General features: G+C 39.8%; 1 protein-coding gene and 1 long non-coding RNA gene across 2 annotated transcripts; both read right to left on the bottom strand.

The window, feature by feature from the left end:
* Window positions 1-27,923: 27,923 nt before the first annotated feature.
* On the bottom strand, window positions 27,924-33,684 carry LOC122706853. The gene is made up of 3 exons (XR_006344478.1): window positions 33,601-33,684; window positions 33,034-33,106; window positions 27,924-28,370 (listed from the first exon to the last, which is right to left on the bottom strand). It is a non-coding gene; the product is annotated as an uncharacterized LOC122706853 (long non-coding RNA).
* Window positions 33,685-36,814: 3,130 nt separating this feature from the next.
* Window positions 36,815-46,239, bottom strand: FOXG1 (forkhead box G1). The gene is made up of 2 exons (XM_043922367.1): window positions 46,146-46,239; window positions 36,815-40,917 (listed from the first exon to the last, which is right to left on the bottom strand). Exon 2 carries the CDS (start codon window positions 39,216-39,218, stop codon window positions 37,740-37,742), a length of 1,479 nt encoding a protein of 492 aa, XP_043778302.1. The 5' UTR covers window positions 39,219-40,917; window positions 46,146-46,239; the 3' UTR covers window positions 36,815-37,739.
* Window positions 46,240-72,089: the final 25,850 nt, after the last annotated feature.

Below are 72,089 nucleotides of genomic sequence, written 5' to 3'. Positions count from 1 at the left end.
AATGGTTTCATTCATGTTGATATTAAAGTGAAAATACGTATGTCAGAATACAGATTTTAAAACAATGATGTCCAATTTCAGGGGGAGAAATTATCCCTTTTGAGATAATAATAAATATTCAAGTTTTCCTCTCTGAAGGTAATATTTTTTGTCTAAATCAACATACTTTACCATTTTTAAACTTTTCTCATCATATTTTTGACAGCAGGTTTTCCAATTTTGACAGCTCTTTAAAAGTGATTTTAACAGCCGAGTGATTTCTCTTCTAAGCAAAGTCAGATTATGTGAAATGTCAATGTAAAAACTATACACTCTGACACATAATCATTTTTAGTTGAATTTACTTATTAATTTTGCTTGCTATTGCTAATAAAACATAAGTGCTTAGCTAATTGTATTGCCTTTTGAAATGTTTTAAACGTATTAAAGCTGTATCCTTTTCACTAGAAAATGTCTCACTTTATCACAGTTACCCTTCCAAAAATGGAGAGGAGAGAGGAGTAGCAATGCTAGATAGAGAAAAGGCAACTGAGAAACTCAGCAAACGGGCTAAAGTGAAAATACAAGCCTACGTTGGTTAAACCAGGGTGGAAACGTATCTGTGTTCCCTGAAGAAGCACTTGCAAAACTCAAGCATGTCTCTTCTCCCCTTCCTCACATAACCCAATATTCCCAGCTCCCATTACTGATATTCTGATTATTTCCAGAGCAGGTGATAGAGAATATTTTTCCACCTACCCACACTCTCACTGATCGAAAGTCCTTGGGGAATGTTGTTTTGCTTGTTGTTGTTCAGTCACCCAGTCATGTCCGACTCTTTGCAACCCCATGGACTACAGCACGCCAGGCCTCTCTGTCACTCAGCATCTCACAAAGTTTGCCCAAGATCATTGCCTTGGTGATGCCATCCAGCCATCTCATCCTCTGACGCCCTCTTCTCCTTCTGCCCTCAGAAAGTCCCTGGAGACAGTTTAAATAAAAACTGACATTTTTTTGACTGAATTACTACAGTTAATTTCCTCAATCCTTTATTTCATGATCAAAGTGTTGAAGTTGGTGAAGTGATCATCTGGTAAATATAAATAAATGGGTTGTCAGTTCAAAAGTTATCTTCTCTTTTTAGTATTTTCTCTAGTCTCCTGTTCCTTGATTACTATTTTGGCAACTGAAAGCTTGTCTCTTCATAGAATGACTTTGTCATAATTTTAAAGAAAAAAAGTTTTACAGAAGAGGGTTTCATTTTAGCAGATGATCCATCTAACCACAGTTCTAAATAGAATTAAAATGTCATCTTTGTGCATAAAAAGAAATTCCAGTAAACCAAAAATTTAAACATTGCAAAGTTTTTAAGAGCAAAAATTTTAAGTTAATCTCATTAGATGAATTCATTGAGGATTACACATTGTCTAAATTAGTAAATTGAATTCTAAATTATCCTATGTTCCTCACCATTGTAGAAATGTCTCACTACATGTTGAATAAGTAGACTTTCCTTAGACAAATAAGGAGCATTAATTACATTTTGAAAGCTAGACAAGTAAACAAACAGTCAAAATTACAAACAAGATTCAACAACTCAGTAGCATCACTCAATGGGAAGTGAAAAACGATAGAGAAATAACTTTAAAATTCCAGGAGAAAATTATTTCCAGTCAGACTATCAATCAAGTGTGAAAGTAGAATATAGACTTTTTAGGTGACATGTAAAATAATTTACCTTGTATTTAGCCTTTCTCAGAAAGCTATTAAAAGATGCACTCCATCAATTCAAAAAAGTAAGCAACACTAGAGAGTCCAGCAACTCAGCAAACAGGAAATCAAACTCAGGAAAGAAACAAAAGGGAATTTTCAAGGTGATGGAGAATAACTATGCAGTAGGCCTAAACTGCTGATGGTACAGGCTGGATCAGAAGAATAGACATACCCAAAAACATAAAAGGAAAAGAAATGAATATGTTGCCTAATGTGTTTGAATATATGGAAACAATTTTACAGTTCTGGTGCAAAATTGGCTCTGAAAACATGATGTAAAAAACAAATGTAAAGCTGTGTAATTATGAACCAAATTCCAAGAAAAAGTTGTACAAGAAAATTAATGTAATCAAAGGAAAAGAATACCTAAACCATGAACAAAATTTACATTGTAAAAAACATGTAACAAGAGAATATTTTTAACAACTTTATTGAGATGTGACTCACATATCATGATACTCAGTCTTCCAAGGTAGACACTGCAGTGGTTTTAGTATATTCACAGGCTTGTGCAGTCTTCCGTACTATCTAAATCTATATGAAACCTATAGCCATTACCAGTCATTCCCTATTCCTTTCTTCCCCAGCCCCTGGCAGCCAATAATCTACTTAGTATCTCTATAGATTTACCTAGTCTAGACAGTTTTACAAATGGAGCTATACAAGTGGAAGTCCCTGGATGGGAGGTGGCCTACAGAGGAGTAGCTTCAGGGCATTTCCTGGGCTTAGAAACAGAGGCTGAGGAAGTCACAAGTGAGAGATGGGCCCTGCACTGCATCTTTCTTATAATGTCCTCTGTGGTCAACTGACTCTTGAGTATGGCAGTGGAATTAGACTGCACAGTTGCTGGTAGGTGAGTTTAAAGTCTTAATCTATGCATTCAGAGAAATATTTTTATATGTTTTGTGTAATTTATAACAAGGATTTTTTTTTAGCTTTGTTAATTGTGAATTCGCCCCACCTCCTCTACTGCATATTTAAAGCATGTGTTCACACTGTGTGTAAATATTCACTTTGTGCACTGCTGACTGTTCAAGCATAACAAGTATTATTAAAATTAAATATTAACTGAAAAAAAAAAAAAAAAACCAAATGGAGCTATACAGTATGTGATCTTCTGTGACTGAATTCTTTGATTTAGCTTAATGCTTTCAATATCCATCCATATTTTAGCCTGTATCAAGACTTCATTTTTTTCATTGCAAATAATATTACATCGTAAGGATATAGTACATTTTGGTTATCACCCATCTGCAGATGAAAATTTGGGTTGTTTCCAACTGTTAGCTATTATAAATAATGTTAATGTGAATATTTGCATACAAGTTTACCTAGGTGGCAAGGTGGTAAAGAATCCACTTGCCAATATAGGAGACACAGGAGACGTAGGCTTGATCCTTGGGTTGGGAAGATCCCCTGGAATAGGAAATGGCAACCTGCTCTAGTATTCTTGCCTGGAAGATTCCATGGACAGAGGAGCCTGGTGGGCTATGGTCCATGGGATTGCAAAGAGGCAGACATGACTAAGCACATACACATACACGTTTTTGAATGAACATATGTTTTTTATTTCTTTGGGGCACATACCTAGCAAATTGCTAGGTCATCTGGTAACTCTGTGTTTAACATTTCAAGAAATTGCCACATCATTTTACAAAGTAGTTTTACCATTTTGCAATCCCATCAGCAGTGCCTGAGAGTTTCAATTTCTCCATATTCTGGTCAACACTTGTTTTTGTCCATCCTTTTTATTTTAGCCATCTTCATGGGTGTGAAGTGCTATATCATTGTGGTTTTGATGTACATTTCCCTAATGACTAGCAATGTTGGGCATCTTTTCATGTGATAAGTGCCAATTTAATATCTTCTTTAGAGAGACATCTACTCAAAATTTTTGTCAATTATAAAACTGGGTTAGATTTTTTTGGTGAGTTGTAGGAGTTCTTTATATATTCCAAATACGTGTGTGTGGCTGGGGAAGGGAAGATTTCCCAGTAGAGGGAACAGGAAATGCAAAAATCTTGGGGCAGGGGCAGTTTTGGTGTAAGTGAGGCACTGTTGGGAGACTAGACAGAATGATAGAAGAAGAGAGCAAATGGCTATGAAGTCACAAGGGTAAGGAAGAACACAGGTAATGTGGGACCTTTTATATCCTTGTAAGAATTTTGGCTTTTAGCCTGACTAAAATGAGATGGGCTTCCCTGGTGGCTCAGTGATAAAGAACATTTCTGCCACGGTAGGAGATATGGGTTGATCCCTGAGTCGGGAAGATCCCCTGGAGAAGGAAATGGCAACCCACTCCAGTATTCTTGTCCATGGGAAAATCCCATGGACAGAGGAGCCTGTTGGGCTATAGTCCATGGGGTCACAAAAGACATGGACACAACTTAGCTACAAAACAACAGCAATGGAATAAGAGAAGAGTAGAAGGCTGAGCATAAAAATTATATTGTATGAGTTAGATTTGAACATTTCCTTGCTACTGCTTAGGTCTTCCCTGATCTCTCAGTTGGTAAAGAATCTGCCTGCAATGCAGGAGACTCCAGATTCCTGGGTTGGGAAGATACCCTGGAGAAGGGATAGGCTTACCCACTCCAGTATTCTTGGGCTTCCCTTGTGGCTCAGCTGGTAAAGAATCTGCCCACAGTGTGGGAGACCTGGTTCAATCCTTGGGTTGGGAAGATCCCCTGGAGAAGGGAAAGGCCACCGACTCCAATATTCTGGCCTGGAGAATTCCATGAACTGTATAGTCCATGGGGGTCCCAAAGAGTCGGACACAACTGAGCGACTTTCACTTTTTCACTTTGCTACTGGATGAGTAAAAACTAAAGAGAGACAAGGGCAGAAGCAGAGGCTTTTGTGATAACCCAAATGAGATATGGGAAGTGGCTTAGACCTGAGCTATGGCAATGAGCGTGAGCAAGAAATGGGTGAATTTGGGATACATTTTGAAAATAGCACTAGCAGAAATTACTGACAGCTTGGATACTGTGTGTGAAGTAAAAGTTAATGGCCAAAGATTATTCTAAGGAATTTAGTTTTGTGCAATTGAAAGAAAGGAGTTGCTTTAAGTTGTGAGAGAATACCAGAAGGTTACTTTTGGACATATTGAACTTAAGATGTTTCTTTTCTGTTCAAGTGGAGATATCCTGTGAGTAAATAATGTAATTTTCAAAAGAAATTTGAACTGATCATTTATATTTATATAATTAATTTTATATGTTTATTGGTTATATGGAGCTTCCCAGGTGTCTCCGTGGGTAAAGAATCCGCCTGCAATGCAGGAGATGCAGGAGACCCAGGTTCAGTCCCTGGGCTGGGAAGATCCCCTAGAAGACAGCATGGCAACCCACTCCAGTATTTTTGCCTGGAGAATCCCATGGTCAGAGGAGCCTGTGGGGCTCTTCTGGGGTCCATGGGTTGCAAAGTGTTGGACAGGACTGAAGCGACTTAGCACGAATACAATTGGCTGTACATTATATATTTTACATATAAATATATTTTATAAATAATGTATACTTTATATTGGGCTTTCCAGGTGGTGCTAGTGGTAAAGAATCTGCCTGCCAATGTGGGAGTCATAAAAGATGTAAGAGAATGCCCTCGGCAAAGGAGACTGGAGGGCTACAGTGCATAGGTTAGCAAAGAGTTGGACACAGTTGAAGCAACTTAGCATGGATGCACATACTTCATATTATTATTAAACATACACTTGTATATCAGTGGCAATTAAAGTCTTGAGAGTGGATGTGTTCAACAGAGCAACTATGTGGGCTAGAAAAGAGAATTGATATGAGTACTGAGTCTAGGGACACTGCAACATTCAGAAGTCAGGGAAAGTGGGCAGAGATAAAAAATGTAAGATGAAACATCCAGAGGTAGGAAAGCAAAACAAACATAAACAGAACCACACTGTGAGTCTGTTGTTCTGGAAACCCAATAAAGAAAGTGATTTAAGTAGGAGGATGTGCAATTTGGTCACATGTTAATGAGATTTCAAGAGTTCAAGTACAAAGAGGTCTGAGAATCAACCACTGTTTTTAGCAACATGGAATTCATGGCTGACCCTGATAAAAGCAATTTCAGTGGAGTTCTGTTGCTAAAAATCTGTCTAGAGTGGATTAAAAAGTGGGGGGAGAAGTTGGAAACTTCATGTAGAAACTTCTTTTTCAAGTTTTGTTTTTAGAGGAATGAGAGAAAAGGAAATGTTGGGAAGGGAAGGAGCCAGGAGGGGAAGTAGAGTCAGAAGTGAGTCTTTTTAGAAACACAAGACAGAGCAGCGTGTGCATGTGCTGTTGTGAGCCATCCGGTATCAAGGGAAATACATTCTGTGCAGGAAAGAGAAGGGAGAATGGTTAGTCCCACTTCATAGAATCGGCGAGAAAGGCAAAGAATCTAGTACACCAGTTGGGCGCTAGCTTTTTCTAGTGTGATAAGTAAAGGTCAAGTAAATTTGCACACATAAAGTTAGGTTAAGAGATGTAGAGTCTGGGAAAAGTCTCTTCTGTTTACTTCAGTATTTTCAGTGGAGTAGAAATCACAGTCAATAGCTTAGGATGAGGATGAGGAAAAAGTATTGGAAATTTGAGGCAAGAAGATGTAGAATAATCAGTTAAGTTTTATTAATGAACTGGGAAAATGCAATATGACTTTTAGACCACATGAAGGACCTGCTGGTGAAAAGTGATCCTTTTTTTTTTTTTTTTTTCCCGACTGTTTCATGCAGGATCTTAGTTTCCTGACCAGGGAGTGAACCCAGGTCCTTGGCAGTGAAAGCATGGAGTCCTAACCACTAGTCCTAACCAAAGACTCTAAATTTAAGGTAAGATTAGTCACCTGTTTTAGATATTTTTTCTCTGACTGCATTCAATTGTAAGTGGGCAAACGTTGAGTAGATTAAGGGTTTGATTTAACAAAAGTTGTGCTTTATTCAACTGAGTGTAATGAAGCAAGAGTGGGGCAAAGGAGTGGATGTGTTTGCTAGTGAGTGGTTATCACTGATAGAAGGTCTTTAGAATATCATACCAGCTTAAAGTCAAGACATAATTTTAGCATTTCTAGAGTGCATCAGTTCTAAGTTTTACAGTATTCCTTGGCAGGACAGAAAAATCACAAAGTTTTATGTGATCCTTTTTATTTTGTGGTTGTAGAAAATGTGCTTTTGTTGTCTGCTAGTCTCTTTGGGGAGGGGGGTTACTGGGTCCTCATTGCTTCTTGGGGTTTCCTCTAATTGTGGCGAGCAGGACTGCTCTCTCGTTGTGGTGTGCAGGCTTCTCATTGTGGTGGCTTCTCTTGTTGCGGAGCACAACGTGTAGAGCGGACAGGCTTCCGCAGCTGAGGCACATGGACGCAATCCTTGCAGTTCATGGGCTCTAAAGCACAGGCTCAGTAATTGTGGCGCATTGGCTTCGTTCTCCATGGCATGTGGGATATTCCAGAATCAGGGATGGAACCTGTGTCTCCTGCTTCAGCAGGCAAATTCTTCACCACTGAACCATCCGTGAAGCCCCTCTGCTAGTATTTAAATAGCATCATTTGAAAACCAGAGTCCTTCACTACCAATGTATGTAATAGGATGTGGTTTTTCTCTAGAACAGAAAAAAGTTTTAAAAAAAACAAAACACTTAAAATCAAAGAACCAGTAATGTTAAATTATCCCTGAGTGCACATTATTTAGTTCTTCGTTAACTTAATTGTTTTCTAGTAAAAGTGAAATGTGCAATATGCAAATTAAATAATATTATGTGTCAGAGTTTGAAAGAAATATTCATTTAACATTGGAAAAGGTTTTTTTTTTTTTTCCCTAGGAAATCTTGTTCATTTATTTTGCAAGAATTTTTGTTTGTCGCTATTTGTTCAAAACATAATACAATTGTGAGACCCAGTGCCTGCTGGCAAAGTTGGAATAGCTGTCAGCAGGAAATGGCAAACTAATAATAAGTGGTGGTAAAATATTTATATTATAGTTTACTGGGAAGCTGAATGTAGTTTTGTATTTCATTAGAGCTTGAGGCAATACATAGTAAAATAGTTGTGCTCCAAAATAAGTGGATAGAATTCTAAATAGTATAGTAACTTGTCTTTCAACTATCTGCTGCGAAGAGAGAGAATTAATAATAATAAAGCCTTTTACAAGTTGAAATTTAAGAAATTTTACCCGAGGTCCATAGGGCAGTAATTAGCAGCGTCTCACATTCAGTGTTATTAGACACTAGGCTGCTAGATCAGCCACTTCTGTATGAGGCCTAGTAATTTAGCTCTGGTTCATAATTTTCAATAACAGAGCTATTCAAGAGGAAGAGGTGGTCCTAAACCACCAGAGGACTCAGAAGTATGGTGATGTTCAAGTACAACACTGTGTTTATGTACTCCCCAAAGTGTATCAAAGCTCAGATCCAGAGAAATAAAAGAAAAGTCAAACAAAACAAGCATTAGACTGCGTAAAATAAGGTATGGACAAGGCAAACAGGTGAGGCATTGTTTAGGTGGATAAGGTAGATCAATATCTATTCTTGCAAGCCAGGAATCCTGCCTGCTTTCCTCTGGCGCTCTGCAGATCATCTTACGGCTTGCAGACAGACTGTCGCCTAAAGCCAACTGACAGACAACCTATTTCACCCTTGTAAAAATCATACCCATCTTCTTTCTTTGTGGTTCACTAAGGACAGAAAAAAAATACAACTGCCAAAATAAAATAATTATCAAATTAGCTTTACCGCACTTTAACATCCCTTTTCATTAACTTACTTACAAAAGACTGGTTCCTAATTTCTTTTTCATATATAATTTTAATCTACTCAATAAAAGGTAAGTATGTTATGAGCATAACAAAGTGTGGATGTGTGTTTGTGTATATATGTATGTGTAGAGGCCACCAAATTCATTGAAATAGTAAACATATATAAAGTGTTGTACATAATAATCACTCTATTATCACTAGCTAATATCAATATTCCTATCATAGTTTTTAAAACGTAACAGAGGTATGCAAAAAGTGTCAATTAGAAACTGAGGAAATCAATGTTTATAATTGTAATTCATAGGTTAGAGGGGTACTATTTCAGTAATTTGAAAACATTTAACCAGCTCACCATAGTTCAACTTTGAGTAAGTAACAAAGTCAGATTATGTTTTGTGACATTGTACCATTAATTTTCATTCTTCTGACAAACTACTAGTTGAGGCCTAACTGTTAGTAATGTTAGCTTTCCTATATAAAGTTTTAGTTCTGAAATCAGGTTTTAGTTCTGATTTAGTTTAGAAAATCAAAACTAGAAATATTTGCTCAAAAGTAAGTAATACACTTTAGTTATATCAAAAATAGTCAAAATATAAAACCTGTCTTCTGGTGCCGTAGGACTCTAAAGGGTTATACAAACTTCCTTGCAAATTGAGCATTATATAAAATTTTTACTTTACATATATTTTTTAAATTTCTTCCCACTTCATAAGTTTAACCAAAAAGTTAGGAGAATACCTTTACTGAAGTAAAAATTATGTAATTGCTATAATAACAAAATCTATGTGTAGATGAGAAATTAAAACAAAGGTTCCTTAACAAAATATAAACTATAAAAAAGGTACACAGTCCTCCTAATTCTGCTTTGGCAAATAGGAGCTATTTCATATATTAGACTCCCGAGTATAGCATTTACTGAGACTTGTTCCTTTCATATGTGTACAATAACTTACAGATTTCATTTTGAACAGATTTTTATATCAAAACTCATCCTGCTTTCTTTTTTCCCCCTGAGCTGACTAATGAAAGGAGTAACAATTTTAATAAAATATTAAAATACCAAAGGTTAAGACAAATCTCTATTTTAGTGGTTATAGAGATTTTTGTTTTAATCTTGAAAGTGGAAAAGGTCACATTTTGTAGGCTGTTGTGTATCATATCTCTGAGTAATAAGAATATATCTTTTCATTGCTTGCTACAGTTTTCTGCTTACCTCTTTATGGTGGAAGAAATGTAATTTACTTGTCAGATTGAAATGTTTGATATAAATTCTTATCCTACCTTTAGAACTAGCATTTGTGAAACTCTACCTTGTAAACAAATGGCATGTTTAATTAAACAACTACTTTACTACTAACAAGAGTATGTAGTAAAGAGAATATGTGAACAAGAGAGTATGATTAGATTAATTTAATAGCAAGCTCTGTGACTAGAATTTAAAGAAACCATTTTTAATTCAGCAAGGATATATGATTATACTAATTTAAAATCAAGACGTAGTTGGAATGTAAACAAAGTATTTTAAGTTCCTCTCTTCAGAATATCAAAAGAGTTTTCTTTAAAAGTTAAAACTAACATGATTTAGAAGATATTAGTTTACATTAACATTTCTTCTGTAATCTACTAATCTACATACAAAGCTAAATTTAAAGTCAATTGATAGTTTACTGTGATGCTAAAAACTCATTTTAAATAAAAACAGTTGTGATTTTTCCAAGGGATTCATTTTACTTTTCTATAGGATTGCTTTTTCACAGCAACAGGTTAGCAATTCTGAAATATACTAGCTCTCTGTTCTAATAAAGAATGAAAACATAGGTAAATTCAGCTGAATAATTAGGCATACTATAATGTACATGATAACATATGTGCATATGCATGTGTGTTTATATGTGTATGTAAATACATATTTAATATATAATATCTATAATTTTCTGAAACCCAAGGATTAATTTTACCTTCAAATTTCAAAACATTAAATAGATTTGCTGTAATCATTCACAGGCACTTGATGCTGAAGGTCAGTCCATTTTTACTCATTTGTAAGAACAAAGAAAAATAAAAAACCATTGGGTTCTGACCTAATCAAAGCCATAAATTGTTTTTTAAAACATGCATTGTCAGGATCATAATTATCTTATTTGTGTTTGTTTAGATAGATAAACAGATGAAACATTTCGATCCAGATGTGACAATCTCAGTGCTGTCATTTACCTTTCAAGGATCATAGAATTTTTGCTTTTAGCACATTCCCTCGAGTACCTACATGTTTTCATTTTAAACCAGTAGTTGAGAAAACATGTCAGATGCTAAATTCAAAATCCACCATGCAGGAAACACAGAGAAATGTAACAACTGTTTTGGGAGAAAATGTCTTAAAGTCAACTTACATAAAATCTTTCATGGTTTGCCAATGAATTATAATTAGCATTTATGTTACAACTGAAAATGCTAAACAATTTCTGCTTAACTACTATAGGGCTGAAGTTATTTCTGTCACATATATAAAACCTTAAAATATCTACATTCTGTAATATAAAAGTTTAGTGATACAAAAGCAGAATTTGTAATATCAATTTATGAAACAAAAGGAACAAAATAATTTGAAGTCCAGAGCACTTAAACCTTTTTAATACTTAATACATTACATGAAATTTCATACAGAATATATGGAACTCAAAGTAATAATTTCTGGTATTAATATTCAATAACTTGTATGTGCAAATAGACTGAAAACTTAGAAATTCTCTGAGAGGCTCACATTCAATAGAGTAAGAGCAACAAAAGCTTTAGGATGCTTGTGTAAAGGTTAAAATAACTCAAGTTCTTTTCTCAGTAAATGTTTCTCTATTTTCATCAATCATGATTCTAAATTATAAATAAAATGATTTGTATAATACAAACAATATAATCAATGAAATGTTATATGCAAAGATAGATAATGCAAGACAACTGAGCTTAGAATGCATAACACTTAAAATATTTAATCATGACTTTATGTGACTACACACAATAATTTATTTCTATTTAATAAAATAATAAAAATTTTTTTTTCCTACTTTTTATATTTGCAAACATTTCCTCTCACAGAATTGTTCAATTAAATACTATGCATTTCCAATTAAACAACTAATGTATTTATGGATATTCATTTTTCAGCATTTATTTATTTAATAAAGGCTAAAGTTGGTTAGGCTAACATGGAAACAAAAATTATGTTATTTTGAACTCTATGACCTCTTTCAATTTGCAAACAGGTAATTATATGAAAAATTGTAGAATGCACTAAAAAAGCAGTTGGAAAACAACAAACATTTCATGAAAGAATTATTAATTAGTGTATAACCACTTAAACAGAAATATGTGCATGAATATATAATCACCTAAAGAAGTCTTTAACTTCATTTAATTACTAAAACAGTCATTTAAGAATGTGCCTTGATGAATATCACAAACATATCCTTTGGTCAGATATGAATAAAAGGAATAGTTTGATTTCTAATAAAAATAACAAAATATAAGACCAACTTAATGTATGCATATCAATTATGAGAAAATGATTAAATTATTTATACCTTCCAAAACAGTATCAATTTAATTAAAAGTACTCTTATTGGAAATGAACCCATTAATATACACAGCCAATCTCTAATAGATTATTGGTATTACTAAAACATGAGTGTTGAGTGCTAGTTGCTAACATTTGTGCCTTGTTGGATAAAGTATAAAATAAGCAGGAAGTTTGAATCTATTTCTTTAACCATGATGAAAACCATCATGAAACATTAAAAGGCTGTCTTCTGGAGAGTATCTTTTTGGAATCTATGTGCCAAATGGGTTTTAATATAAGGAATCTGCTCATCAGTAAAGTGAAACTTTATAAAAAGTCATATTTTGGAGAATCATAGCAAAGTTTGCACTGTGCATAGTTTACTGTCACAGCTTTTCTTCATTGGAAAAATTCTTAAATCTAAGGCTATCAATTTGCCGTTTCCTGAGTACTGTAGTCACTTAGAAATAGCAGTTAACAAAAACCTAAAAAAAAAACTTCTTAAAAGCATTGACTTTTATATTTCATTCTAACAAAACAATTCACTATTTACTTATTTTACAGTTAATCTCCATGCTAAATCTGAAAGTATGCTCTCAATAACATCTGTAATAAAAGAACATCAGGATAATGACACAAGATGATAAAAGCAAGGAAAATGTTCATTTGAAGATATAATCTCTTTCACATATACAAGCTTCTTTTTTTTCTTCACATATACAAGCTTTAAGTAAAAATAAAGTAGGATAAATGCTCCAAAAAAGTTATCCAGAGAATATCTATACAACAAAATTTATCAAAAAGTGGTAGAAAGTCTTCCTAGATGTCAATCCCTGTTGATAAAGGCTTTCTAACAGGAGATACAAAGCTCTATAAAATTATGTGCAAATAAATTTTGTAAGCAAGAGTTTCTACCATTTTTAACTAATTGATGAGAAATTAGAGAAGAATCATAAAACAGTTTTGTTGGTAAGACAGAGATACTGCAATGTATTCAGCAAACCCATTTATTATTCCTTCTAAACACATAACTAAATTATATTCTCAAACCTTCACTGCAATTAGGTTGGGCCTCACATGACTGATTTCAGGCCAATAGAATATGCATTACCTTTTGGAATCCTCAACAAGATTTCTTCCCTCCCTACCCAATGCAGAGTACCCAGAGGAGGACTTCAGGGTTCTAGTAGATGGCAGAGCCATTCTTGGGCCCCTGAATGACTGAATGGAACTGGATGGAACAAAGACCCACTCTCCCTCTCTACCTGACCCACACAAGAATATGACATAAAGGAGTAATAAATCTTGATGGTATTAAGCCACTGAGACTTGGGAAAGGCTACATTACTCATTCATTTTTATCTATTTCTCAAATATTATGAATAATAAAGAAGGGGATCAAAATAAAATTTGGCACTTCAGAGGAAAGCAAAAGTGATAATTGTACTGGATCTAAATGTTAAAAGTAGGGATAGTTCTTAGAAACTATATGATTTCAAGTATTCTGCAATTGGTCCCTGTCGCAGTTTTGCTTCCCCAATCATATGCTGAACTTATATCATCTTACGATAATAATAATTTATATTAGTGACAAAAGCTTAAAGCATTAGCTACCATTCATTTCCTTTCATACCATACTTCAGAATGAGTGTTAAGCACTTTATATGAATTATCTCATTTAACTTCAAAGTCACTATATGAGGAAGTTTTGACAATACACTCATTTTACAGAGGAGACTGATGTCTATAAAAGTGAAGATAATCTCATAGCTAGTAAGAAAGAACTCAATAAGTTTTTGACTCATATTAATATATATAATATTACATTGAGGGTAATATTTGGTCCCAATCAAATATTGTTTGAGCAATTGTAATTCACTTCAACTACTAGCCTTCTTACATGTAGAATCATGCAGTTGTTTGTTCATTTTGTAGGTCACAAAGACTGACAGGAAGGGTTGACCTTTACAAATATAATTCTGGATCTGTCCCTCATAGTAGAAACCTTATACTCTAATTTTATCAGCATGCCAAAAATGTATTCATCTATCAAAGGTAGATATACAATTATCATCAAAATAGTAATGTTTTGAATCAGAAATAAAATTATCCATTTTTCATTTATGATGAATAACTTAAATGAAAAGAACTTCATTGAAAGCCTGGGATATAATTACTCATGTAAAAGTAACTACTATTTTAAGTGAAATATTTGAAGTTCATATGATTAGTATATATTCTAAGAACAAAGATTCTTCAGAAGCCAAATAATAATCCAAATATTATTTGGAAAATATAGATTCAGAATGAAGATATTTTTGTGGGTAGAATGTTTAACAGCATCAAGTTTAGAGAGCCTGATATACATTCACAACAGGAATGGCCTTTCGTTGGGACTGAAGTCCAGTGGAATTGAATCCACTCCCTCATCTCTGAACCGTATGTGGACACACTTTCCCTTCATTACTTCTGACTTTTATCTGCTTTCATGACTAAAACTTTTTCTGTAGATATGCCAGTACCTTCAATTAGTTTATGTCAAACCCTGCTGCACAGGAATTTGTTATTTTAAGACAACTTTGCACATCCTCCAGATGATTTGTGCTGATCTTGAAATTTAACAATCAGGAGCTGACCTTATCTAGTGTCTATTTCAAATTTCTTGCCAATAGCTCTGTCATTCTGATCTATAAGGACAAAACACAATGGCAAGAACTGAAAGAATTAATTCCAGGATAAGATAATACTCACTGAAAAATCATGCCTATTTGTGAGAAATGAGTTAGCAGCTGTTCTCTTTTTCTTTCACTTAGGTTAGAAGCAGTATATCCACAGAATTCAGTTAATCATTTTAACCATCTTGATTGCTAGGGTAAACCTCTCCAAACTCTTCCTACAAGAGATACTATGTTTCTCTTCCTAATGGTACTCCCACACTAAGAACATTTGAAATCACAGCTGGCATACATCAGGGAAAAATGATCCTAGGCCACTTACACCCTTATCAATGAAAAACCAAGCTCATTCAAGCTTTAGGCGGCCACAGTGCCATCCATTTCAGGAGCAAAGTCCAGTGCCATAGTTGTAATGTTCTCTTATCCACCTAGAAAAGTGCCAAGAGGAGCACGGTTTCACACTCAAGTGTGTGGGAGATAGTAAATACAACAATAAGGCTAATTAACCCACCAGGGTGCTTCAAGACTGGAATGATTCAGTCAGACAGAAACAAACAATTTTTATTCCTTTATTATTACTTCTTCTTTATCTGTGGAATTAGAGGGCGGTTGGAAGACCAAGAATTCAGACCTGGGACAAATCTGGATGAACTTAGGATGCTATCCAGTAGCTGGAGTATATTGTAAGAAGTAGTGTTCCAAAACCAAAAATGTTGAAGCAACTTTCTCTGGAGATGCATCATGTGCAGAGAGTCCCCATGAGTATGTTTGCTTGCATCCAGCTACTTCTCTTTGAATTGGAGGACACATATTTGGAAGCTTCTGGTTGATGACAGCACACCAAGAAACAGTTATTGTTTGATTCAAGGTGAACAACTGTTGCCATCAAGCTTCATGGCACTGACCTATGTGAGAAATCTCTGAAAGTAACAACATGAAAAGGACAAGAAAATAGATAATCAGTACAAAAAAAGCAAACCCTTTTAATAATAAGAGAAATAGACAAAACAAGAATTAATTTACAAAAGCAAAAACAGTTGTTGTTTAGTCACTAAGTCGTGTCTAACTCTTTAGTAACCCCATGGACTGCAGCCTGCCAGGCTCCTCTGTCCATGGGATTCTGTAGGCAAGAATACTGGAGTGGGTTGTCATTTCCTTCTCCGGGGGATCTTCCCACCCAGGGATCGAACCTGCATCTCCTGCATTGGAAAGGCAGACTCTTCACCACTGAGCCCCCAGGGAAGCCCCAAAACAATTTTAAACTATATTAATACTGTATTTGCAATTTTTAATTATGATGTTATAGTATATTACATACTAAATTACATTTTTATTAATAGAACTAATTCATAATCAAGGGAGGGAAATTCTATTAAGGTAAGCATTGTCTATGGTGTCACTGTAAAAATTTGATAAGATCTGACTACTTGAGCTATTTCAGTAAAGCAAAAAAGAACACATGAAATCATGTGTTTAACTGAACATGTTCAAAGTTACCCTCCTCAAAACTGATGAGTAAGGAAATTAAAAGAATTTAAAAGAAAAAAAAGTCAAAGGAGTGATTTTAAAAACATTATGCTACAGATCCTAAAAATCTAATTATCTTAGTTCAATTCCTAACCACTGCAAAAGATAAGACACAGCAAACCAAACTAGCTAGCTATCACTTGATTCTGCTTAATAACAGTTTCCTATAGGTAATAATAAGCTGAACCATATAAATGGAGAGAAATCAGAATCACAAAATTCTGTAAGGAAAAAAATACAATCCAAAGGAAAACTAAAGAAATATCTAATTAAACAACTGAAATAAAAGATAACTACTGTCCTATATGACCTTCCCAGGTGGCGCAGTGGTAAAGAATCTGCCTGCCAATGCATTAGATGCGGGTTCAATCCCTGGGTCAGGAAGATCCCCTGGAGAGGGGACTGGCAACCCACTCTAGTATTCTTGCCTGGGAAATCCCAGGCACAGAGCAGCCTGGAGGGCTACATGACTTAATGGCTAAACAACAACAACAACAACTATCTGGCAAAACTAATGAATGGGGAAAAAAATCAGAGCAGAATTAAAGTTTTATTACATCTTCATTACCACTGAATCATAACTTGAGGTACTCGTCCAAAAATTGTTTTTTTGGACAAATGACTTTTGTCTTGTGGTGTTTAAAAAGCACTATAGCTAGATAGTATGTGCATAAATAAATAACAAACCATTAAACTTGTCCTAAGACTTAGAGATTACTTTCAAGAAACAATCTCAGTTATAGTAGTGGAGGAATCTTCCATTGGAGTAACATGTTAGTCCTAAGTAGTTATATTCTGAGAGGCAGGATTTCACTTTCAAGTCCTAAAAAGTCATCATCATGAGGCTCTACTTTGGTCATGTTATAGCACATTTGATCCATTTTCTTTTCTGAAAATGGAAAATCAAAAGCAATAAAGCTCTGGCCACACTTACAATGTTTTCTTTAAAGTCATGGGAAACATGGTGCCTATTGTTCATTATTTGAGTGGGACATTTGGTTTGTCTTGTCTACAACAATTTAATGGGGTGATACACAAAGATGAAGGCTTTACGCTTTTACATTTTTCAGTCAGAAAAATCAAGCTCAGATACTGTGAACTACCTGTCCTGTTCCATAGGGAGCACCTGTATTACTGCCACACATCTGTGGAAGCAACAGTATCAGCCAACTGTTAATCAAGGATCACTTCCCTTCAAAGTGACTGATGATCCACTGTTAAAACAGCTTATAAAAATAACTTCTCCTTCAAAAAGGTGCTTCAGGGTTTTCAGACACATCTCACTGTTCCTGCTAGTTTAATGCATGTTTGAAAGTTAATTTCTCATTAATATTTAAAGAAGAAATGACTTCAGAACAAATTTTTAATGATCCATTACATTTTAGAAATAAAATATTATTGGCATTATTTTCATCTCAATTACAAGGAATAACAGTGTCCAAGATTAAGATTAGCTTTTAAAACTGTTAATGAGCCCTGGCAATGTGAAAAAGATATGGATTAGGTAGATGTAATGAGATATGATTAAAGGGTGCAGGCACTGAAGGGTGTTGGAGAAATTCTTTTCAGAAAGAGTATAATTAGTGCCTGATAAAAGTACTTAGTAGATAAGATTTTTGAAGAAGAAAGGTTAAGATAAACACATACTTTATGACAAATCTGCTGAATTTTTCCCCTTTGGTTCTCTTACATTCTCAATATTATGTTGAAATTTCATACGTAAATAATGTTTGTCGAATACTTGATGCAATTCTACCAGACAATTAGAATGTTTTAATTGCCAGACACGGAGAGCAGAAAATGTGTTGAAACATCCTATTCCATTTTCAGTGTACATTTCTTTGTTGATTTATGTAATGTAGCTAATAATATGCAACCTACCCTAGTTTTAAACAAACAAATGAACTTCTAAAAAGCAAGCTTTCCATAAGTTGCTAAGCAACTCCAAAGGCACATTTTATTAATTTAATAAATAACATGTAGATGACAAATCCTCTAGGAATATTTCTAACTCCATTTTATAAAAAGTAGAAAATCTAAGTAGGTACCCTTCTGATTTTCCTATTTCTAAGACCTCAGGGCTAAGAAGAGACACTGTCATTTTCAGGGGTACATTTGACTCACTAAACAAAACATTTCTTCCATCAAATTTGTTACTATAATAGAAGTTAGGTTCTGGGACTCCTTGGGTAACTCTCCAGAGTTAAGAGTTCATACTTCATTCTCACTGTAGGTTTCTCAACCTCAGTACAATTGCTTTTGGAGACTAGGTAATTCATTGTTATCAGGGGTCTCTCCTCTGCATTGTAAGATATTTAGTAATATCTATCCTGGCTTCAACTTACTAAATGCCAATAGTAGCCCCACAGTTGTTACAACTAAAAATGTCTCCAGACATTGCCGGTTGGTGAAGGTGTGTCAAAATCACACCCAGTTGTGAACCACTGGATCATGGGTAAACATGCTAAATGAGAAAGGTTTCTTGAGCTGTAACTGGTGATGAAGATATCCTGAAATTAGTAACCATCAGTCACCTAACATCCCCTATCACCACCAACAATGAAGAAAAAAGTAGTAACATATATTCCAGTGGTCTGTGGCTCTTATCCTATTCAAGACTCCTTACTGATTTTATTATTTCTATGTAATTTCCACTGTATAAAAACTGAGAAGGGCCTAATGATGACTGTCTACAGTCACTCTATAGAAATATACTATTCTAGAACTGCAACCAGAATCTTTTTTCATACTCTTTCTCCCGCAATTTTCACTATGTTCAGTTGCTGGCTAGAATCATTTTAAACATAAATCTCAATTTTAATCACGCCATCCTCTGCTTACAGGGCCACCACAGGTCTCCATCCCCTCTACTATCAAATACACACTCCTCTGCATGGTCTGCAAGGTTTCCTACAAATTACCACCAAAAGTCCATCTCATCAAATATCTTTCTCATTCTCCATTTATGCCACCTTTAACCCCTTGAACACAAACAGCTTGCATTTTCAATCTTCCTATGTGGTACATAAAGGACAGATTCATTTTCTCCATGAAAGTTTTCCTAATTAATCCTTCCTGTATTTCTTATCAGTATCATATTTCTGTTAAAAGAATGACATGACTGCAAATTAATTTGTGAGGGAATTGTTTACTGAATGTTTTCAATATGCCAGACACTGAACATTGCTTAGTAGCTGTTTCTATTAATTTACATTCATATTATTTATGCCCAACTAGATTGTAAGTTCCCAGAGGATAAGAACAGGTCTTATTTGTATCCCTCTGATGCCTCTTAATAATGATGCTAATAAATACACTTTAAATTTGATTAGCAATTATAACCTTTCAAATTACTTTCATGGTTATTAGCTTTTTGGTTATATATTTTCACTATTTTAGTCAATGAAAGTGGGACAGTAACTGCCCTAGGGACTAATCTATAGGTTACACAACTGGTGCGCGGCAAAATATGCATTTAACATGTGTTGACTGACTGAATCACAACTACGAAAATTTCTCTGGTTACATAAAGTTCTTACAGCATTTAAAAACAAATGCTATCATAAAGAATGAGAACAGTTGAATGATGCAGAAGACACAGTTGAATGATGCAGAAGTGAATCAAGTTTGGCAAGGATTAAACTGTAACATAGCAGGAAAGCAAAAGAGAAATCTCTTAGTTTTTGCCTCAAATTGTCTACAAGAGATTAACTTCACAAGGCCTTGACCTCTTACCACAGAAGGTAAAACTTTAAAAAGAACGCAAAATGTAAAGGAAAGGTCACAAAAGGGCTGATAAACCTCCAAATTCTAAAAATCACAGCATTTTACCTCATACATGTGAAAAAGTTCAAGACACTTTCAATAACTCTAATAAGAGATCTCCCCCCACTGTTTTGAGGAGTCTCTAAAAAACATCAAAGTGCCCATACAAGAAAAAATTATCAACCTTTCAACTGAATTCAATAAAATAACGGAAATGAAACGTCAGCTGATTTCTGAGGATACCTACCACCCCTAAGCACCATGTGCCTAGGGAAGCAGCAGCATTCATTTGGGCTTTCAAGGTTTATTGCATGCCTACTAAGTGCAGGGACTGGCCCAGGCCCTGGAAAACAGGCCCAAATCTCAATTGCTGGTGTGAACTGGTGCGGGGAATTCCGAAAGGGGAAAGGTGACCTGAAAAGACAAAAAAAAAAAAAAAGATTTATCTTCAATGAACTTTTTCTTTAAACCTCTGGCCCTCCTCTACTCCACCCGCCCCCCCTCCCAAGTTTAAGGAGGCGAAGAAATTAAAGTAAAAAAGAAATGAATGGAACAGGTAAAGTTCCCACCGGCCACGGGAAAGTTACATAAAACAGCTCTCAAAAATATTCTTCAGCCGGGTGATTGGGCGGGACCGCAGAAGCCCACGGGCCGGAAGTACTGGGGAGGGGAGAGTCAGGGCACCCCCGCGCCGGGGGGACCGGAAGTGCAGGACCTGGGATGCGCGGGAGAAATGGGCCTGGGCAGGGCTTGACTCCAGCACCGAGACATCGAGGCCTCTTCAGAGAGTTCTCTGAGCACCAGGCCCCATTCGCACCATAGCAGGCTTTCTGCAAAATAGGCACTTTGGAGCTTTTCCGAAGAGGTTCCTAGAGGTGGCGGTAACCTTGACGGGAGGTCTGCAGCGAGGCTCCGCGTTCATCTCCCATCCTCTGCCTGGGCAAATCTGCGACCCCCCCACACCGGTACGCGGAGGGGAACGGACGCCCCGGACCCCCAGTCGCGCGGGTGGGGTTGGGGTGAAATCCTGCTCTGCGTCGGCCGCTCGGTGCTCTCTTACTGAGGGAGAAAGACGAGTGGGCGGCGGGGCGGGGTCACGGCGGGCCGGGTGTTAGAAAGCTGGCCCTTTGGGGGTCCGAGGCTCCGACGCGGCCGCTGAAAATGTACCTGAGGCAGGGGCTCGTAGCATGGGCTTTGTCCTGGCCGCCTTCTCCAGGGCCGCGGCCGAGACGGCGGAGCCGCTGGAGGACGGGACAGAGTACCGACTCCGGCCTCGGCGGACGCCCCGGGCTCGCGCAGCGCTTTGCGACCGGCGGAGGAGGCAGAGGGCACCGCGGAGCCTTGTTGAAACTAAATTGTTAAGAATGAAAGTTGGCTCCAGGGTTTTTATCCGGGCATCTAGATAGAGTAGAAACTCGGAGTCTTGTCTCTGTCTTCTCCGATCTCGAATTAATTCTGAAGCTCTCGGCCTGGCCTGCATATGCGGAGCGAGAGGACAGGGAGCGCCTCTCTTTTCCACCCTCTCAACCTCTCTCTTCCCACGTTGGAGCGCCCTCTCCCCCCGGAACGAGTCGCCCCCGCCCCTACCTTCATCCCACACACTTCATTGGACCGTCTCAGTAGTCCCTGACATATTCCACAGAACACAAAAGGACCAGTGCGCTCCACTTCACTCGTTCTCAGTACTGGGCGACTTACATCAGAATAGGAGAGGTGGAGAGTTTCTTGCTGGCCTTAATGTAATTAAAATGCACCGGCCCCGTGTGTTCCCAAAGGCACAAGAGGAAAAGTGTTTGGACTCAGTAGTGATGGTCAGTGGATCTGCACAACGTCACTTATCACTTTTAAGACCCCCCTCCCCCACTAGGCATAAACTGAGAATTCAGTTGTGAGAGGAAATAGCTTTCGAGATGATTTTCCATCACATTAAATGTATGACACCTCCGCACTCTCTCTCTGAATATCCAAAGATGGGATGGAAACTCTAGGTTAATTTCCAAATGTTAGTGACCCATAGGAGCCCTAACTCCCCTTCCTGCACTGCCTGCTCCCTCTCATCTTGGGAATGGAGAGAAACCCTGGGGTCTGTAGGACCCTAACCACTTCTGGTTGTTGAAAGCGGGAGGAGGGATGGAGGAGAGAGATGGAAAGGGAAAAAACACACACACACACATTTGTGTTCATTTACACATTTCCTGTGCAGAACAAAAAAGTCCCACCATCAGCAAAAGAAGTCTCTTCCTCCAAAATAGCAGCCAAAGAGGGAAAATTAGAATATGCATAAATTTCTTCATTTTCATTCTCTCAGAGCACGATTTCCGGCAGATTTGTATTTAAACTGCTCGATTAATCCCAATTTCTGAACAGCGTTTTACTTAGCATCTTCCCAAAAAACTCACCTAGAGTATTGCTCTCCTCCCACTACCCTGTTTTGAAGCCTTCTCCTTCCGTGTTCAACTGCCAATGAGGATTTCATTGATAAGACTGTCACTTTATTTTTCATGTCCATTGTCTTCTATTCAAAACTGGACTGATGCATTGGATTGCACTTTAATACAAGCCGGCTACTGTCGGTGAAGCCATAACTGCAAAATGAGAACCTAGTGGAAAGGATCTGTTTTGGAAATGTGTACCCAAAAGAAAATAAACAGGATGGGACGAATAGACTTTTGCAGCTACTCTCTTGGCATGGAATCCTTTCTTTTTGTACACAGGTCACACCCTCCCACCTTTAGTAATAGTTAGGATGCTTGGACATTTCCACCCTCAGAACTTCACCCCGTCCTCCATTTTTATGGAGTGTGATAGTCACACAACCTTCTTCAAAGGAGTATTACTCATAAATATTCAGAGTGTCAATTCAACACCCCCCACAGCCCATTTTAAAAATATTTATTTTGTCACTTGTGCAACAGATCTACCTGTATCTGCCTTGAAAAATTCTTTGCTGGAAAAAATGTTAGCATCATTTGAAACCATTCATTTTCTGTGATATGATAGTTTGACTTGGGCTTACCTCTCGTCTTTGAAACTGTAAATATTTCTTTTAATAGTAGAATATGAATGTTTAAAGAATGAAATGACTACATCTTCATTTACTGAAAACATAAATAGATCTTAAATCCACTCACTGCTAAGTTCCTTACTCCTGCACACCCAGAACAGAAAGACGCCTCTATTTGCTTCACAGGACAGCCCAAGCAGAATGTCGTGGTTCTGACTTTCCTTCAGTGTTTACAAATCACAAACACCAATTATTGGTGGTTAAAAGTTAGAAATACTAATATGTTTAGCTCTTAGTTTCTAAAGTGTACATGTTTCAACTATATTCAGCATAGTACGTATGGTATATGTGCATAAGCATTTATATTTGTTGGCTAATGACATTTTTAAGGTACTGGGTTATAGAAGCCTACTAATTGTGTTAAATGGGTGCATAAACAGTGCAGGTGAATGTCTGCATGACTTTTACTACTTTTTGAAATGTCTACTTTTATTGTTTCTTTACTTTGTGTCAAATATTCCCATTACAAATGTATTAACTTAGTTTATTTTAGTTAGGCATGTCTCCAGTGACTCAGAGGTTCTCAGATATGTACAATTAAAGCCAAGTTGTTTGAAAATAAATTCTTAAAAGCCATACTTTGGGAATGTACATAACAGGATTGAGGGATACTTTTACTGGCGATGTTGGTTTCTTTTAATTTTCTCATTGAAACAAATGATAGTTGTTTTTTAATCAAGGAATAATTCAAATGAATAAAAACAATCACAATAACAATATTTTCCAGAAAATATTTTAATTAGAGTTGGATTTTATATGGAAAGATCCAGTTTGATTTCAAGTTGCAGAGTTGTACTTCCAGAAGAGTGGAGTGAACTTAGTAGTTATTAGTTATTATTACTGCACAGAGAAGGTCTGGGGGGTGCCACTGAAAAGCAGAGCAATATACAGTTTCAACCAAAGTTGTCTTTCTCCTGTAGCACGCTGAGCATCGCCTCAGTGAATTTATCCCTAGAAATGAAAGCTCTTCATTCTCTGCTGATCTTTCATGAAAAACAATCTCATGAACTGTAATATTTTCATACGTTTTTAAGTGAAAAGACTAGATGGAAATGAAAAAAGATCCTTCAACCTCCCTGCTGTGAAAGGCGAGGAGATAGATGCACTCTGTAAGACCAGCAGGGCAGTTCCGTCATTCTTTTTTTACCTCCCTTCCTTCAACTACCATTTGGTTTAGTTATGGATTGCATGTATATGATAATATCTAAAGAAAAGAGTTTTCTTGAGGACAAAACTGGCTATTGATAGTATGCCTTTCTTTTTGTAATTGTGTTTTAACAAGGCATGAAGATCTTTTCTCATAAGTTTTCAAGGCTACATTAATTTGCAGGAAAACAGAACAATGCAAACACATCTTACAATCACCCTTCTTTCCTTTTAAACTGTCCTTCTGTTGCTAAAGTCCTTTTCCATTTGGTCCTACCCAAATTCCTTCCGCTGGGCTGCCAAGGAATTTCTCTTATTTTTTGCTCTTCTCTCCCACAAATGCCCATCCTTTTATCACCAGCTTTCGTTCCCCTCCAAAATGAAAGCAGGTACCCAAACAACCTGCTTTAACCCCAACATCTGCCTGACAAACACTGAGTCTTAATTCTCTCCCTATCTGCTTTTTATTTTCTTTCGTTTCCTTTTTCTTGGGGATGGGGTGCATAGGGGGCTCAGGACATAGGGAGAATTTTGGGCTGAGAGGAGAGTTAGATGCCTGCAGATACAAACTCAGTGGCAGATTCTTTCCAGTCTCAGGAACTGGTGGCTGTTCTTGTACCTGGAACAATAAACCTTGACAGGTTTACAACTGATAAAAGCACCGCTCCCTCCTCCTAAACAGATGGGTCAACATTACCAGCTAGATTATCACCAGGTCCTAACACCTTCCACCTGGTCTCCTCCCTCTGCTTCCACTCCCTCCACTTTACTGTCCTCTTTGCATCCCTCCATCTCCAAAGAAATCAGAGCTCATCCTGGAGGCCCTAATTTCTAATTTTTGTGTCTCGCCCAATGACCTGAATTCCTTAGGGCCAGAATTCTCTTTTGATTCACAGAACCTTAGTTCCTGTGCCCTTCTCAAACTTCTCGTCTTTGTGAAGGTGAGTCCCAAAATATGACAACTTGACCATTCATCAGAAGAGCTCCAGCTAGAAGGTACCAGCTCCTTCTACTCAAGAATCCCTTCACCTGTCTGTCTCTGCTTCCAGGTCTGTTCTGGGTTGATTGATTTGGGAATAGTGTCCAAGGGGGACATGCCCATAGCAGTGAAGAGGGGACACAAAAGCACTCAGTGACACTAAAAAGACCCACCATATTAGACCAGGGGAGTCTATTAGAACACAAGTTGGGCAGGAACAGATCATCCATCTAACCAGTGATACAAGATATCAGAGGAATGTCCAACTGCAGCCATGAAACAAAATTTCAGACTGAAATAGATTCCATCTTCATCCTGTTGGCTAGAGAAAATATTTTTAAATTGTTTATGCTATTATTATTTGTATTATTATTAACATTTTATTTTTGTCATTATTGCTGCAGTTTTTGTTATTTTATTTTTGTTGTTGTTGCTGCTATTATACTACTTAACAGAAGTTTAGAAAGATTAGTCAGATTAATTAGTTTATTGGTAATTTAAAGCTGAAAACTAGTAATTAAGCCAAAAACTAAAAATGATCAGGGATGATTCATACCAATGTAGGATTTGGGAGGAAGAGAATCTAAATTTTGGATATAAAATTTGGCAGCTGTGAAATAAACAGGACTTGGGAATCAGAACTATGGTAATTGGAATATTCTTAGTCACTCAGTCTCTCTCTCTCCCCCCAACGTGCTCCAAATTCAGCTAAGATCACTCTGTGATTTGTTTGATAGAGGGAAAAAAATACATTTGTTTTTGTTGACAGAGAACAAAGACCCCAGGCTTGTTCTTCAGTCATTTGCATTTGCGTGTGAACTCCTTCTGCTTAGGACCATCCAAATACCTAAGATCTCTCCTCTCTAAGTTTGCCTCCTTCATCTCTTTGCTCTTATTACACACCTCACTGAAGAGGGTGCATCATATAAGACAGGTATACAATTTCAGCCCTTTCCACAGACACATTCCATGGAATATAAATTCAATAATGCAGTTCTCTCCACAACAAGCTCTCTGCTATCTTTCAAATATAATTAATGTTTTGATAGTGCAGTTCTTTAACTACATATATACACACAAAAACAGACGCACCCTCTAGCTTTGCTGTTTGTGAATCTAAAACAGAAATGGATTCGGCTCTTTCAGTGACTCCTAAAACTCCTCAACTCAGTCAGCCCACAGAGAAGAAATCTGTTTAGGTAATAACTGCACAGTCTGTTGTATGTCCAAAAATACTTAAAACAATAAAAATGCAAGCCCCTAATTTTTGACAGTCATTTTTGTCAAATTTCCTAGTAATTAAAGGCTATTCTGAATTGATATTCTGATACAGACATTCACCAGATAGCAGTCAAAATCAACAAAAACACTGTCCTAACCTACTGGTTGTCTTTTCCAAGTTTTGATGATGGAAACTGAATTTCAGTACCTTCCATTTATCCAGTTGGGGCTAAATTGACAGAGATGTATAAAAACTAGCAACCATAACAACGGCTTCCATATGAGAATGCTTATTCCATCAGATACCTCAGTTATATGTTTCAGATGGGTTAATTCATCTAATTACAGTTGGTTGTATATTGACATATTTGTATGTGAAATAGATGGTCAGAAAGACAGATATATAGATAACCACCTATGCAATAGCAGTTAAGTGAGCAAATGCTGCTGAGCTCCTATATTCAAATGTACAATATCCCTAACATTTTATTCCTACAAGCTGACTACAATTATAAGAGGATGAATAAACTTTCAGACTGTAGGACATGATATGTTTTCAGTATTAGAAGAAAAACATGTAATCTGTAATACTTAATCCAATGAAAATACAAGCCTTAATCTCCCTATATTGTTACTGAGTTGAAGGAGCTAGTTATTTGGAACTGATACACTGATTTCCAAGCATTTGGGCCATTTTGTTTGATTTGTGAATGTATATGAGGTGCTGGCAAGGGCAACACTTTACACATTTCTGCACAAAATTTTTAGAGAAGATACATAAAAAGAATTTTTTAAAACTTTTGAGGTTTTATTTTCTTAGTCTTCATGTGGCAGTTGATGTTTGGAATTGTGAAAGAGGGCAAAAGAATGAGCAAGTAAAGGAGCACATGTGGCTGATTCTAAATAAGTAGGTATTTTTACTAGACGTGAAAGAAACAAAAATATTTCCCCAGTACAGTTGTGCAAAAAGAGGGGAGAGTGTGATTTGTGGAGCTCACTGTGCTTTTTGTTATTTTTTTAGATAGTGGTGGCCCATCAGGGTTCCTTTAACATTACTTTTCTCCAACCTGTTTTCCTTGAAAGCATAAATGTGAGGACTACTTATCCCTTCATTCCTTCACAGACTAATGTATAACAGCAAATATTTCCGTTAGATTTTCAATAGAAAAAAAGTCTTTATAGGTTGGTAGTTTCTATTTTAATACAGAACCAAATGATCGATCGCAATTGTTTAGATGCAGTTAACTTGATTTTTGCCAATACTGAGCTGCTGTGTGTGTGTGTGTGTGTGTGTGTGTGTGTGTGTAAGATTTTTACAATATTGATCAGCAATGATGTGTGAGCTATCAAAAAGAAATCTGTTAGGCTTTTTAGATTTGTTCTGATTTCTTCCTTGTTTTCTCCTTTTCGATTTGTTTTTGAGGCAGTGACACAACTACTTCTCTGATTCCCAAATGAGGTTTTGTTTCGCTCAGGTTAATATTAAAGAAGATCACATACACGGTTGGAAAATATTGTTATTTTTCTTTAATGGGGAAAATTGGACTCCCGCGTGTCAGATCTGTGGTTTTCTGAAGGGCAATGGAAATGGTACTGACATCACTTTGCACTTTAACAATCGGATTTGGTCAGGGTACAAGTTGTTTGTTTAACCCGACAGCTCGGTGCACCCCGTCGCACGCTTTGCACACTCATTAAAACGATTATTCACGACCTGTCGAGTGTTTTCGGGTTCATTCACAGGAAAGGCTTGGAGCGAGCGAGAGCAATTCAAGTCAACACTGTCCACTACCCCGACGCACGTGAGGACGAGCTGATGCGTGCGTAGGAAGGGGTGGGGGTGAGCACGCCTTAGCTCTAAGTCGGTTCATCTGATGCTCTGGAATCTCGGTCTCGAAAGAATGCTGAGTGCTTGGTCCTAAAGGGCCATATCTCTGTGTTAACTTCAAGGGCTTGGCATGGGACAGAAAAATAAAAATAGACAAAATAAACAAACCTCAAAGCTCTCCCTCTGCTCCTCCTTTCAACCTTCTACACAGCTTAAGGTCCCAGGGCTCGCCCACCTTCTGCCTGCAGCCGCCTGACTGCGAGGCTCCACCTCTCAGAGCACCGATGCTGAGGAGAAGTAGTTTCAGGAAAACTCGCCAGGGTGAGGAGAGTTAATTCCATGTCTCAAGGCCCTTTCCTTCTTAAGAAAGAATTCGATTAATTTTCCTCTATATTCTTCGCAGATACCAGAGAAGGGGGAAGTGTGAGAAACAAAGAAGAGAACTATTAACCGTATTTGGTAGATGAATTCCAAATTATTAGTGAGGAAAAACGGATCCTCCAGACTGCAATAAAAGATCTGTAAAGTCAGAAGCAAATAGCCCTCAATGAATTTGGCCACTCCTTCCCCCCATTTCCAAGTCATCTTTCAACATTTTGTAATGACAATAAGAGAAGCACATGCATCTCAATCTCCCATAGATAAACAAGGCCTGCTGTCACTTCTACCTGATTCTACTTTATTCCTTCTAGAGTACTGCCTTTTACATACAAAAGTCACACTCCCTGGTCTTTAGTTGTCCTATTTGTTCAAATCAACTTTGATGCATAACATTCACATGTAAGCTTTTAGTTCAAGAGAAATGCCAATCTTCATAAGGTATAATTGTAGATATACACTAAATAATAGAATATATGCATTTAATATGTACTGAAGAATCAGAATATCCCGTTCAGCATAAGTACCCCTGGCATAACTTAGAGTTAAGAGATGTTTTAAAACATTGCCACTTCCATGTTCAAAATCCATTGCTCCTTGATTTTCAATAGCATTAGTAAACCCAATGGTCACTTTATTGTCATGAGGGTAACCTAGTCATGTCAACAGAAAAAACAAAACAAAACAAAACAACAAACCTCATTCATCAGTTTCATTTTATCACACCTAACATCATATAATCATCTGTTTTCGTATTTTATAAAAACATAAGCACAATGTTTGAAGAGAAGAATGGAAGCTTTTGAGTAGTGAGATTTTAATCAGAGACAGGTTCCTAATTGCTAAAAAGTAAGTACGAATAAGTAATTTCATAAACTCTTTGGAGTGCCATAATTCACTACCAAGTTTACTTAAAATTGATCTGTCAAATGTGTTTCCTATATAAGTTCTTTCATTAAAACCAACCTGTGATAATAATCAAGAGGCAGATGCTGAAATATGTAAGTAAATAACTGAAAGTCTGCATAAATAAACACAAATCAATGCAGTAATAGACCACACCATCGATGCAGGAATGATCGATTTTAGTCTTCCAGCCTGCAATCAGAGCTCCCAATGTATAATTAAAAGTATATTTTTCAACTCCACTGCTGCTACTACTACTACTACAATTACTACTACTGGAAATAAATAAACAAGCCCTCTTGCCACTTCTACCTGATTCTACCTTATTCCTTCTAGAGTATATTTGATGTGGTGGGAGGAGTACTCTATTTTTTCCAACAAAGCTTTGCCAAACTTAAAATTACATAATTAATGATAAAAATTATAAAAGCATTAATAAAATTGCCACCTTATTCATGTTCTGAATTTTCAACCTTCATTATAGCCTCTAATTATTCATTCAGCACGTTTTAATGGGTAGAAGACACACAAAGTGCTCATTTTTAAAGATTTTTTAAAACTACTATGGTACCTTTGGCTTTATAGGTTCTTTGGGCCTTTTGTTAAAAGAGTAAAAATGTTATATCCTCAATATACCCTGGGAGTTCTTATGCCTTTGCCTGCATATGCAAGCAGTCTGAAACAAGGAAGGGGGGAAGAGCATCTGCGTTATTCCAAAATTGTTTCATAAAGTGATTGCAAAACAAACAAGTGTCTGCCTCAAATAAATAAATATACTTTGGATTTCTAGAAATTCACATCTGAAACATTTCAGATTTTGCTTAAAGTTAAATTTCCTTTTTGAGAATATTTATCCCTGGAGGGCAGAATTAATTTAAATTAGCAAGTACCGGTGTATGATGAGTTTGAGTATTTAGGTTCTGTAGAGTAATGAAAATATGGTGTTCACATTTTTTTCTTAATCAACAAAGATGCTTATTTACATTCATCCTTGAATTAGTGTGGTCCTTCTGAAGCACAGGCCTCAAATTTTTTCTTATTTATGAAATTCAGCATCTTTGAAAGTGATTTTTTTTCCTTGCATGATATCACTAGCACATAAATATCCATTTTTATTATCTTTGTATAATTCTGTGACCAAACGTTCTCTTTGACTCCTCTCCTTTCCATCCAGGAAACAGGATGCAAGGGCAACTGATCCCAAAAGGAAAATATCACCAGTTATTGTTTAGAGCTAATTTAACAGATAATTTAACTTCAAACAACAATGATCAGGTCATTAAATTTCAGAGCAGTGAGAAAATGAAAGAACTGAGAGATAATTCAGTGTATCTCTAACCCCACTACAGTTTTTAGTTTTTCTGTTCAGTCAAGAGAATCAACAACAACGCCTTGCCTTCCAGACCCAGAGCGAGATAGGTTTGCACCTTAAATGCATTCTGATTAAAAGGATTAGACAATATGAGGAGAAGAAAAAGGGAATATAACTGAGGAAGATGGCCCCAATTCGAGGAGTGCTGACTGTGTAGAAAAATTCAGCCTAAATCGAAGTTGAATATCCCGAACACGTCTGGCAGTGAACAGTCCCCCATTCGGACAATAATCCCTAAATCATGCAACGTACAGTGAGCTTCCTCCCTAGCTTTTCCCCAAGGCCGGAGAGGAGGGCTGCGATTCACACGCGGCAGGCGACGCGCCGTGACAAGGACAGGGGACATCCTGTCTCCTCTCTCACTGTCACAAGCATAATTTTGAGAGTTACTGGCTATTTTAAACGCCTTTTCCTAATTCGACAATTCTGGAATTTCTGCCTCCCTCAAGTTTTGATAGAGGGCCGGGTGAGGATGGGGTTGAGGCAGAGAAATTGAGTCTTATGGAAGACGGGGAGGGGACAGTCGGAAATGGATGAGCTCCATTCTTAGTGGTTCTTTCTTTTCAAGGCTGAAGATCACTGCTGAGAATCCCCCTCGCACAGGAAGGATGCTCTGCCCACCTAACCCCCTGCCTCCCTTTCCCTGGCGCAGGGACATCTTTGAAAGTGTTGGAATTCCTACCCCAAAGGCTACCTCTTTTCCTCTAAGAACCCTTCATTTCGGACCACGGGTTTGGGCAGAAAAGAAACGGGGCAGAAAGCGAAATGGAAGAGTAGAGAGTGGAAAGGAGAAAAGGTGTCCACTACAGAGGAAACAGTTCTATCAACCAGCAGGTGCTAAGATCTGAAACCGCACCAGGTGGGCGGGTGGGGAGCACGGAAGAACGGGCAGAAAGGGGAAAGGCGGGGAAGCGCGCCGGCCCAGCTGCGGGCGTCGGTGTCCCCGGCGTCAGCCGGCGCTCTCGCACTCCGAGCTCCGCCTTGTCCTGGGCAAGAGCGCCCTCACCTTGCGGCTCTCTGCGCGGCGCCCGGCTTCCCCTCTGCCGGCGTCTCCGCCGCCGCGGCCCGGGAGCCCCTCTGCACTGTGCCGCCAGCGCCGCCGCGGCCCGGCCGCCCAAAGCACGTTTCTACACGATTCCAAAATCCGAGAAAACCGCGCTGCCGGGTCCCTGCCACAAGGACCTCAAGTCCCGCCATCGTGCTGAAGTCCCCGGGGCGCCAGAAAGGCTAACGGGGAAACCTCGGCGAGGGCTCCAAACTCGCTTCGGGCCGAGGCAACCTGTCTCGCGCGCCCGCAGCCACTCTCGGGATACCCTGGCTCTCGAGCTTACACCGCCGTCTCCTAAGTGTGCATTAAGAATCAATTATTAGCCTGAGATCCCAAAGCCGGGAACTGAGATATTCCCAGCAGGGACGAAGTCAAGCCCGGAACGGTGCTCATTTCCTTACTCCTTCGAATAAGGGAAAGAGAGCCTCTCACCCCCGACTCTACCTGGAGCAACGCCGCTCAAGCCGGCAGGGACCCTCGCCCGACCCAGGCCAAGGAGCTGGGAGCGGAGGGCCAGCTCTGGGGGAGGTGGGCGATGTTGGTGTGAAAATAGGGGGAGGAGGGACATCCCACCAAGAAATAAAAAGAAAGAAAGAAAAGGAAAAAGAAAAGAAAACTTTAGAACGAAGCAAGCCCTTGGCTCTCGAACAAAAACCTTTGTCTCAAATACATAGAGGTTTGAACCTTAAGTCTCGTTAGTGTCTTCTCGCAGTTTCTTTAAGACTCAGAAATCCTTTTCCCACGAAATGAATTACTTTGCACTTTGGAACCTAGTTCAGTCTCCCACTACCCTGGCTCCATAGAAATTCTTCTCCTTTTCTCACCATCCCTTTTTACCATGTCTACCACCCTTTTTACTTAGGGATCCACCGTGACTCTCTGCCGCGGAGGGGAAAAAAAAAGTCATGCATTCTTTCAGCTACTTCTGCTGATAGCGCGCCCTCTAAGAAAGAACTTTTTTTTTTTTTTTTTAAGAGTACTTTAGTCCTGGACCTCAAAGTCTCAGTTTGAGCCTTGGTCAAAATCAGCCGGTCGGGCACAGCTCCCCCGCCACCCGCATCCCGGTAAAGCACTTTCACTTACCGATCTTGGGTAAGAGCTCTTCCAGTCCTGAAGTCTTTTTCCTCGGCATCCTTCGGGCAACATCAGGCACAGTCTTGGATGGAGGGGGGGAAAAAAGATAGAAATTGGAAGGCAGAAAAGAGACTCAAAATATAACACTACATCATATATTTCCTTGAGCCACCTTGGCCTACATCCTTAGGAAAAGGTCCGGGTGAACTGACCGCTGGAGTGGAGAAAAGGTCGGTTTGGGGGCCGAAAACCAAGAGGTGGATTATTTTAACTGCTGGTGGTTGGGGTGGGGGGAGGGGAGACTCTGGAGGGAGGGTAGAGACGGGAGAATGATTGGGATGGGAAAAGAAAGCATTAAAAAAAAATAAAAAACTCGTAAGAGAAAATCAAGAATGAAGTACTGTGAAAGATAGCGCCTTTGAACTCTTACAGGTTGGAAGCTCTTAGGGAGAATGCAGACGTGTATGCGCGAAAAGGAGAATCTAAATGACCCCTATTCTTTCTGTATCTCCAGGATCTGGCCTCAAGTAGGGGGAAAAAAAGAGAAGGGAGAATTTTAATTTCAGTTTCACCTACCCTACTTGTTGGAATGGTTGCGCAGATTTTCATGCTGGAGAGTCCCATCTGTCTGGCAGAAGCTGGAGTAGTGTTGGGGGCAGGTTATCTGGTGAAGTAGGAATGTACAGGAACCCCGCCCTCTAGGCACAGTTACACAACCCCAGCAACCCGTCTCAGCCCCTTCTAAAACCTCTAATGGTCTTCACCTTCACCCTTTGTTAGCCTATTTCTCAAACAGGCATTGAGTCCCAAACACAACCAGCTAATTTAGCTATTCATAAAATTAATTTCTCAAAAGCAAAATTACTTCACTGCATGCAAGTTCTTCAACGATGTTGTAGAAAACAGACTTTAAAAAACCATATTTATATATTTAGAGCTCTAAGTATTTTGGATTTATCCACCTACTTGGGTGAAATAACCACCAATTTAAATATACATAATTAAATCAAACACTACAAGTCTCATTTTCTTTTTTATCTATCCTCAATTTGATGTGAGTAATAGAAACCACACGAAATCTTCCATGAACATAGATATTTGTATTAAATCTTGTTAGTTCTGGGCTTCATATTTCCGTAATTTCCAATTTTGAAACAACTTGAAGAAACATTTGGAAGAATCTTTTCACTGCTCTAGCTTAAGTAAGTCACTCTCTCAAAGTTTTATATATTAATAATTTGTATTAACTTGTAGCAGACAAAATACTTTAAACCTGGAAAGAAATTGCAATTTGAGATGTCAAATAAGTTATGATCACTAAGCACTTCCAGTTCCAAAATCTCAAAAAGAGCAACCTTCATCTCATTGAAAACAGTTATAAGTATAAAAGAAGAAAAGCTTCAAAAAGTTTCAAAATGTTTTTCCAGCATTAAGTTAATTTTAACTGGCAAAGGTTGAAGATAACAAATAACAACACAATGTTACAACCAATTTGTTGCAAAAAATCTATTAAATGCCATGCTAGATTTCTGTGTGTTTTTGAAGATGATAGTTTGAGGGACGATAGGACTCAACTGAGATAAATGAAATGTTCACACTGGGCTTCAGGAGGCCTTCACAAAGTTCTTTCTCTCTGTATATCCCCCTTAGTATCTAGTATGCATATTAAGCAAACTATTCTTACTTCTAATCATATCTGTTGTATGTGTAACTTGGACATGCATCCAAGTAGAACTTTCTACTCCAGTCCTTAGTTACTAATCAATTCAAAGAAGTCGATTTTACTTTTGATTTCAGAACATTAAATTTGCCACTGGAATTCTATTTCTTGATCATGCAAATAAACAATCAGAAATAATAGCTATTTAATATGGCCAGAAAAAAATACTAATGGGGGAAATCTGTCTTCTATATATATGTCCCTTCACCTCACTATGAGTCCAACTGTCTTTGTAACTTTTGATAGGCAAAAAACTATATTTCTTCTGTCCCAGGACATTCTTATTCTACAAATAAAACCCATGGTGAAAGCAAACAATACATCATCACCTTTTCCAGTCTAAACACATGCTTGTCTTTGAGCTGTTTTGGATCACAAATGTGTAATAGGAATTTCCTTTGCCTAACTTCATTCACTTGGACGCTATTACTATTTTTATTATCAATCATACATTTGGCTTCTAAAACAATTTATTTGTGGAATTTTCTTTCATGCTTCATCCTAAAGAACTGTTAAATTCCAAGAAACTTGGACCTCTGGTGAAACTGCTCTCATACTAAGAAAATAGAATCTTGTCCAGTCTGCTTAAAGGAGATAATTAAACTAGCTGTCTTGGTCTATTTTAGTTCTTTCCCCATTTGTGTATATTTGGTTCCAGCTCTTTTAATTTTTTTCCTGGCCTTTTTCTGTCTTAGATCTCTCTCTCTTCCTCTCTCTCATTCAATTTTTCTTTTTGGTAGCAGGGACTTTTTTTTTTAAAGGTTCAAGATCCTCCTTTCCCTTTCTTCCCTCTAGCTGTCTCTTCCTCTATCTCTCCATTCCACAGGCCACCCATTCCCATATTCCAATATTAACTATTCTGTAGTTGTATTTCAAATCTGTTTCAATCAGCCTGCTTCTCGCCTAGATTTTTTTTTTTTTTCTCCTGACCAACTCTCTAAGTGTTTGCCGATAACATCTTGGGGACAGATTATTTTTCATTGGGCCCTTTGTAAGAAGTAGCCAGCTTATTGCATTACTGCAGAACACATTTCAGACTATACAATTGTAACAAATGAACAACTTGTCCTCCACCGACTCACCACAGGATCCAATTAGTTACTAAACCGTTTAGTTAGGTTTACTAATTATTTTCTGGAGTCACAGCAATTGGACTGCTAAACAACTCAAGAAAATGTTTTCATTTTGCTTCAGATTTATATCTATATGCATATATGTGCATGCATATGTACACTGCAAGTTAAAACAAAATTATGACTAAGCAAGAGGACAAATTTCTAGATAAAACTACACACACATATTTAAAAGGGAATCAAGAAATACCTCTATGATGTAAAAATGAAAGAAAAGGAGAGAGGCATTTTACTTCTTCTGAACATCTGGATCTTTAAATTGTTATAATTTTAAAATATAAACATTGATCTGCAAGTCATTACAACAGGTGATCACTTCAGCAAAATCTATATTGCAACTTCAGCACATCTTTATTAGAACTCTTTCATTGTGGGTAAACAGCCACAAAAATAAATGCTGACTTAGAAAGTATAAATACAAATATTTAAACAAAAATATTTGCAGCATTCATAGCGCAAATTGTACCTGAACTGAAGGGCTCTGTGTGTCTATATATATTACATATGTGTGCATTATATTCACTTCTATCTAACCATATACATATATTTATTTATAATTTGCCAAGTGCTATAAACAAGATACCTGAAACAAAATATATAAAAAGCATTCTATCAACTGATTTGAAAATAAACACAAGGTAAATAGCTATGCACATAAAATTAAATAATCTCTTTTTTACTGTATATCTACAGAAACTTAAAGATATCAGCTGAAAAGCCTATATTTTGTTTAAAGCTAGCATTTATTAAATAGCCTGCTCCTGGTAAAATTTGAATCCACAATGGAAAAAATATTTTCATTTGAAAAGTCTCAGTTCAAATGAAAGGAGCAGTTTAAATTTCAGTTGGCTGAAAAAGCCTTTGAATTCCCTAGAACTTTAATGATCTTTTAAAAATTAGTTCTACTTAATAAAGGAGACAAAAGTATCAAGATATATATGAATTTAGCCTATTTTTTTATTTCTGTGTGTTCATAGTAAACATTTTTGTAAGTGACAAACACGGGCATATGACCACAGTATCACAATCAAGAAATTTTAAGACAACATTAACAATCACTCAAATTTATGCGGCATCTGCGCAACACAGGTTACATATTTGCAAGGTTTACCTATAAGTACAATAGGTATTAACATTTCACTACATTTAGAAAAAATAAAAGTGACCTGTTAGTGACCACATACATCAAAATATACACAACACAAAATGAAGGCAATCATTAATTTTGTCCCCTTCCGATTCATTTGAATGGGCAGTGCTGCCAACTGAAACAACTTTCTTTTTTTTTTTTTTTTAAATACTTAGTATACCAAGTGCATTTTCTAAAACCCAATCTTTGGTCTAAAAGTAAACAAAATTTAAAAAAAAAAACAGCTTTTTAAAGAAAAGGACAAAACAATAAATGGCCAAAATAATTTCTTGGGCACCTCTACTACGAATGCTTCTTAAATACAAATTACAGTTTAACATTTTAAAACTCTCCCCATAATTTAGGTTGTTCTCAAGGTCTGCGTCCACCATAAAGATCCATGATAATTTATAATACTGCACACATGGAAATCTGGCGGCTCTTAAGGATAGACTTGTCAGGTTTGAATGAAAATGGCAAAGCAGTCACTATTTAGATACACATTCTACTATAATTTTGACTTCCAAACCTTATATTCTACAATGTATTCTCCCCACATTGCACCTCGCTGACACTCCACACCTTGTTAGAATAATAAACAACCCTAAAGACTGAACAAACGTACAGAAATGGGGGGGGGGCTTAATAAAAAATACCTGGACTTATTTTTTTAATTATCATTTACAATGCAAATGTGTGTAAAACGTTCACTTACAGTCTGGTCCCAGGGATGTTAATGTATTAAAGGGTTGGAAGAAGACCCCTGATTTTGATGTGTGAAATAATCAGACAGTCCCCCGGACAGTCCCGTGGTGAAACTTGGCAAAGAGGGTCTTAAAGACTCACAGGGCAGGGTCGAGGGGGCCTGAGGAGACGTGGACGAAGACGCGGCCCGGGCGCTCATGGACGTGCTGCTCTGCGAAGTCATTGACGGGTGCGGGACGTGGGGGAAAAAGTAACTGGTCTGGCCCGCGAGCAGGTTGACCGAACAGGGGTTGAGGGAGTAGGTCCCGGAGCAGGGCACCGAGAGGCCGCAGGGCACCGAGGCGGCGAGCGCGGCGGCCGTGAGGTGGTGCGTGGCGTAGGGGATCTCCCCGTTGACCAGCCGGTCTACGCTCAGCCCGTTGGCCGTGGAGAAGGAGTGGTTGTTGCCCAGCGAGTTCTGAGTCAACACGGAGCTGTAGGGCATGGGGTGGCTGGGGTAGGCCGACGTGGTGCCGTTGTAACTCAAAGTGCTGCTGGCGCGGGGGTGGTGCAGGGACAGGAAGGGAGACATGGGCCAGTAGAGGGAGCCGGCGCGGTCCATGAAGGTGAGGCCGGTGGAGGTGAGGCGCGCCCCGCGCTTGAAGGCCAGCTTGGCCCGCGACGTGGTGGAGCGGCGCCGCAGCTTGCCCGTGGTGCCGCCGATGAACACGTCGTCGCTCGACGGGTCCAGCATCCAGTAGTTGCCCTTGCCCGGGTCGTCGTAGTGACGCGGCACCTTCACGAAGCACTTGTTGAGGGACAGGTTGTGGCGGATGGAGTTCTGCCAGCCCTGCTTGTTCTCGCGGTAGTAGGGGAAGTTCTTCATGATGAACTCGTAGATGCCGTTGAGCGTCAGCCGCTTCTCCGGGCTCTGCCGGATGGCCATCATGATGAGCGCGTTGTAGCTGAACGGCGGCTTCTCATACTTGCCGTTCTTCTTCTCGCCCTCCTTGCCCCCCTCCCCGTCCTTGCCGCCCTCGCCCGCCCCCTTCTTCTCCTCCCCCCCGGCGCCGGCGCCCTTCTCCTTCTCGTCCGGCCCGACGGGCGCCAGCTCCCCAGGGCCGCCGCCCGGCTCGCCCTTGCCGCCCAGACCGTCCGCTTTGGCCCCGTCCAGGGCGGCGGCCGGGGGCGGCGGCGGCGGCGGCGGCGGCGGCGGGAGCAGCAGCTGCTGCGGGCCCTTGTCGTCGTCGGCGGCCGGGGCGCCCCGCGCCTGGGGCGGCTGCGGGGCCTGGGGCGGCGGAGGCGGCGGCGGCGGCGGCTGCTGCTGCGGTGGCGGTTGCGGGGCGGGCGGCGGCGGGTGGTGATGGTGGTGGTGGTGGTGATGGTGATGCTGGGGGTGGTGGCTGTTGTGGTGGCCGTGGCTCGCGTGGTGGTTGTCGTTCTGGACCGCCTCCGGCACCAGGCTGTTGATGCTGAACGAGGACTTGGGGATCATTTTCACCTCTTTCCTATCTCCCATGTCCAGCATCACCCAGTCGTCGGGGGGAAACGGCGGCGGCGGCGGCGGCGGCGCGGGAGCCGGGCAGCGGCGCAGCGGGCGGCGGCGACCGGTGGGTGCCGAGCGGGGCGCGGGCGGCGCGGGCGGCGGCGGCGGCACTGAGCGCTTCGGCAGCAGCGCAGTTGGACCGCAGGCTCCGGCGCTGGCAAGTCATGTAGCAAAAGCAGCAACCACCCCTCAGGAATTAGAAGAAAAAAAAAAAGAAAAGAAAAAAAGAAAGAAAGAGGGAAAAAAAAAAAAAAAGAAACCACCACCGCCCCGGGGGTGAAGCTCCCTAGCTCCCAACTCTGCTTCTCGGTCTCCCCCCCACCCCCCCGCTCCCCCCCCCCCGCTGCTTCCTCCTCCTCCTCCTCTCGCAGCAGCAGTCACAGCAGCAGCAGCAGCAGCAGCCCAAAGGGGGGGAGAGCCGGGCGGCGGGCGGGCGCGTCCCGGAGCGGCCGCGGCGAGGCTGGGGAGACAGCGATCGCGGCGGCTATAGCCACAATTAATTTTCCGAGCTACAGGCGCACACTAGGGCTGTAAAAAAATTTTTGGTTTAACCTTTCCTACCGCTGGGCCAATCAGAGCCGGCGGCGTGCGGGAGCGTCTCTCCCGCCGTCGACCAATCGGCGGGCCCGGGCCCACCCACCCCCGCCCCGCCCGTCCGCCCGCCCGCCCGCCCGCCTGCCCGCCGGCTCCCGCCCCCTCGGGCGCTCGCCTCCCCCCTCTCCGCGGGCTCTGGGCCTCGCGGCCGCGCGGAGCCGCGTAGGGATACTCCGGCGGGAGCACGCTGCGCCGCGGCCCTTCTCTGCGCCCCCCCACCCCCACCCCCACCCCCGACTACCTCCACTCCACCCCTGCCACCCCGCCGGTCTGCTCAACCGAAGTCTCCCTCTTAGGGTAGATCTCTCCCATTTTCGGCTTCTTTCTCACAGTATTGAGTCAGTCTCGTTTGAGCGTCAATATTTGTCCTTATTGATTAAAGTTTGTATCCAATTTTATTTTTAAAAGCGGGGGCGGTGGTGGCGGCGGCGGCGGAGAGAAGAAGTGGGTGGGAGAGGGCAGGAAATGGAGGAGGAAGAGGCGAGGCACTACTCGGCGGGGTCGGCCTTGCAGGCCCGGGTCCGGCATTTCTGAGCCCGTAGGAAAGCCGTGCGTGCCGTAGGTAAAGCTCCTACGAGGCTTCGGAAGGTCGGGGAGGAAAGGCCCACCTCGGGCGCGGAGCGGGGTGGGGGTGGGGGTGGTGTCCTAAACCTTGAGGGAGGAGGGCCCGGGAGAGGTTTGGAAGCGAAGAGAAGAGGAGGAAGTGGGCTGGCGAGCGCGGGGCCAAACGGGGGTTACTTACTCGATTCCTGCGGCTCGGTCGGCGGCGAGCTCGGAGCTCGGGCGCCGCCGGGAAGCCGGGCCTGGGACTCCAGGCGCGGCGGTGGCGGCGGGCGAGGGCGGCTCAGTGGTGGGTGCCTATGATGGCCTTCCGAAATAACGGGTGCTCAGAGAGAAAACAATACCAAACAATCTCGAAATAAACCAGGTAATACATGCTCTGTCTGTGCGTCTCTTCCTTCCCCTTCTCTCCGGCTCCAGACCTTCGCTCACGCTCTGGGCGACTCGGTGCCGTTTTCTTCTCGCCGCTCCAGCGTCTTCTCAGCTTCTAATCCGAATTGGAAGCGAGTAGCCGCGAGCGATCACCCTGGAAATGTTTTCATTTTGCTTGTTGACATTGGAAGAGGGGGGGAAAAAGGGTGGGCGTCTATTTCTTTCCGGTGTTTTTTTTTTTTTTAAGCCTTCCTATTTTCACTCCCTCTTTTCTTTTTCGTTCCGTTTCTCAAATGTTTTTAATTTGTGCGGGCCTTAATCCTGAAATAACCTCATGCTTCAGCCAGCCCTTTCCCATCCTGAATGCTGCTGGAGGCACCCAGGAGCCTTGGGAACGTGCGTCCCACAATTCCAGCTTCTTGGGCTTTAGGACTGGAAGGTTCGACTGAGGGTTGAAGTGAGTGGGGAGATTGTGATTCGAGGGCTTTAAAGGGATCCCGTGGCCAGGGGCAGGGCTAAGGCCCAGCATTTCCCAGGGATTGGAATTTGGTGCGGAGCACACTGATTCAAAGGCTGTTTCATCCCACATGGGCACGAAACATAGCACATTTTACGGAGGATGAAGCCTGAGAGAAGAGGGAGGTGGAGGAGAGGCATACATGAAAAGCACCTTTACCTCTGTAAGGTAAATAATCACAGAATGTAAACCTTTCTTCACTATGATAAACTCTCAAATTATCTGACAGATTTGGTTATTTACGAAAACGAAGAAAAAAGCGGTGCCTATTTGTGCTGTTAAAAGTTCGGTTCTAATATTTTAAAATGCAATTGAATACTCAGGTTGACAGCTATTCTACTCTCCCCATCCCACCCCACCTTGAAATTATGAGAATAAATGCTGAAGGGAATAAGAGACAATTACAAATAACTAATGATTTTTAAATATGTATCTATGAGGAATGGCAATAAAGGAGCTTTGAACATTAAACTAACCTCAACTATCCATTCACTGTATGTATGTGTGCGTGGGTTCCCCCTATGTCTACATAATTCCTTACTTTAAAATAAACTGTATTTACATGTGGGGAAATTCAAAGGTCCTAGCGATCTCCGTTGATGGTGACAGGGCCCCATACTCTTGACTTCTAAGCTCCGAATTTCTCACAGAGCCCGGTGAGCTAATGGCTTTTGCGGGCCCGGTTGGAGAGATCTGTGGGCCTTCCTCTTTCGGCTCACTTTTCCTCCTCCCACCCTTCTCCCCGCCCCAAGCCTGTTATTCCTACTTTTCCTCAACTCGCATTCCTGCCTCCTCCCCTCTTCCCCACTCCTTCCCCCTCACTCCCCCCACCCCTCAACTCCCTCTATTCCTCTCCCTCACTCCATTCCTCCACCTACTCCTCCCCATTCCACCCCCACCCCATCCCCAAAGCCCCCCTCCTCATCACCACTTATAATGGCACACAAGGGCTCCCTCTGAGGTGGACGGCCCGGTACGTTTTCGTAGTCGGTCTAGCGTGAAATGATTCGGTGTAACCGGATTCTTGGGAAAGGACAGGTTACGTAAACATTTACTGATGTGGAGTAACTATACTATTTGTACTCTGATATGCAGGAAGGAAAGTGTTGATTAACACAGAAGAAAAAAAAAAGCGAAATTAGCTGATTGCATGCTCATAAGTGCAAGCTGTCATTGAACTGCTTTTAAAATAGACACAGCTGGGTGTTTGTGTTGAAAAATTTCTTGTGTTTTTGCTAATACTGAAATAAGCATGATTTTGTATACCAAACATTTTCAGATCATTAAAATTTGTAATCTGTGCTGGTTTTAAACACAAAGAAAAGAAACAGAATCATTTCGATGTAAAATTTGCTGATATTATATTAACTCAATCAGGTCGGTACAAATTGTGCATTGTGCCTGGTAAAATCTGTTTGATCAATTTAATACACAAAGTGCCAAACGTGGGTATTGTTTGTTAACATTGGACATTTTATTCAAATCCGAGCGCAGCAGCAAACTGGAGGAGACTTCCTTGAATACAACACTAGCACTGACTGATGAATTTTTAATGTTTTAAGGTGTTTCTTAGGTCAAAGCTGAGTGTTCATTGTTTTGTAATCCTGCATAAAATTTTAGCAGGTGAAAATAAATTTTTCTTCTGTTTACTTTCAAATAGCAAAAACTGGGGTCTGCTAATGAGAGCCGGATTAATCTGATTTTATGTGCCAGGAGCATATATTGACTGAGAAAATGTTTTGCATGCAGATTTAAAATGTGTTATATTATTTCAAGGGTTGCATGGATGCAAGTCTTAAAATATTTGTGGTAGGAATAAATAGATTAAAGTTTAATATAACCATATTAAAGATACTCTTCCTAATGACAAAGGTTATTTGCAGTGAGGGGGGGGAGGTGAGCTTGAATTCCTTCTAATAATTTTAATTAGACTTAATGATGAGATAGAATGATATGTATATATGTACATCTATATTATATATATGGGCTTGTTCAACAAAACATGCACTGTTTACTCAGCAGCCCACATTTGTCTCAGCAATGGCTTCTTTTTAGAACTGCTACTAGATGAAATGGAGGGGGAGGGGGTTCTTGGACAGAGTATTGTTCAAGTTGAAAGTCCCTGGATAGAGCTTTGTATATCCTACCGGCCAATTTGGGTGCAAATTGGATTTGAAGGACTGCCCACATCTACCTCAGGCCTCTTGCCTCAACACAGGAGACCCTAACTCTGTATTTCCACCTCATTCAGTCTCTGTGTTACCTTCAAAAGACAGAAGGCATCTGGTGGTCTCTGATCTGAAAAAAATTCTCATCACTTTAATATTGTATCATCATCAGCTTAATCTTGAGCTCTCATACACATGGATCTATAAATGTACAGTGTTAACGTCAAAGCCTAAGTTAGAGCAAATGTAATTTTCTGGCATATACAGTGGTAAACTTCTCTGTCTGCCCCCCACCCCAACCCCCTAAATGAGGACAGGCCTTGAAAAGAGTGAGCAGATCCAAGGGAAGAATTCCTTGGGAAATGAATTAGATTATTCCATCTCTAGTTTTAATTAAATAGCCAAGGTTCCACGGCCAACTTGCAGGGAGCAGCACGTTTGGTTTTTCCATTTGGTGGGGTTGAGTCTTCCTTAGGGCCTGTTTCGCGCTTTGGTCGGTGCTTTGCTTCTTTTCCCCTTGTTACCTGCTGGTTAAAGGAGGGCGAGCCATCTTTACCTAAAATCCACCCTGCTCTGGGCTCCCTGGATAGGGTGTTCTTGGAGCAGCGCCCAGCGCCAAGCTCTGGGTAAAGCTGTCTTCCTGCAGATGCAAGGGGAGCCTCTGGCCCGCTGACGTTTGGGAGTGAGCGGAACCCTTACTTAAGGAGGCATCCAGGTATTTCCAGAGATCCCGTGACTATTGAGGTCTGCTCTCGCTCAAGCCAACTCGTCTGTAATCCCTTCCTAACAGCAGGTAATGGTGCTAACATTTAGTGATTATAAGTTACTCTTTAGCGTGTTGTATTCTTGTTCTGTGGGTTTTGGTTACAGGTTATACGATTAGGTTTGCGAGAACAGTAGTGAACTAAACTTCTCAGTGAGAGGTCTTCACACCAGGGAAGTGTTACTTTTCTGCAGCAGCCCTGCCTCATCACTCATTAGGGAGCTGCAGGTTGTCAAGCGGCTGCTCTTAGAGAGCGCGCGCACCCTGAATATCCCCAGGGGCGCGCACATGTGCGCGCGCACATACGCGCGCGTGTACAACACACACACACACACACACACACACACACACACTCCCCTCACTAAAACTAAATTAAGAAGCCGATGATTAAGACAAGCGTCTACTAGGCCTGTCATTTCAGCATCCTTCCATCATAACATTGTGGCATCGGCAATTTTGCTTGAGAACCTTGAGAAAAAAAAAATCCATGGGAGAGCCTCGTATTTGAGCATCGAGATGCTTAACTTGTAAAAGCTAGGGAAACACTTTGGAAGCAAGAAAGTCCAAAGTTAAAAACATTAAAAAGAAGAGAAGCAAGAGGAGGTCTGGATAGAGACCCTGGGACTCCTCAGGCAGGTTTCTGTGACTCTGCCAGACAGCTTCCATGCTCTCTGAAGGCAAGCACGTACTCACCCAAAGGAATCATCTTGGGACCTGCAACAAAATCCACCCCGGAGAAGCTTCTTCCCATTGCTAACCCTGCAGACAGCCAGGTATGGAGAAATCCATAAGGAAATACCACCCTAACCTCAAAGGACCTTGAAAAAGCCTCTCTGAACAACCTTTCAGTGGAACAATCTGCACAGATCTTGTAAATATAAAATGCCCACTAGACCTTTACTTGTTCCCTGTTATTTGCTAGCGTGCTTGGGATCTCTGATTGTGGACAATCTGCAGAGGGAGTTGAGTCCTGCTAGTGGTGAGGGCAGGCCTGTTCCATTTTTTTGACCTGATCCAATTGGGAGACTAAATCCCTCACCTTTTGGGCAATCGTGCCCTGAGAGGCCAGTTTCTTTTTTTCTTCTAGTTGCCCTAGGAAGAGACACAGCCCATCCTTCAGAGGGGTCAGGCAAAGACAAAGAGTTGGAGGGGTGATGGTAAGCGGGAATGACGGAAGCTAGTGCTGGGTCCTTAGCTTTAACCCTTGAGTCTATCTGAAAAGGAAGGAAGTGAGAGTTGGCCAAAGTCAGCACACAAGACAATGCTACCTTGGCTTTTCCATCAGTGGTACACTGAAAGAGGGGGGGAAATGACCTCATAAACATATATCAGTATGAAAGAAGAACTTACAGGCCTCAAAATGCTGAGCTCCTGGAGTTCCAGCTCTTTACTGTCCCCTCACTGTTCTCTTCAATTTGTTGGGACTTCATTTTGATTTCCCATAGGAGACCAAATAATCTACTTTGGGAAATGCTAACGGCACTCTTCAGAGAATGTGGGGCAACGAGTCTCCTCTTTTCTTAAGTACCGTTCCAAAAGGTCCCCCAAAATTCCAGTCGTTGAGAGAGAAGATGAAAAGGTGCGGCTAAGTGGCAGTTATTAGGACGGTCGGCTCCAAACCAGTCACTCTAAATAGTTAAAAAGTACACGAAGAGCACCGAACAATACAGAAGATTGATGAGTATGTTTTAGACAATGCTCGCACCCACTGATGGCTTGTGCAGGAATGACGAGGGAGAAAACTGCCAGCGTTGGGGTGAGCAGGCCAGGAGGCACGCGGAGACCCCTCCACCCCCGAAGTCCCCCTTCGCATTTGAAAAGTCATATGAGACAAAAAACACTATTTACTAATCAAATACATCCGCTTCCTTTCTAAAAACCCAGGTGGACAAACCCATGAGCCAGTTTTTACTTCTTGTCTTTCTCATACCCACCTGCCTTCCTCACTCTCGAACTGCAGTTCCTGTAGGTCTTCCCCTCCCCCTCCAGCTCGAAGCAGTGGAAATATGTTGGAGCAACGTTTCGCAAAAAGTCTCGATCTTCTCCCTCCCTCGCTAACCCCTGGAGGCTGTAACGGCGACGGTTCCGGCGAGGAGCAAAGCGGAATACTGGCTCCCTGGCCCTGCGCGCCGCTCCTCCCCGCCCGCACCCGCGCGCCTGCCCCGCGCTCCTTTGTCGCCCGCGTCTGCCGAGCGCAATCCTCCTAGAAGACTTGCTTTTAGGTTTCATTTCCGGATTTTCCCCTCTTAGAGTTACCTTTTCAGCCCAGATGCCTCGTGTTTGCACATCATGCCGGAAGCAGGCATACAGATCAATATTTTTGGGCTAAGAGGTCATGTGCCACAGTGAAGGCGGAAAAAAAAAAATAGAGCCCAGTTAAAGGTTTTCAGCTTATTATTTGTATAAAGCACAGCTCAGAGTTAAAAGACGGGGGTGTGTGCAGGTGAAGTTAACTTGAATATTCAGTTACAGGAAGGGGTGATGGGGGAGAGCGGTTATAACCCTATTTCTCTCCGGCCCTTTCGAAGGAGCCGAAGGCAGGGAGGAGAGAAGCGGCCAGGGTAAGCGAGATGCAGGATAGCGTCAGGAACAAGTGACCGTTATCCTGTGCAAACAAAACAACTCTACTCTTCCGGTTCAGAATCTACAAAAAAGGTAGTGGTGGTGATGGGAGGGGGGTCACTTTTATTTTAAAAACAATCCTAGATAGGTTCTTGTTTAGTATCTTCCTTCTAGGCTTGTCCTAAGCACTGGGGAGAGAAAGTACCCGTTCAAGAAGAAAGCACCCGTTCAAGAAGAAAGCCGGGTCGGCAAGTTTGGCTCCCGAGTGTGTGAACTGTGAATCACCGCGGTGAAGATCTTTTCCTTTTTTTTTTTTCCTCACCCTTTTCTTTTCTCTTGTAGCGTGAACTTGTTAGATAAGATAGATGAGGCCACAGGGAAATGGGATCGCTGAGAAAGCCCGGCTCCTTGGAGAGCAGCCTTGAGGCTGGCAGGCGGCCGCTGAGCGCTGCCTTGGACAGAGCTGAGGGGCGCAGGGCTCCCTCCGGAGCGGTCCCAACTCAAGTCCCCGCGGCCACCCGCGGGAGGCACCCGGCGCTGTGATCGTCGCCTAGGCAGCCTATCCTTTGGCCTTAGAAGAAACACCCCAGAAGGCGAAAAAACCCTAGCTGAGTTGAGTATCTGCTTTCCGGCTTGGAACACTGAACGCGGCCCGCAGGTTTTCCTAGAAATCCAGAGTCCGGACCACAAAGCAATCGGAGGGTGGGAGACACTAGATTTTAAAGAAGTGTGGAGTCACGCGTGAACACTGCTTTCCCCATTGATTAGAAGTGGCTCTCTTTTCCTATTTATATATACTCCACATGCTATTGATTACACACGGCGATTTACTTGAAGAAATGCTTAGAGTATCTTTAGCACACGCTCCTCTGTCTTTGTCCCTCTCAAAGATTTCAGCTGATAGTGTGGCTGGTTGGGATCAATTAGCACTGGATTTTGCCCCGGGATTGCTCCCCAGGGCGGACAAATGGAGCCAACTCATCTCCAGCGACTTTTTTTTTTCTCCCACGTGCGTATCCACGCCAGAGCTTTAGAAGCAGTTCAAAATCCCCAGCCTAGGTTTCACTTGATTTTGTTGTTATTGTTATTGATAAATATTGGGTCATACACAGCCACTTGTCAGAGTCTTTGGCTCCGACTGGCATTTGCAGCTCCTAGAGGGGCGTTTGAGTTGTGTTCTAGGAACTGGAGAGATTTGTTGGGAAAAGCATTGCACCGTCTCTGCTCTTTTAGCTGCAGACATGGCCCCTTAAAATCCTACTCTTTGCTGTCTACAGTCACGTTTATTTCTTTATTTGTTCAGATATGTGAACGCTGGGTATATGTGTCACCCTCCCCCCACCATGTATCTTCTAATTGAAATTATCTTTAAAACAAAAAGCTGTTCATCTCAGTTTTCTAAAGTATATCTGAAACTAAAAAGAACATAGGCGAATAGACAGATAATTGTTGTAATTGCTGGGGGATGGTTGGGTAGGTAGGACGTTTGGGGGTTGTGTAATTGGAGTAATATACACAGTTTATCTTTCCACGGTGCTGTATATACTCTTTCCCTTGATACTTATTGCACACGGACTGAGCCCATGGTCGGCTTGTCTTGGCATGTTTGAAGCCCCAGACACCCAACAGTATCATTACAGGAAAGAGACAAAACCCCAAAGACTAGAGGCAGGGAGGCGTCTAGCTTGAGGTGAATGGAGAGTTTGTCTTGGCGGTGGACTTTTCGGGTAAGCGCGCGCCCACTGGCTCAGACGGCCTGGCAGCGCAGAGTTCAGGTCTTCCCTGCGTCGAAGTTCAGGAAGGGGGTGGGGTGGGGAAAGAAACAGCTGATTTTCGACATTTCAAAGGGACTCTTTCTATTTATCAGTGTTACCGAAGTGTACGTTACTGGAGAAACAACAAAACAAGCATAGAGCTGCAATTTTCAAGAAAATAGGATCTCCAAATATAAAAATAAAAAAGTAGCAGATAAGATGTATAATTCAATCAAATTACACAAAATTGCTTGAAAATCCAGAACAGTAGCGATCCATTATGCCTCTGTTTTATTAGTGACAAGTACAATTACTCTAAAATAAAGAACACTGGTGAATATATAATTGGCTGTAATCATGTTAGTGTTTGAATAAAAATGACGGGAACATTTAACACTTTGACAACAAAATGTTCAGAAATAACTTATTTATTCAAACAGTTTTTATTTTCCACCAAGTGAAGGAGAAACACAGTTTGCTTAGAAAAATCAATGACTTTTCCCTGCAATAAATAAATATCCAAAAGGGGGGAAAAACAGCCCCACACCTCTATATTATTACTATTATTATTTTTAACCAGCAAGAAGCTTAATCCTGTGTTTGGAGTCAGCACCGCCTAACTGTTGTTGGGTACCAACGGCCGCCACCTAGAGGAAGAGCTATGCAGTTCAGCCAACGCCAACCCGTTTTCCGGCGGTGACCTCGGGAATCAAAGTTAATATTCCTTTGCAAATTGCTCTCCAAACCAACTCCCCCTCCCCCACGCTTCAGTCCCCTTCCGCCCTACAACATCGTCATAATATTTTCTTAGTAATTGCTCTGTGCAATTGACGGAAGCGCCTAGTCTCTGGCAGCGCGATCCTCTTCAGCAAAGCGCCAGAGCGCGCCGGGGAAGCAGGTCAGGGAATATTGGGGTCTGGAGAGAGAATCCACTTTTGACCAAAGTTCATCCAGAGCAGCCTGAATTCAGGTCTCAAAACGCAACAGTTGATGCCGGAACTCCACATTCCAGTGCTTTTTAAAGGGCGTTCTTAGGGTAATTACACAGCCCGGACCCGGCTCCCCCTGTCTACCAGTTGTTCACCGCGGGGCCTTTACCCCCGAATTCTCCCCGGCCCACATCACGCCCCTCCCCGCCGCAAACGCGGAGTTGTGCGGCCGGGTTCTTTTCTAATCGAACGCTCAAGCCCAAAGAGTCCTCGGATTTTTCTAAATGGGTTGTTGGAAGTTCTGAGGTAAAGGCGATGGGGCAAAGCCGTGTTTGGAGGGGTCACCCACGTGGCCCGGGAAGGCCGAACCAGGAGAAATCCCAGGTCTTTACACTGAATCCTGGAAAACGTCCACATTTTGCAGGGTAAATTGAGGCTGGACCCCGGAGGGACCAGGGACCTTTTCGGATTTTAGTTTTGGTGGCTCCTATCTATCGGCCGGCCCATCGCACAGAGAGAGCCAATCTTACATCCGAATCTTGCCTGCTGCTCTGAAGCAGATCTTGGGGAAAGGAGACGCTAAGCGGGTGCGAGGGGCTCGGAAAACAGAAGTTAGGGGGGCGCCCTGCTTGGTAGCGAGCAGCGAGCTGTCCGCAGCTGCGCGCCGACCCTGCATGCGTTTCTACCCGCCCCATCCGTCCAAAGTTTTGTTTTGCTTTTCTTTATGTACCTAGAACATTGTTCAAGCTGAAAGTTTGCTAGAAAGCCGAGGAAAAAAACTAGCAAGCTGAATTCGTATGGAGCAAATAAAAACCCCAAACCAAAACCCTACCCTGATAAATATGACTTTAATTTGGTTTCATTCCTTAAGTTTTCCCTTCCCTTTCTTCCTCCCCTCTTTGCTTTCCTTTCCCAATTTCTCACCTCCCCATGCCTATCTTTATTTCTGTCTCTACAACCTATCCAAATAGTGTGACAGAAAAGACACAGCGCGAGGTGGGTGGAGGTGACCATTTCTGTGCCGAGTTTCTCAGAAACTCCCTACTTGTCAGTTCTCAGCCCCGACGCTGCCGGAGTTTAAAGGAGACATCCCAGAGACAACCTCAGAACCATGGACCTCTTTTTCATACTGGAGAAAGTATTTTCTAAATAGTCGAAATATAGACACAGCTATCTCTCTCCTAAAACGGGTGGCCCAGTACACGCCTCCCCGGTGGTGTGAGGCACGCCCCAAACCCTAAGAACTTAAGTCCCCAGAATCTTTTCGTTTTGTTTTACGTCAAACTAGCGCTTCCACTCTCAACTCCCAGGTCTATCATTCCTCTCCCGCATTATATTAACAGGCGATGTTAGCCTTCCCCTACGTGTTTAGGCTGCTAATGCAGTCCACTTAACGCAACAAAAATGCTCATCTGTGGAGATTTTCCCAAGGCTAGCCGCGATGCTGGCTCCTTCTCTTTTCAGGGCACGTCCATTCCTCCCCCCGCCCCCCACTCTTCTTTACTTGAGGTGGGGACTGAGAAGGGGGTCCAACCACTGTGTGTGAGGGTGGGAGACCTCCCCTCCCTCTATCTCCTGCCTGCCAATCCACCCGAGGGATAGTGAATTTTTGGTTTTCTCTTAGGAGCCGAAGAATCTGGAAGCTTCAGCCGTGGCACTTGGTTGCCTCTTCGGTTAACTTGCCTTCCTCTTTCTTCTCACCTCAGCGTGTGAAAGCAGTTCAGGATTGCTCACAGCCTACTCTGCTTCCTTCTTAGCTCCTGCCTTCTGAAGAGAACTCTGCTGGCTCTCTTTTCTGTTTTGGCAGGAAAGCTGGGTTGGAGATGCTCTCTGTATCAGATTGTTTGTGTGTTGTGAATGCTTTTCTAGTTTTAATAACTTTATGGAGGAGACTGTCCTGGGCTTGCTGACATTTCCTCCCCCAACCTCTCTTTGGAGAAGACTGTCCTGAGGAAAGAATCACCTGAGCTTAGCTGATGGCCTTTTGTCAGGTTCTCTTACTTCTTAAAGTCTGGCCTGAGAAAGTCCTGTGTCCTCAGGATTAGTATGTATCCAGTTTCCAAGGAGAAGGACATTAGACAGAAAGAAAAATAAAATTCACTTAATATATAATAAGTATTTTTTCAGTTTTGGTTTAAAAGATGATTACCTTTATTGCTCCCATTTAAAATGTTTTAGGTTTTTTTTTCCGAAAACCTAAAAAATATAGATGTTAGAACAGAGCTTTGTAGCTCTGGTTCCACCATGCTCTTCTTATGGCTTCTTAGCAAGTGACTTCACCTTTATAGTTTTTTTTTTCTTCATCTGCATTCATTAATATAGAAGCTATCATCCACTCACCAAAATTGCAAAAGCAGTTAAAAACAATTCCCCAAACCCTAAGAATCCTTTTTTTTTTTTTTTTTTGGGAAGAGGTTAAAAAATCTTATTCAAACAGCAGCAGCGACATCTAGTGACCATAATGCTCAGTAGTAACTGATCAATAGTAACTGGAAAGTTTACTGAGGAGTGGGCTTTCAGAGTGAGATATCTTGGTTTTTCTAATAAATCTTAATTGTCTGGCAAACAGTACTCTTTTGTATTCAAAGAGATCTTACGGAGTATAGATTATGGCAGTGAGAAAAAGAAAGATGCTTACCAACCTCAAGTGTGCATATACGGCAGTTAAAAATGATCAGAACCTTCTTCTAATGTTTTAAATTCCATGTCAAGAGACTGTTGTTCAGTCACTCAATCATGTCTGACTCTTTGCAGCCCCATGGACTATATAGCACTCCAGGCTTCCCTGTCCTTCACTATCTCCTGAAATTTGCTCAAACTCATATCCATTGAGTTGGCAGTGCCATTCAACCATCTCATCCTCTGTTGCCCTCTTCTCCTCCTGCCCTCAATCTTTCTCAGCATCATGGTCTTCTCCAATCAGTTGGCTTTTTGCATCAGGTGGCTAAAGTATTGGAGCTTCAGCTTCAGCATCAGTCCTTCCAATGAATATTTAGGACTGATTGCCTTTAGGATGAACTGGTTTGATCTCCTTGCAGTCCAAGGGACTCTCAAGAGTCTTCTCCAACACCACAGTTCAAAAGCATCAGTTCTTCAGCACTCAGCCTTCTTTATGCTTCAACTCTCACATCTGTACATGACTACTAGAAAAGCCATAGCTTTGATTATATGAAGCATTGTCAGCAAAGTAATGTCTCTGCCTTTTAACACTCTGTCTAGGTTTGTCATAGCTTTTCTTTGAAGAAGCAACTGTCTTAATTTCAAGAGACTAGTTCCAAGAAATAGTTTTATGGATTGTGCTTTATTTAGCTAATTTCCCAAATTAAAACCAATTGTATTACTGCACAAATACTTAACAAAATTGGAAAAAGTTAGAAATTTCCAATATTTCCTTCCATTTGCATCAACCATTTAGATGATTTCAGATTTCTGTCTAGTCAATATCATGGAACACACTAAAAATAACTCCCTCCTTTAAGTCACCATATTTATATACTCTGTGTATATCACCTTGCTTGAAATATTTTTAAATTCAAAGAAATGGATTCCCGTTACTAGATAGTCTTCATCTCTTTTTGTATCAAGGATTATCTGGGCACAGGTGAAGTCTTAGTAATGGCAGAGAGCCTGCATAGCCTAAGACATTTCAGAGTAACTATGTTAGCATTTTCTTGGCATTTCATACTTTAGACAGAGGTAAAAAATTCATCTTATTCTCTGTGACCTTATAAGCTGGCCACGTGTGTGGGCATAGTTTGTTCACACACTTGGTGAAGTGTGTGTTTCAATTCCTAATAGCAGAGCAGATGATGACTGCTGGAATGTATGGATCCATGTTTTATAACTTTAAAGGAAGCCAACTTTGTTTATTATATTTTACTTTTGACCAGTGCTTTCTGCACTTTTACTATGTAATTTCACCACTGATTGACTTACTAGATATTTTAGCCAGGTAGTATTCTAGTGTAATAAGACAACTAGACACATAATTAACCCCAGGGAGAACTTAAGCTAGTCACACCACTTTCTTTTTTTATTAATTAATTAATTTTCAGTTGTGTTGGGTCTTTGTTGCTGCACATTGGCTTTCTCTAGCTGTGGTGAGTGGGGACTACCCTTTGTTGTGGTTTACGGGCTTCTCATTGTGATATCTTCTCTTGTTGCAGAGCACAGGTTTGGTAATTGTGGCACATGGGCTTCGTTGCTCTGCAACATGTGGAATCTTCCTCCACCAGGGAATGAACTCCTGTCCTATGCATTGGCTGGTGGATTCTTATACATTGTATCGCCAGGGAAGTCCCATGCCCCTTTCTTGACCTTAGCTTCCTTAATTACAAAATGAGGAGGTCGAAAACCCCATGTCCCTCATTGCTCAAAACAACTGTAAATCAATAATTCTCCAATCCTCATTTGCCAGGACCCTCTTCGGGTGACTCTGTGGTCATTTGTGACTCTTCAGTGTAGATTCTGAATTCTCCAGTTAGGCATCTGGTCAGAAATTGCAATTAAAGGAACTGAGGAATCCTAATTCTTCATGTCCTGCCCATCTCCCCCTTTGTCTGATTTTTAGAAATGGCAAAAATCTTAGACTTTCCAGTCAACATTTACCAATTGGTTGGCATTCATTCAGTCCTCTGCCGTCCATCCAGAAAAATCCCAGTGTGAAAATGGAACAACTGAATAGGAAGCTGGGGCAGCTGTATTTGAGTTTATTTAACATGTTCCCATATCTTCATAGTAATGATTATTTATTAGTATTATTAGCCAGAGCCACAGTATTCTGGCTGCAAGCAGCCTACATTTCCTTCCTGTTTCTGTGGCCCTATGAATACATTTCTTCAAGAGATGGCAGTAAAATGTCTCCCATTTCTATCTGGCTTAAGATATCATCACACATACTTCTCAAGAAGATTGTTCACAGGAGGCACATATTACCCTGTGATGCAAATATGGTGGTGGTGGTTTAGTCCCTAAGTCGTGTCCGACACTTGTGACCCCATGGACTATAGCCCGCCAAGCTCCTCTGTCCATGGAATTTTCCAGGCAAGAATACTGGAGTGGGTTGCTATTTCCTTATCCAGATGCAAATATGCTCAGTATTTAATATAGGCTCCAGGGAGGCTCAAGACATATATGAGGAGAATCAAAACTAAACTGACCTGGTTTGACAGAAAGAACAGGTTCATCATAAAGAAAATTCTGAATCTCTCAAGGGCTTATTTTTAAGATGCTTCTTGCTTTCTCTTTTCTCATCTCTCTAGATGTCCTCCTGCTCTTCATACAACTCAGACTGGTAATAAAAATACCCTATATTGGTATAAAATTAGCAAGGCATATTTTCTTCTGTGAATTCCTCTCAGATTCAAGAGTTGGGTATTATTTTACTTTAGAAGTGAGGAAACTGGCCTAGAGAGACTAAATTACTCACCTGATCTCAGACCTCTAGGAAGACCCAGAGCAGCAACATGAATTCTGGCCTCGACTAGGTTGCATCTTACTGCGGGTGGTCCTCAGGGTTGAGGTCCTCACACTGGGAACCAGGGTTACTGACTGGCCTGATGCTGTTCCTTAGGCTTCACCAAGATCCTACCACATATATCTGAGAAGTCTCAACTTTTAGGGGATTCTTGGGAACCTTGCACCATGATAGAATCTGTCCTTGCTACTTTTCACTCATGTATGATTTGCTCCTCTTAATGCTAACAATTTTATATTATCTATATTGTTTATACTTTCTTCTTGAGGGATAATCATTGTAAAAAGATAGCAAAAATAATGTAAAAATATAATATTTATATTTTCTACAGGAGAGACAATCAATGCAAAAGGATTATACTCAAAACATGTTTGTTAACAACTTAGGATCCTAGATTTTGGAATTGAAACAGATGTAAGACATCCTCTGATTCAGCAGCTCTGGAGAGAGATCACTATCTTAATCAGTGGCTCTTGGGATCCGTGCTGAGTCCCAGTTTGGGTTATTCGGAGTGTTCTGGCCTTGTTTCTTGCCCATCTCCCTTCCTTCTTGGCTTCATACATTAATGTATTTGGGAATTCCATTCTTGCTGGCTACCCTGTGGGCTGGCTTTCCAAATGGGCTGCCTCTTCAGTAGCAGGCTGTAGATCTGGCGAAGGACCCTGCTCTCAACCGGGAGCTGTTTTCTTCCTCTTGAATGTTATTCTGTCTGAAGTAGCTCTTTGCTGCCCTCCACTGGCACTCAGCCACTAGAGCCAGCAAGCCTTCTGCCTCTCCACTAAGACTGCATCTAACTCTCCGAAAGAGTTACCAGAGTATTACTAACCATAGGAAGCCCAGCCCTATGTGTAGTTTTTATAGCATGAAACATAGGACCCAGGCCCCTTCGTGTCCACTTGTACCTCGTGTTCTTGCTTTCTGAGAACGAATTTGCTGATGGGCTGTGTATAAGTATCTGACTTATACTAATTTCATGTATTTGTGCTGGAGTATTTGGAAGGGATTACTTGAAAGTGTAAAACTTCTATTTAATTACCAAGCTGAAATATACTTCAATGTATTGAAATGTATTGAAATACACTTCAAATGATACTCGGCCTCAAATTTTTGAGCGTGCTGTCCTTACTCAGTCTTGAGTAATATTAAGCAATTTTATCTTATTACTATAAAGATATAGTGAATTGTATGAAATCCCTAAAAATATGTACAGTTTCCATTTATTCAACAATTATGTATTAGACACACGCTATGTGCCAGACACTCTTCTTGGTGCTGAGAATACAGTGCTGGATAAAGGAGATGCAAACTGTAAAAACACATTCTGCCTTTACTGAGCTTGTTTACTAGTTGAGAAAGATAACTATTGAATGAATTAATAAGCAAAGTGCCCTTTGAGGGAATATGACACTACCATATCTAATCATTCCTGCCAGAAAAACATTTCAGGGATTCCATGTTTTTAAGAATATCGGTATTAAGATTGAGAGTCATAACCAAAGTTAGATAGGGACTTTTGCTACAAATATTTAATGTGTTATTCCTCATTCATAAATTTATTACAAATTCAGTATGGGTCTATTAAAGCAATTGATGCAGATGAATGTATGAATCCTTCAGCTGCAAAGATGTTTCATCTGTTTGTTCTATCACAATCTTCTCTTCTGTTAGAATGTCTGATGTTTGCCCCCTGTAAGAGCTATCATGGAAGCCACTGCTATTGCTGCCTTGATTATGGGACCTACTACTGTCTTTCCTTTTTTCTTTGTTTTTTTTTTTAAATTAAGTCTTCTTCCTATGTTTTTTGCTTAGATATACTCTAGATACACTGTAGATACACTCTATCTAACTCACAGATACACTCTAACAGAGGATTGCATCTGTGCTAAGTTGCTTCCATTGGGTCTGACTCTGTGTAACACTATGGATGGCAGCCTGCCAGGCTCCTCTGTTCCTGGGGTTCTCCAGGCAAGAATTCTGGAGTGGGTTACCATACTCTCCTCCAGGGGATCTTCCTGACCCAGGGATTGAACCTGCATCTCTTATATCTACCTGCATTGGCAGACGGGTTCTTTACAACTAGCGCCATTTGGGAAGCCCAGTCTAACAGATATCACTGGCAAAATGGAATAAGTTTTTTCTTTCTAATGTGGAAGGACCAATCATAAGTAAACAGGTATAGTTACTTAGTCTTCTGTAATATACCAGGTCTATTTGAAATGAATGTCTGTCCCAAGTTAAACACAGATGGTTTTGGGGTGGGGGGAAGTACTATTGATATTAATTACAGGTACAACTTTCAAAAAAATTCTATATTGGTTGAAGAGGTCTTCCAAGTGTGATGTCAGGGACGGAGGGTCACAATAAGCTGCTTGTCTTTCCTCAGGAATAATGCAGTTGCCTTCACCCAAGTACTGAGCCATCCACCAGAGATATATAAAGTACTTGTCAGAAAAGCAGCTTCTAACCATCTCAGTCAAATAGGAGGCTAGATAGTTTCATTCCCTTATTTTTGAGTGAGCTTAGCTGTCTAGCTTCAGAGTCTTAGCCAGAGCTGACACATATCCATGTCTTTGACCATTGGTTCAATAATTGCTTTACATATCATTGATGGCTAACTTGAAATGTTTTGTGTGTAACACATTTATACTGTTGCCTGGGTACGTTCCTTGTACAAACTCTGAAACAACACGTTTGTATATGTCTTCTCTAGTCTTTGCACTGCGAACCAGTTCTTGTTGGTCAAGTTAAGTGGTTTGTTGATTTTTGAGAGAAGAGTTCTGAACTTAGAAAATGTTCTTAAATTTTAGAGGTTTTGGAAACTTGGAGTTTATAAAATCAAGGTTTTGCATTATTGATTTGAGGTGATAAAATGGAAGAGGTGAGGGGTTGGAATGTTTAATTGAGTTGGACACATTGTAAAGTGAACCATTATTTAAAAGACTAAAGAAAGAAAAAGTGCCGTGAATTTATGTGACATGCCATGAAGTGTGAGAAGCATCCATGCCTCAGAGTTTTTAAAATATACACATCTCACAATCACATGAAACGTGGTATTTCTTAATCTTCATTGAGATGGATTCAGGTAAAATGATAACATAGCTTCTTGGGAAGACACATCTATGATATAGTAACTTCATAGTAAGACACTTCATGATATGGTATCATGAAGAACAAAAAGACTTGACAGCAGAAAAATCCTTATAATAGAACATTTATGTATTTTCATTAGTTTGCAGATGTTTTAAAAATAATTTCTGGAAAATCTTTAACTTTTAATTGAAATTCTGAGAAACCTCAGGATTTCTAATAAGATGTTTATATTAAAAGAAAAATAGTAGTCCATATTTTGGCAAAAACGCCGTATACAGGACTGATTCAGGGTTGTTGGGTGAGAATCTTCATCCTTCCTTTGGAGGATTTTTCTGACGGGAAATTTCTAGTTTTGTTTTCATCGTGCAGTCTTGTAGTATTGTCTTCTATCAGAAATACATACCTTAATTTCACTGTACATGTGAGTCAGGACAGCAGGAAGAATCTAAAGCTTCATATGTCCTTATATGAGGTAGAAGTGTTGTATGTTTTTATTAATAAATTATTTTGTAAAATATCTTTAATTTTTGCTTACTTTAAATTTTAACCCCCTCCTTTTACTTTTAGCCTCACTGTGAGGTTTATGGGCTCTTAGTTCCCCAACCAGGAATTGAACCCGGGTCCCTGGGCAGTTAAAGCCCAGGGTCCTAACCACTGGACTACCAGGGAATCCCCCTGAGAAGATCCCCTGGAGGAAGGCTTGGCAAACCATTCCAGTATTCTCACCTGGAGAATCCCATGGACAGAGGAGCCTGGCAGGCTACAGTCCATGGGGTCGCAAAGAGTCAAACACAACTGAGCGACTAACACTCTGACTTTTTCACCAGCTTAACACAGACTTGCTGAGAAAATTTTCCAGTATATAAAGAAAAGAAATATAAATCACCCACTAAGACAAAACCTAAAGATAACTCCAGTTAATATTTTGCATAATTCAAAAGAAACAGTCCTTTTCCTTTGCAGAAATATACATATACTATATAGTACACTTTAAATAATTAAAGTCATTCTGTGAATATGTTTTGAGTTCTCCCTTTTTTCATCAGTGCTTTACCATGAATATTTATTTCCTCACCACTATTTTTATTTTTGAAAACTACTATTAACTTTTAACTTATTTTTGTTATTTTATGCATTAACAATGAAAATATAACAATTGTCTATTAACCATTGCTTCACATTTAGGTTGGTTCTAATTTTTCATTAGAACTTAATTTTTCATCAAGTGACTTTAGTGTACATCTTCGCACATAGAGATAGTTCTCCAACTCTGATTATTTCCTCTTAAAATGTTTTTCGTAGGGGAAGAAATTTTTTTGGGTCCCATGGTATAAATTTTTATTTTTATTTATTTTTGAAATATTACTATTACAGGTTTAATGATCTTAAATATGTCTAATAATTCATCCTAGATTTTCCCAGAGCCTAAAGATGCTAACCCATTCAGGAAACTAGTATACCTCACACAATTATAAGCTTCAATTCTAATGACGTTTTCTGGAGGTGAGTTCTCTGATTCTCTGAGGTCACTTAATGGCCAGTCAGGTTGCTTTCTGGATTTTTTTCAGCAGTGCCCATAAACTGCCCCAACCTTGTTTAGTCACTATGTTGATTATTTATGTAATTTTAGTTAATTTAAATGTACCTATACAGGGCCACATGTGCTGAGTGGCTGGTGTATTGGAAAGCACAGCTGTGGATGGAATAGGTTTCCACTGCTAAGGTGGAGTAGTTGCCCAAATGAGACCTGCTATTAGCCAGGTATAAATTTTTAAAAGACATGTACATGCTAGGACTTCACTGGTGGGCCAGTGGCTAGGACTGCATGCTCCCGTTGCTGGGGGTCTGGGTTTGATCCCTGTTCTGGGAACTAGATCCACAGGCTGCATGAAGATCTCATGCAAGAACTTCACCCTAGGAAGCAAGATCACACTTTTTCTCTAATCGTTCCTATTTTTTCTGTTAATTCATCCCCCAGATGCAGAAAGGCATTTGTTTTTATGCTCACTATCCATGCATGAATTATGTGTTTACAATTTTGAAATGCCTCAATAGATCTGTTATATTAATATTAGAGCCAACAGTGATGAAAAAGCGCAATCCAATATCTGCCTGCTTGGTGGTGTGTGTTACATGGATCTTAAGGTACTTGAACATCTTGGATCAGAGATGCTAGATAGCTGACAACTTGTTTGTTAAATTTGACAGGGTTATATTCGTGTTTCCTCCAATAATCAGAAGGATCATTTTAAGCATAAGGATATCGTAGGCAGCTTTTTAAATGCAGCTCATAAAAAAAGGTGTTTCTTAAACTTCTTTCGTAACCTGTTAGAATTGACTATCACTCCTAACTACTTTAGTTGGCAAGTATAGAATGTTGTTCTAGATTGCATGTGGGTGTCTGTTATTTCTTCCACTTATGCTACTTATGGTGAGCCATTTCTTGGTATGTGGGAGTGGGAGAGGCTTTAAAAATTACTTAGTTTAGGGACTTCCCTGGTGGTCCAGTGGTTGGCAGTCTGCCTTCCAATGCAGGAGACGTGGGTTCAATCTCTGGTTGGGGAACAAAGATCCCACATGCTGTGGGGTCAACTAAGTCCGTTCACTGCAGCTAGAGAGCCCATGCAACTAAGACCTGCACAGCCAATAATTATTTAATTAATTTAAAAAAGTACTTAGTTTGGAAATGGCTCAATACAGGTTTTACTACTTTACAAATGACTGCTAATTGAGACCTGACAGGATATATGTGTTTTAGTAGTTGAAAAGGACTGGAAACCACCATTTAGTAGAAAGACCATTGAACATCTCAAGACGTAAATCCTAGACTCTATTCTATTATTGGTCTTTCTAGTGGCTCAGTCAACAATCTGCCTGCAATGTGGGAGACATGGGTTCGATTCCTGGGCCAGGAATCCCCTGGAGAAGGAAATGGCAACCCACTCCAGTATTCTTGCCTGGAGAATCCCAAGGACAGAGGAACCTGGTGGTCTACAGCCCATGGAATTGCAAAGAGTCACAAAGGACTGAACAACTAACATTCTATTATTAGAATAGATACTTAATAACTCTGTGATAAGGAGCTTCTCCTTCTAATCTCTCTTACTTTCCTTTGACCTAAAATATATTTTGAAACACCTGCCAAGTCTAGCTCTGAAATTTGTTCATAGGAGCAAGTGAGATGTAATGATGGGGTTTTGTAAATAGAAAAGTTAATATTCTGATTTTACTTTTGGATTTGGTTTATGTTAGGAGTCTGAAAGTTGCACAAATATTCCAAAAGATAAGAATGTTTATTGTCACCAACTACTCACAGTAGCTTGATCTAAAGTCTTCATATATTCTATAAGTGTGTTGAATTCATTGTTTGAATATGATACTATTCCTTATGTACTTAAAAGAAGTATCACCAGAAAATCTTTGCAACTTAAAAAATTTATATACTTTATATGGTGTCTAAAACTATTCATGCATTTTAATAGAATTGAGTCATTCTTAAAATATGAAGTTTTAGTATAAATTCACACATCAACTAGGAAGGCACAGTTTCAATGCAGCTGCTGTACATTTTCTTCACAGCTTATTTGTAATGTCATTAGTCATTGTTAGGTCTATTAGTCAGAAGTTTCAAATCTATAATGTGGTTGTCATATTTAGTAATTATTTTTTTAAATACTGACATACAATTAAGTGTGTTGAAATTCAGCCTTATTCACAGATTTTCCCTTCTGTTCTTTTGCAAAATCAAATTGGATAATCTCAAAATAACAGTACCTCTCTACACTCTAAGCATTTTAGATGTGTCATCATATTAATTTTTTGCCCTTTACTGCTTCCATTAATTAATTTTGCCCTTTAACTTTTGCTGATCAATGTGGACTAAATTGTAATTGCAACATTTCTATGAAATAATACCAAATTAAGACTGATAGTGGCATGCTGTGAGTTAGTGAGCGGTTTTAACATTTTTGAGGTTGGTGTGTTGATTTAAAACTGGATAGACTTAAAACCAACTTTAGAATATTTTTATTCTAAAATTTTATTTTATTTAAATTATTTTTAAATTAAATTTTTTTGAAGTATAGTTGTTCAAATTTATGTGTTACAAGAGTACAATATAGTCAGTCACAATTTTTAATTGTTATATTCAATGTGTAGTTATTATAAAATACTCTCTATATTCCCTATGTTGTGCAACATATCCTTCTAGTTTATTTCATACATAACAGTTTGTATCCCTTAATCTCCTCCCCCATATTGCCTCTCCCCCTTCTTTCTCCTCACTGATAACCCCAAGTTTGTTCTCTATATCTGTGAGTCTACTTCTTTTTTGACTGAGAACCACCTTTTGATTTACATTTAAATTCTAGGTGGGATGAATTTTGAATATTATATTATGGTTAAAATTCCCTTGCAGTGTCTGCTAAACACTGGTGGTTTGGAGACATGTAGCTTTATGTGATCACTAGCCCACTAAAGTTAAAATGTATGATGAGGGAATGAAAGAATTAAACATTTCATGAGTGTTTATATTCATGCTCACAAATGGATCAAAATACTGATTTTAATCTAGATTACCCAATATGGTTGATTATTTACTAAGTGAATATATAATCATTATTTATTCTGCACCAGATAATGTACCAGGAGATGAGGGTAGAGTGATGAATAAAATTTAACTTCTACTCCAAGAGAACAGTCTGGTTGAGAAGGAAAACACATAGTCTTATGTGTACAGTAAAATCAGTGCCACATCGGAGGTATGCATTGAATACTATGCAAGTACAAAGGAAAGCCACTTAGATCTTCAGGTTTAGGAAGGATATGCCACCCAAAGTCTCTCTTCAAAAAGTTTTTTAAAAATTATGAACTGAATACATGAACATATAATAACAATTAAACAGTTTAGAAGAGTTTGTGATTAAAGTAAAAGAACTATTTCTACTCAACAGTTATTTGGTTTCCTAAAGGCAAGCTCTTTTGAATATTTTTGATTGCATTTCCTTTGGTGTTTCTTCCAGAATATTAAATCATATGATTATACATTCTCTGTGGTTTATAGGGTTATTTATCTTTCTATTAGTTCTGAAGTTTAGTTTTTTGATAATAAATAATATACTGATACACTACTAAGAGGTGATATTATTGCCTGTACTATTTTGTTCACTTTTTTACCTTCATCAGTCTCCACCATTTATCAACTGCCTTGTATTTTTATTTTTTAAGACTGAAAAAGAATAGATGTATTTATATGTATAACTGAATCACTTTGCGGTACACCTAAAACTGATGGCTCAGCTGGTAAAGAATCCACCTGCAATGCGGGAGACCTGGGTTTGATCCCTGGATTAGGAAGATCCCCTGGAGAAGGAAAAGGCTACCCAGCCCAGTATTCTGGCCTGGAGAATTCCATGGACTGTATAGCTCATGGGGTCGCAAAGAGTCGGACACGACTGAGTGACTTTCACTTTCACTCACTAAAACTAGCACATTATAAATCAACTCCAATGTATTCCAATATAAAATAAAATTTTAAAAAATGTCAGCATTTAAAAAAAAAACGGAAAAATGTCTTTGAAAAAAGCTTCTTAAATAGTGAAAGAAGAGAGTGTTATATTTGTAATTTGATATGAAACAGCAATCAACAGAAGCTTTTCATTCTTTATTCATAATTGACTCTGAAAATTTTCACTTTTAACTGTGTTAGGTCATGTACTGTGCTGTGGTGGAATGGTGTTTCTTTTCTCCTTATCAATTGGCTAAAATCATGGCAAAGGTTTACCTTCTCCACATTTGAATTGTGGCTTTTTACACAGCTTTGCTTTATTTTTTATTAAACTATAGTTGACAGTTTACAATATTTTGTTAGTTTCAGGTGTATAGCAAAATGATTCTGTTATATAAATATTTATTTGTATGTATGTAATACATACATTTGTAATACATATATATGTATGTAATATATACATGTCCTTCTGGAGAAGGAAATGGCAACCCACTCTAGTATTCTTGTCTGGAAAATCCCATGGAGGAGCCTGGAAGGCTACAGCCCAAGAGTTGGACATGACTTAGCAACTAAACCTTCCTAATACATATATATTCTTTTTCAGATTCTTTTTCATTGTAGGATATTGCAAAATATTTGGTACAGTTTCCTGTGCTATATAGTAAATCCTTGTTTATGTATTTTATTTATAGTGATGTATATCTCTTAAGTGGTGTGTATCTTGAAGAAGGAAATGGCAACCCACTCCAGTGTTCTTGCCTGGAGAATTCCATGAACAGGCTACAGTCCGTGGGGTTGCAAAGAGTCGGACATGACTAAGCTACTAACACACACATCTGCTAAGCCAGTACTCCTAAAGTATCCCTCCCCTTCCTTTTCCCTTTGGTAATCCTAAGTTTGTTTTTTATGTCTGTGACTCTGTTTCTGGTTTGTAAATAAATTCATTTGTATTATTTTTAGATTCCACATAAAAGTGATATATAATATTTGTCTTTCTGTGTCTGACTTCACTTAGTGTCATCATCTCTAAGTCCATTCATGTTGCTGCAAATGACAATATTTCATTTTTTTTTTGTGGCTGAGTAATATTCTGATGTATATATTTACCACATCTTCTTTATCCTTTCATCTATCGATGGACACTTAGTTGCTTCCATGCCTTGGTTGTTATAAATAGTGCTGCAATGACCATTGGGGTGCATATATCTTTTTGAATTAGAATTTTTGTCTTTGCTGGATATATGCCTGGGAGTAGGATTGCTGGATTATATGTTAACTCTATTTTCACTTTTCTAAGGAAACTCTAAGGGCTTCCCTGGCCTGGTGGCTCAGACTGTTAAGAGTCTGCCAGCAATGCAGGGGACCTGGGTTTGATCCCTGGGTCAGGAAAGATCCCTTGGAGAAGGGAATGGCAACCACTCCAGTATTCTTGACTAGAAAATTCCATGGACAGAGGAGCCAGGTGGGCTATAGTCCATGGGGTTGCATATGCACAGAGCCGGACATGACTAAGTAACTAACACAAGGAACCTCCATACTGTTGTCCATTTTGGCTGCACCAATTTTATATTCCTACCAACAATGTAGGAAGGTTCGCTTTTCTCCACACTCTCTCCAGCATTTAATACTTGTAGACTTTTTTTTTTCTTGGCTGCGCCTCATGCAAGATTTTAATTCCCTGACCAGGGATCAAATCTGTGCCCCCTGCGTTGAAGCACAGAGTCTTAACCACTGAACTGCCAGGTTCAGTCTCTCTTTGTAGACTTTTTTTTTTTTTTTTAATTTTTTTTTTCCAGTGGGTTTTGTCATACATTGATATGAATCAGCCATGGATTTACATGTATTCCCCATCCCGATCCCCCCTCCCACCTCCCTCTCTATCCGATTCCTCTGGGTCTTCCCAGTGCACCAGGCTGGAGCACTTGTCTCATGCATCCCACCTGGGCTGGTGATGTTTCACCATAGATAGTATACATGCTGTTCTTTTGAAATATCCCACCCTCACATTCTCCCACAAAGTTCAAAAGTCTGTTCTGTATTTCTGTGTCTCTTTTTCTGTTTTGCATATAGGGTTATCGTTATCACCTTTCTAAATTCCATATATATGTGTTAGTATGCTGTAATGTTCTTTATCTTTCTGGCTTACTTCACTCTGTATAATGGGCTCCAGCTTCATCCATCTCATTAGGACTGATTCAAATGAATTCTTTTTAATGGCTGAGTAATATTCCATGGTGTATATGTACCACAGCTTCCTTATCCATTCATCTGCTGATGGGCATCTAGGTTGCTTCCATGTCCTGGCTATTATAAACAGTGCTGTGTGTAGACTTTTTAAGATGAGTATTCTAGCTGGTGAGGTGATACCTTATTACCACACAACTTTGTTTTTTCCCCTTTGGGTTAGCAATTAACTTTCTTTTTTATTTGTAAAAAAAAGTTATATGCATCTTACATTTCATATATTTTCCTTATTTCTTCTCAAGCTGAGATCTTTTCCCATATGCCTTCCTCCTAGCACCATCAATTTATCTACTCTAATCTGAACCAGTTGCTTTCTAGGGCTAGTGAATAGCCTCTTTCCAGAAATTTCCTTTATTGCTTTCTTGAGTGGGACCAAACATTCTAAAGCCCATTTCTCCTCTTTCTCTTTTTCAGTTTTGTCTCTTTTTCTAGTCAGCATCATAAAGTAACTGTTTGAATAAAGATATATGGTAAATACATATAATATTAGCAAATGTTTGTATTTTGCTCTCATTGTGTGTGTTTGCTTGTCAGGGTGTGTGTGTGTGTGTGTGTGTGAAAGAAGGAGAGACTAGATATTGGACTATATAATTTTAGAGTCAAGAAAATTTTGCTGCAAACTGAAAGGCATTTATCAATTTTCTTGACATACAATGGTGGTGATAGACCTAAGTCACTACATCCTAATTCTGTTTTAGATAAGCTGTTTTTAATCCTGAAAACTTTTATAATTGTCTATAAGTGTAGGTCTTAATTACAATCATTTCACTGTTACTTTGTACTTTAAACACTCAAACATTTCAGCTGTAAAGAATTGGTCTGTTATTTCTCTTTCTTTTCCATTTTCTGCATTCATTCTTTTTGAATTTCTATTATTCAGGTGTTGGATTTCTATGATGGTCCCTTATAACTCATCTTTGCCCTAGTACTTTCTGACTCTTCACATTTCTGCTTTAGACTCTAGAAGGGCTCAACTTTATTTTCGAATTTATTTTTAATTTCATTTAGTTAATTGTCTTTCTGGCACTTTCCAGCCTCTAGCAATCTTTTGATATGTCTTATTGGCTGATAATATCTCTCCTACTTTTTTTTTCTCAGTTATGTATTAATTCTATATTTATAGCTAGGCTTCTTTTTGTTTATTTTATTTTTTAAATTTTTGGCTGCACTGGGTCTTCATTGCTTTTGCACAGGCTTTCTCTAGTTGCAGTGAATGGTGTGTGGGCTTCTCATTGCAGTGACTTCTCCTCTTGTTATGGAGCACAAGCTCCAGACGTGAGGGATTCAGCAGTTGTGGGGCCTGGGCTTAGCTGCTCTGCAGCATGTGGAATCTGCCCAGACCCGGGATCAAACCTGCGTCCCCGGCATTGACAGGCAGATTCCAATCTACTGCACCACCAGGGAAGTCCCTTCTATTTTTATAGATTTCTGGTTCTATTTAGTGTAGACTCAGAAGAGATGAAAAGTAAAGGTGTATCACTAAAACCTAGTATGATTTTGTGGGGGAGCTATAGGCAATAACAGATTAAGGTTGAAGTATTAAACTAGCAACAGTAGGACACGTGACTGAAACAACTGCTCGACATTATATCACAAGGGCCTTGTAGATCCCTCTACTAAGAATTCTAGTTTTATCTTACAAGCACTTAGTGTTTCAGTAGTGAAAGTAGTCAGATTTGTGAAGAAGATATATTAAAAGACTAGAGGCAGGAAGGAAAATTCAAAGGCGAACAATTTCATACTAGTAATCAGGATGTGATCTAAAGCAGAAAGATCAGAGTGAAAATGAGGCAGAGATAAGAAAGATGGTACAGAAGAAATGTCCAAAACTGATTTAAAATATTAAGGCAAGAAATGCTAAAAACCCCAAATAGGATAAATATAAAGAAAATCACATCTAGGCAAATCATGATAAAACTTATGAAAACCAAAGACAAAAAGAAAACTTTTCTTTTTGAAAGAAAGCATCTAGGGAAAAAAAAAAAAAGATATATTGCCTTCACAGGAGCTAATAAAGGCAAAATAAGAGTGACAACTATCCTCTCTATGTAAACAATAGAATCCAGAAAATAATGGAAAGATAACCTTTAAAGCACTAAAATAAATTAATATATGGAACAGTTTATAATTAAAACCTAGTCTATTTCTTTTGTCTAATTTTCTGTTTAATAAGGAATGTCACTGTATTAAGACAATACTTTCCTGGAATAATGTCCAGTTTAACAAAACCTTAAGAGAAGAAAGATTTCATAGTGGGAAAAGCATTGAGTTTAGGAGACTTGAAGATCATTGTGAAAAGTCATAATTTAAACAGTTAATTTTGTAAGACGATGGGCTAGGTAGAGTAATTAATGTTCGTCCTTTGTGTGTGTGCTAAGTTGCTTTTCCACGACCCCATGGACTGTAGCCTGCCAGGCTCCTCTGTCCATGGGATTCTCCAAGCAAGAATACTGGAGTGTGTTGCCATGCCCTTCTCCAGGAGATCTTCCCAACCCAGGGTTTGAACCCAGATCTCTCGCATTTCAGGCGGATTCTTTACTGTCTGAGCCACCAGGGGCGCCTTTAATATGTTCTAAATGGTTGAGTCATGCTTAGTCTAGAGTCAGTTTTTTAACTCCCTTTAACTCTAATGTTTGATAATTTCTAAATCTCCTTCATAACCCTTGTCATAAGAAAGTTGACTCTTAGGTTAACTGTGGCAATATTTGATAAACATTTTAAGGGCAATAATGAAATAAAACTTTTATGAATAGAGGGTTGTGTACAATATAGGGTTTATAAAGAGAGGTAAAAGTGGATCTTTTTAAGAACTGTTAGGTAATAATTTTAAAAATGGATTGTTTATTTTATATTCAGGCAGATATTATGAAAATAACATTGAGAGGCAGTGTAAGATAATGAGTGAAGACTTGTGCTCTGGAGTTTGATTTCCTGCTTGAAAACTCCAGCTCTCCAAATTACTAGCTATGTGACCTTTGGAAATTTCTTAACCTACCTGAATTTCAGTTTCTACATCTATAAAGCCTTTTAAAGATTATGGCATAAAATTGTAAGCTTTCTTCAAATGTTAGGTTTTTGTTTTTGGCCATTCCATGTGGCTTGTGGGATCTTAGTTCCCCAACCAGGGATCAAACCCAGGTAGCTATAGTGAAAGCACCGATCCCTAACCACTAGACCACTAGGGTTAGGAAATTCTCATTAGCTATTATTATTATTATAAAAAGCTGGCAAAGCAAAGTTAGTACATTCAGAGTAATTGTATAATACTTTTTGCTAGATTCTGGTATTTGGCTCAGACAAAACAAGTACCCGAGGAACTTTGCATTTTACAAAACAATGGAAGAATTAAAAAAGAGAAAGAAAAGAGAAAAAATTGTTAAATTTCTATGAATAGTAGGAATTGTGTTGACAGTTCACTTATGTAATTTTTTTAACCACACAGTGAGTTTATAATGTAGGTATTATTTTTATTATTTTACAAATAAGGAAACTGTCTTAGAGATGTTAAATATCCTATATTTTTGCCAATTTAACAAAATGATCATTTACCAATGAGCAAGAGGGGTGAATTTCAGGGAGAGAAGACTGGTTTCCTTATATGAATTCTAGAAAAAAATAATTATTATTAGCTGTTTCAGTATAAAACTGATTTCTACTGTAATTATAATCACACATCTGCTGTTAACAATATTACATTTCTTTGTTGGCTGATTATTTAGTTTATCTATTGATTTCTTTTCATTATCATTTTATTTGCAGTGGAATCAATCAACTCTAGATTAAATTAAAAGTAGATTAAGTACAGCTTTTCATTCTAAAAAATATCTCACTCATTTCTACTTTTCATGTACCCTCAGTTCAGTTCAGTCGCTCAGTCGTGTCCGACTCTGCGACCCCATGAACTGCAGCACGCCAGGCCTCCCTGTCCATCACCAACTCCCGGAGTCCACCCAAACCCATGTCTATTGAGTTGGTGATGCCATCCAACCATCTCATCCTCTGTCGTCCCCTTCTCCTGCCCTCAATCTTTCCTAGCATCAAGGTCTTTTCAAATGAGTCAGATCTTTGCATCAGGTGGCCAGAGTATTGGAGTTTCAGCTTCAACAGTCCTTCCAATGAATACTCAGGACTGATCTCCTTTAGGATGGACTGGTTGGATCTCCTTGCAGTCCAAGGGACTCTCAAAAGTCTTCTCCAACACCACAGTTCAAAAGCATCAATTCTTCGGTGCTCAGCTTTCTTTATAGTCCAACTCTCACATGTACCCTATCCTTCAGTAAAAAATATTTTTGGAAAAATATATGAAATCAACCTTTTATAATGGGATATAAAATCAAATTGTTTTTCCTTCTCAGAAGATTATCTAGAATCTTATCTTCCCTTTAATAGACAGTTTACTCTGTTAAAAGAGATCTGGGCATTTTTGAGGAAGCAAGGTAGATTTGAGTAAGTGTCTAGAAATATCATAAATTAGGTGCAGGGTAATTTACCTATATTTTATACAAACCATAAAATAAAAACAAACTTATTAAATAACTTCTTGTTGAAAAAAGATTTAAATGAATTTTTTAAATGTCAAATGTCACTTTATAATGTCTTTTTAAAGCTAAGTCTTTCTTTTGTTGATCACCAGACTATGACCTTCAGTGATTTGGAAGTTCCAAGTTTTTATATGAAGTCCATTATGAAGTTTGATTATCTACAGTTGTTGAATTTAGGTATCGTCACTATACTTGGATTACATTAGCAGAATTTTCTCTTTGTAAAGATTGCTTATGTTTGGATATGTGGATACCTGGCTACTCTCAATTAGATCAGACCTATGCTGATCAAGAATAATGAAGTGAAGTACTGATAATGTATTTCTTGGACAATTTCAGTGAACAGGAAATATTTGTCTCTATTAGTCTAAGACTAGAATGCTATGGCAGGAGAAGGCAATGGCACCCCACTCCAGTACTCTCGCCTGGAAAATCCCATGGATGGAGGAGCCTTGTAGGCTGCAGTCCATGGGGTCGCTAAGAGTCAGACACGACTAAGCGACTTCACTTTCACTCATTGGAGAAGGAAATGGCAACCCACTCCGGTGTTCTTGCCTGGAGAATCCCAGAGATGGGGGGGCCTGGTGGGCTGCCGTCTGTGGGGTCACACAGAGTCGGACACGACTGAAGTGACTTAGCAGCAGCAGCAGCAGCATGCTATGGCAGGCTTCCCAGGTGGCTCAGTGAGTAAAGAATCCACTTGTGATGCAGGAGATGTGGGTTTGATCCCCCAGTCGGGAAGATCCCCTGAAGGAGGGCATGGCAACCCACTGCAGTATTCTTGCCTGGGGAATCCCATGGACAGACGAGCCTGGCAGGCTACAGTCCATAAGATCACAGAGTCGGACACGACTAAAGCAACTGAGTAGTGTGCGCTCAGGATGCTGTGGCAAAGAGAACAATGAGTCAATACGTTAAAGAAGATGGAATCTGGCTTCTCTTTTAAATAACAGCCCAAACTGAAAGGTTCAACTCTGTTCCATGAGGTTATTCAGAGACACAAGTTTTTTCCATTGTTTGCCCAATCATCCCCTTAGGGTTGTCATTCTTTGCACGGTGGAGATGGAGTCTCTGTGGCTCCCGGGTGAGAAAGGAAAGAGCGTGGTAGAGGCATACTCATGGTCCGAAGACTTAGGTCCATTAGAGGCACGTGTCACATTTTATTCTATGGAGAAAAATAGTCACACAAGGCTGGAAATTTTTGTTTAGTTTTGTGTCTAGGAATAAAGGGAAAATGCATTTTTAGTCAACAGCTAACAGTCTTGACTTTATGACCTGTGTTGTTTCTGTTGATCCCATTGAGGTTTCCTGATGACGTATATTTTACCTCTTGAAAAGGGTAAGGATTGATGCAGTTCCGGTGTGGACTCTTAAACTGGAGAAATAATAACACCGTTTGTTATTTTTTCAGACTGGGTACATTATTATATCCTGTTTATAATGGCGAGAAATTATAATCTCTCTTTGAATAAGATCCTCTCCACTTTTTTTTTTAACTTACTAGGTCTCAGGAGGATGTGTGTGTGCACTAAGTTGCTTCTGTTGTGTCCGACTCTTTGTGACCCTCTGGACTGTAGCCCTCCAGGCTCCTCTGTCCATGGCATTCTCCAGGCAAGAATACTGGAGTGGCTTGCTGTGCCCTCCTCCAGGGGATCTTCCCAAGAGGGACTGAGCCCGTGTCTCTTATGTCTCCTGCACTGGCAGGCGCGTTCTTTACCACTAGTGCCAGCTGCGAAGCCCCTCAGGAGAATAGGAAGCAATATTAAAGTTCTGTGA

The sequence above is a fragment of the Cervus elaphus genome, chromosome 13 (genome assembly GCF_910594005.1).
Source record: "Cervus elaphus chromosome 13, mCerEla1.1, whole genome shotgun sequence".
NCBI classification, from domain to species: Eukaryota; Metazoa; Chordata; class Mammalia; order Artiodactyla; family Cervidae; genus Cervus; species Cervus elaphus.
The sequence above is the reverse complement of the archived record's forward strand: the minus strand, read 5'-3'. Positions and strand labels throughout refer to the sequence as shown.

Bases quoted from the DNA above. Each gene is read 5' to 3' on its own strand.
- FOXG1 (XM_043922367.1), bottom strand. From the start codon at position 39,218: ATGCTGGACATGGGAGATAGGAAAGAGGTGAAAATGATCCCCAAGTCC.